The 72,089-nt window shown below is 38.2% G+C and overlaps 1 protein-coding gene, 1 long non-coding RNA gene and 1 pseudogene across 5 annotated transcripts in view; 2 read left to right on the top strand and 1 right to left on the bottom strand.

The window, feature by feature from the left end:
- The first annotated feature begins 672 nt into the window (after positions 1–672).
- EIF4E (eukaryotic translation initiation factor 4E) lies at positions 673–48,377 on the top strand. 3 transcript variants are annotated; one of them, XM_084895242.1, is made up of 8 exons: positions 673–785; positions 1,827–1,873; positions 27,787–27,893; positions 33,418–33,513; positions 35,647–35,710; positions 36,543–36,656; positions 40,095–40,234; positions 42,425–48,377. In XM_084895242.1, the coding sequence occupies exons 2-8, from the start codon at positions 1,856–1,858 to the stop codon at positions 42,537–42,539; spliced, it is 654 nt and encodes a 217-aa protein (XP_084751368.1). In that variant the 5' UTR covers positions 673–785; positions 1,827–1,855; the 3' UTR covers positions 42,540–48,377. The 3 variants fall into 3 exon arrangements, with proteins under 3 accessions (XP_084751368.1, XP_084751367.1, XP_084751369.1); XM_084895241.1 differs by lacking the exons at positions 673–785; positions 1,827–1,873 and adding exons at positions 2,171–2,546; positions 26,721–26,745; XM_084895243.1 differs by lacking the exons at positions 673–785; positions 1,827–1,873 and adding exons at positions 21,885–21,933; positions 26,721–26,745.
- Positions 48,378–53,375: 4,998 nt separating this feature from the next.
- On the bottom strand, positions 53,376–66,428 carry LOC311628264. The gene is made up of 2 exons (XR_014795990.1): positions 55,014–66,428; positions 53,376–54,782 (listed from the first exon to the last, which is right to left on the bottom strand). It is a non-coding gene; the product is annotated as an uncharacterized lncRNA (long non-coding RNA).
- A 5,058-nt stretch (positions 66,429–71,486) lies between these two features.
- The window catches only part of LOC311612536 (protein YIPF5-like), a 4,038-nt pseudogene continuing 3,435 nt past the window's right edge, over positions 71,487–72,089 (top strand). Inside the window, exon 1 of the transcript in view lies at positions 71,487–71,536. The product of the transcript in view is annotated as a protein YIPF5-like (transcript). The remainder of the gene's footprint in view (positions 71,537–72,089) is intronic.

Here is a 72,089-nt window from a genome sequence, read left to right on the forward strand (position 1 = left end):
ACTTCACACCTACTAGAGCTATGCAGACTAGGTAAATGCTTTCAGCAAACATCTGACGAACCACGTAAATCAAAACTTGAACAGGCAGTGGTTTTGAGTTCTTATACAGCCTCAATTATGAGTTAGTCAACTCAAGCAACCATTATGTACTCAATAATAGGTATGACACAGCGCTGCACATCAGTAACACTACAAGCAGGCAGGCACAGGCAGCCTGCTTATACTGATTTTTGGTGTTAACATTCCTAAGCAGCATGGAAAATATTAATAACAATGCTTTCTCATGAGAACATTACAGTGGTGCTCTACGAGATTTCTCTTTTTCCGACTGTGCAGAAGGACATATAGGAAGCCAGCTTGGGGATAAATTCCTAAATGCCAGTGATTGTTGTGAATATAACCCATATTTTCCTGGAGATTAAAGCTTCTCCTGAGGGCGGCTGCTGTTATAAAGAAAAAAATAAAGAAAAAAAAATTGTCTTTTTAAAAATGTATTTCATTTTTTTCTGTCACCATTTATCCACCCTCCACCCTCTTCCGCTTCCACCCCTCCCCCTCCCCAAGGAAAAAAAATTGCCTTGAAACATTAACATTGCACTGGCTTAAATGATCAAGAAACAAAGTAAACAAAAGAAAACTTTAAAGCATTATTTAAACACACACACACACAGCAGGAAGTAGCTGATCCTTAGGAAGGCACGAGGTGGCTCCTTAGGAAGCATTTACAGAGTCTGATGCACTGTCAAAGCCGGTTTACAGTCCTCACCCCCGCACACCCTTGTGAGGTAAGTGTATTATCACCGCGGCTCCTACCCGAAGCCGCGGAGGCCGGGCTGACTCAGTCACTCGCCCGAGGACAGTGAGTCAACGCGGAGTCACAGTTGACCCGGCCTGGCGACGGCCCCGACCGGCCCGGGCTGAGTCAGCGGGGCCGGCGCGGCTTCCCTGCGGGCACCTGGACCCGGGCTGTTCCCGCTCCCTTTGGAAACCACGATAGTGGGGCCGAGAGGGCGGCGCTTGCAAATCATTTTTTTTTTTTGCTTCCACGCCAGACTTAGCCCTGAGCTCTTCCTCTCAGGATCTGGGGCAGGAAAAGCTGCCGGGTGCACCCTCTCCCCCTCCACTCTCCCCCGACCTGTGGCGAGCGGGCACCGTGGGCGGCGCCGCCGGCCCCTTTCGCAGCGATGGCGAGGGACCACCCGCGCTAGCCGAGCCCGGGGCACCCGGGAGGGTCGGTTGCTAACACAACGACGACGCCCCATCGCCGCCGCCGCCGCCGCCTCTTATTGAAACGAGGAGAAAAAAAAAATGGTGGGAAGTCAAAAGAAAACTAAATAAGCACACAGGCCAACTGGTATTGGGACCTCAACTAAGACAAATGAAGCTTCCTTGTGCGTGCTGAGCCTGCAGTTCCCAAAACCCCCCCGGGGAAGATGGGCGGACAGGGCAACAAAGGGCTCGGCAGGCATGCCTGGCAGTGAGCGCTGCGACGGCAGCGACCCGGGCGCCAGGCCAGAGGACTGAAGCCACCCACCGGCACGCGGCTGCGCGCCGCGCGGAGGACCGCGCGCCTTACCCACCGACCACGTGACCAGCCCTTTTTATAAAAAAAAAAAAAATCTCTTTGCCCTTAAAAAAAAAAGAGACAGCGCGAAAGAGAGCGAGAGACTACACTTCCCAGAAGCCTCTCGTCCCCCCGCCCCCCCCACGCTGCCGCAGTCTTGCGCAGGCGCCGCCGAGGCCAAACGGACACGTCCGTCACGTGGATAGTAACCAGCCAACCCGGTTTGAATCTCATTTTTTTCTTCCTCTCGCCCCCCCTTCAGGAGCGGTTGTGCGATCACATCGATCTAAGATGGCGACTGTGGAACCGGTGAGTGTTGCCTTCTGTCCCCACCCCCACCGGGCCCCGCGCCCCGTCCCGCTTCCGACTGCGGGACTCCGCGGGACGGCGTTCCCGGCGCGCACACACCGTGCCTCGCCGCCCCCTCCCCCCTTCCGTGGGCCTGACCTGCCCTCGGGCGGCTGGGGGCGCCCCGGAGGCCGGCCGCGGCGGCGGCGGCGTGGAGCGCACACGTTCTGGCGGGGACCGCGGGCTGGGGGCCGGGGAGGGGGAGGGGCGGCGCGGCGCCTCGCGGTGGCCCCCGCGGGCGGAGAGGGGGGTCCGGGCCCCGCGATGATTAGTGTGTGGGAATCGTCTTCGGGATGGAAGGGCGCTCGGGGCTGGTTCGGAGCGGCCGCCGGGAGCCGCGGAGACAGGGAGGGTGGGCGGCGTGCCGGCCTGAAATGAGATGGAGGAGGGAGCCCGGGCTGCTTTTCCCTCCTCTCTCTCTCTCTCTCTCCCTCCAGCGCTCGGGGCGCCGGTCGCGCGCGGGGCGCCGCTGGACCGGTGGGCCGGGAGCCGGTGGGCGCGCGCGGCGGGAGGGCGCGTTCGGCGGGAGCGGGGCCGTGGCACGCGCCGCCGGGGAGCTCCGGCCTTCGCCGAGCGCATGTTCCTCCGGCGCGCCCGGGAGTTGGCGGGTTTGGCGGCCGGGGAGGCGAGAAAGGTTTGGGGCGGGGAGGGGAGCCCCGTGTCTCGCGGGGAGAGCTCTCCCGAGCGGGGTGCAGGGTGGTGGCGGGGAGAAGGGGGATCACTTTGTTCTCGCCCCTTCGCGCCGGAGCCCGGGCTGTCATGGAGGAGGGAAGGGGGAGGAGCGAGGCCCGCCGCTCGCCGCCCGCCGCCGCGGGTCTGGTCGCCGGCCGGACCTCCCGCCTCTCGCACACACACAGACACGCCTGTGTCCTCCATTCATTCATTCATCTTCTCCGCGCCGTGCGCACGCCGCGGAGAATGCGAATGAGTCTGGATCCCGTTCTGAAGTGTTGACTGCCCAGAACACTTTTTTTTTTCCTTCTTTTTAAAGACATACTTTACTGGAAATAGGAACTTAACTTTGAAAATTAATTTTCCTTTTTTTTTTCTTTTTGATCCATTTTCCTCTCCAGTTAGGCACCATTTTAAACTTATTTGAAGCAAGCAGATCCCAGGACAGAAAGTTTGGTGTTTTAACCCTCCTCCCCCTCCCAAAGGAGAGGGTATCTTGGCCATAGTTTGGGTTTGCCAGCGCTGGCTCCCTGGAACTTGTAGGCCTGCCTGTGTGGCTGTTTAGGAATGTCACGTCTAAGTGACATTGTTTTAAGAGGTATAATGGAGTTTATTAACATCCAGAAATCCTTTTGACACTCTGGAACCAGTTCTAGACCAGGGTTGCCAGATATTTTTGTATATCTAATGCTAGTTTGTGATTTTGGTACTTGTCTGCCAATTTGTTTAAGCTATTTAAAAAACTAGCCATGGGAAAACGATAAATATATATATATTTTGAGGCTCCCCCCCCCCATTACAATATTGATGGAAACTATTACCTTGTTGCCAGAATTTAAGGGAGATTGTCTGCTTGATTACTTATTCTTTTATTGGTATCAGTTTTCATTTATGTTCCTAAAAATTAGATTGACTACAAAACTGTCTCTTAAGTTTCTGATACAATTAGCTGACTATGGGGTATTAATGTTACGTAAGTAAAGACTTAAGAAAAATCTGTAAAATTTTAGCTTAAATTCTTTTTAATGGGTTTTGATATTCACTTCCATATCTGCTTGTCCTACACACTTTACCAGTGTCATTAAAAAACAATTACAGCTGGTAATGTGGCAAGTTAAAACTTCTAAACAGTAACGTATTCTGAGAAATCCCAGTAACATTTAGATACTTTAGATTTTGCAAAATGATGCAGTTTTGTTTCAACAGCACAGAGCTACAGTGTTGAAAGACTATTTTGAGTCAGTAAATATTTATGGATCCTGATTGTAGAACATTGTACCAACGAAGTTATACAAGATGTGAACCTATACCTTGTTTAATGTAAATGCTTAGTGAGCTTAATTCTCAATCAGTAATACAGTATAGTGCTGTCCCAGGATGATTTGGATTCTGCATTTAAATTTGGGGAGCAGTGAACTTAAAAACAAAGTGTATGAAAGTGGAAAGCCAGATTAAAACACACACGCACACACACACACACACACACACACATAATAGTGCAGAAATGTTCATTTTTGGTGAAAATGAAGATTTTTCAGTACTTTTTTTTAAATTATATTTTATTGATTTTGTATAGAGAGGAAGGGAGAGAGAGAGAGAGTTAGAAACATCAATGAGAGAGAGTCATCGATCAGCTGCCTCTTGCACACCCCCTACTGGAGATATGCCCTTGACCGGAATCGAACCCTGGACCCTTCAGTCCCCAAGCCGACGCTCTATCCATTGAGCCAAACCGGTTTTGGCGATTTTTCAGTACTTTTAATGCATCCTTGTCCATAAGTTATAATTTTTGGACAACTTTAAATAGTGGTTTTTATTTTCTTTAAAGCAGCTGATTAGTATTGGTTGCAATTGAGGTATCCCTACTGAAGCCTACAAAGTGTTTATTCATTGCTATTTCAGCTAGCTTCTAACTTTTCTTACTGCTTTTTTGCTGGGCACTTAAAGAACCTTTTTTTTTTTTCACCCTGCTTGTCCCACCTTTCATAGGGGACTTTTTATTTATTTATTTTTTAAATTTTTTCATTTTTTTAATGAAATTATTATCTGTGTACATATTTTAACATTACCGCCCCCCCCCCCCAATACATACCCTCCCTTCATAGGGGACTTTTTATATATGTACATAAAATATCACCCAGTTCTATTTGATATTGTGTGGTTTTTCTCAAGTGTGTGTGTTTATAAGTTCAGTTATATTAAATTTGTTGAGAAATTTGATAGGGTAAATTAAAGGAAGCATTTTCCCTCTTTACAGTGAATATGGCAATATTTTGAACATTGGGGTAAACAATACTCTTCTGTTGTACTTTTGGCATTTGAAATGTGGCTGGATCAAATTAGACTCATTATTAATTGGTGAAGATTGCAAGGCTGCTTTCCCCAGGTGATTTTGTCTCCAGCAGAACATGTTTCTTTTAGCTTTATCTTCATTCTGTATTCTTTATTATTGAGTTTTTTTTAAAAAAATTGTTTTTTCTTTTTAAATTTTTCTTTATTGTTGAAAATATTATAGATGTCCCCTTTGTTGTTTTTTCTTTTTCCCATTGACCCCCTCCACCCCGTACTTGTAGCTCTTTTTAAAGTAAGAGAATAAATTTTATTTTTTAGTTAAACTGAAGGTATATAATTTTACTTGTTTTTACACTGTGTCTCTTCAGTATGTAAAGTTGTACATTAATTTAAAAAGTGGAATTGACTTGGACGGTCGGCTGATCTGTTTCTTTTTTTATCCTTTATAAACATGCTTTGTATTGGAGAGTTTATTAAAAGTAAATAAGGTTTAAGTACATACTGACAAATATGTCATGTAATTCAGTGTTTTTTATTAACCAAAGACTGGTTGACAAGCAGATCTTGCAAATTAATATGCATGTTCTTGCTTCAATGAAAGAACTCAGTATATAAAAATTCATTCATAAAGCAACTAAATGAATCTGATATTTATATTCTAAATTCACTTCATTTTATACTTTAAATTACTACTATGTATAATTGTTTGACATGGAGAAATTCAATTTAGAGATACATAGTTCACACACTAAAGATGTACAATAAATTATGTAAATTTACCCAATTTGGACAGAAATTTTTTAAAAAATATATTTTATTGATTTTTTAATAGAGAGGAAGAGAGGGATAGAGAGTTAGAAACATTGATGAGAGAGAATCATCGATCAGCTGCCTCCTGCACACCCCCTACTGGGGATGTGCCCACAATCAAGGTACATGCCCTTGACTGGAATTGAACCTGGGACCTTTCAGTTCGCAGGCCAACACTCTATCCACTGAGCCAAACTGGTTTCAGCTGGACAGAAAATTTTAAGCAAAACATTTTAATAAAATATTCTGTTTAATTTATATATGGTTAAGAATATAGAAATGCCAACAATCAAGGAACCTGTGAAATAGTTGTAGCAATGGTAATTTCTACTTTTTCTTCCTTGCTACTACTGGAAATTTTCTGGTTCTTCTGGTACCTGTGACTTGTTCTGTCTTTGTCATAGAGACTCTTTTGACAGAGGAAATAAATATGGGTTATAGTCTAATTTAAATATCTATATGACCTTGAAGACTGAACATTCTAAATCTAGCTAAAAAATGTAAATAAGATAACTTATAGAGGTTTTATTATTTTTTCTTTTATTTTTTTGTTTAAAATGTTACATATAGTAGTACATATATCCCCTCTTACTTATAGTGATTTTAATGTTTTAATGCAATGTTCTGAGATGGCAGTTTGTCATTTATGAAGAACTAAATGACATTTATAGTGCTCATGAATACATTGCATGCCGGTGTATCCATGTATACATAGTGTATGCACCTTTTCCTCTCTTTTTTTTTTTTTTTTTAAATACATTTTATTGATTTTTTACAGAGAGGAAGGGAGAGAGATAGAGAGCTAGAAACGTCGATGAGAGAGAAACATCGACCAGCTGCCTCTTGCACACCCCCTACCAGGGATGTGCCCACAACCAATGAACATGCCCTTGCCCGGAATCGAACCTGGGACCTTTCAGTCCGCAGACCGACGCTCTACCACTGAGCCAAACGGGCTTCGGCCCTTTTCCTCTCTTTGCTAGGAAATTCACATAGCTGCCTTTTGATTATCAGTCCTTGGCCATTAGCAAGAAATGCAAAGCTTATGATCCACAATCCTCAGATACCTTTCCCACTCCTATCTCTACCGTAAAAATCACTAGTGTTTCTTCAAAAGTTCCTAATTGTGTCAGAAAAAAAGAATCACATTTACCTCTTACATGCTGAATAAATCACTTCCAGGACCCAAGAATGTAACCAGAAAAGTAAGATTTTTTTGCCCAGTTGGAACTTTAAAAATTTTTTTTTTTTATTGATTTCAGAGAGGAAGGGAAGAGGGAAAGAGAAACATTAATAATGAGAATCATTGATCAGCTGTCTTCTGCACGCCACCCACTGGGCATCGAACCCACAACCCTCCAGTTGGAACTTTTGACATATTATTTCACAGTAACAGTGGGAAGCTGTACTTTAGTCACACTGTGTTCAGTAAGTTTCTGTGGAATTATGACAAATCTAACCAGCATTGGATTTCCAGCAAATGGCTTAATAAAAATGGCCTTTTACAAAAAACACAGTCCGTTATATCTATTTTTAATATAGACAGATCTTTATTTCTTAGTAATAGCTAAAATAAAGCACTTGCAGTATATACTGTCAGGCACCATACTAAATACTTTATACATATTAATCCTTAACAAGCAGCCCTGTGAGGTAGGTAATATTCTTATTTCACAGATGAGGAAATCAAGGCACAAAGAGATTAAGTAACTTTGTGTGACTAACTTGTCCAAGATCACACAGCTAGTAAGTGGTGGGGTGGAGTTCAAACTAAAGCAGCCAAGTTCCAGATATGTGTTCTTAACCATGGCTCTCCAATAGGCATGCAATGCAGCTTGGGAAGATTAATTTGATAAACACTGCACTAGATATTTTGCTACAGCTATAACAGAAAATGTGTGGATATTTGTTTTTAGGCTACCACAATCTTTGGTAACTGAAATACAGAATCATATGAAAATAAATAGCAACTTGGTATCTGCATCTGAGGACTAATCGAGTAGATACTGGTCATATTTTAGTAATTGCTCCAGAACTTTATGAGTAGATTTCTCAAAGTAATTGTCAATTCCTGTCTCCATTTTCTCATTTAATTTCTGGACCTTGTCAATTCAAATGATTTGCCAGTTAAAATATTTTGCTAGTGAAAACAGTAGTACATTAAAAAATTTTTGAGATTATGGAATTTATTCTCTACCTTTGTTATTTTAGTAATTTTGGTGAGAGGTTTGGCAAAGAGTTAAATAGTAGTTGTTTTTTTTAATATATTTTATTGATTTTTTACAGAGAGGAAGAGAGAGGGATAGAGAGCTGGAAACATCGATGAGAGAGAAACATCAATCAGTTGCCTCTTCTACACCCCCTACTGGGGATGTGCCCGCAACCAAGGTACATGCCCTTGGTTGGAATCGAACCTGAATCCGGGACTTTTCAGTCCGTAGGCCGATGCTCTATCCACTGAGCCAAACCGGTTTCGGCAGTTAAAATCTTTTAAGTATTAACTAAGGCAAGATAATTTGATATTTTAATTGGAAACTCAACACAGTTTTTTCCTAATACTCTTAACATCTTAGGATAAATACTTTTTATAAAGTTCCAGCCTCAAGCTTTATTACTATTCTTTAAAAAAAAAAAAAGAAACAAATTCAACCCAAACTAAAAAGTGCAATTCTTTATCTTCAGTAAAACAACTTGTACCTTAAGAATAAAGTCAGTGTATAAGTTATCATCATACACAAATAAATTAAGTATAAAATCAAAACTAAAAGGATGTACCAGATGATTTATGGGCAGTGGTGTAGGGGGGTGAGGAGGATATATATATAATTTTTTTTTTTTTTTCAATTGAACTTATATAGTTTTAAAAAAATAATGCTTAGGATTGTGAAATATCTTGGATTTTGGTTTATAGTATGTAAGTTTTAATTATTTACTTTTAAATTACTAATATATGCACATGGCCTAAAATTTAAATAGACCTTTTTAGCAATTGGTGACACCTATGGTCCTGTTTTCAGAATAATGTTTTAAAATATTTCAAATAAAATAGTTAGAATTTTAAAAGAATTCAATTATATTTATGTGTACAGGAAGAATTGAACCCGCAGTTAACATGAAACATTAAGGATGCTACATGGCACAGGCTAGCCACATATGGCTATTGAGTACTTGAAATGTGACTAGTCCAACTCAGGAAATGAATTGTAGACTCTAATTAATTTAAATATAAACATCAATTGGTTGCCTCCCTTACTGATATATGCCTGACCAGGGATTGAACCTGCAACCTAGGTATGTACCCTGACTAGGAATTGAACCTGCAGTCTTTTGATGCATAGGGTGATGTGTTCCAACCAACTGAAAATCACCTGGCCAGGGCTGCATATTCTTTTTTTTTTAAAGAACATATTGATCCTTTACAGAGAAGAAGGTAGAGGAACAGAGAGTTAGAACATCAAACAGCTGCCTCCTGCACACCCCCCACTGGGGATGTACCCACAACCAAGGTACATGCCTTTGACTGGAATCAAATCTGGGACCGGTTTTGGCAAGGGCTGCATATTCTTTAAAGAAAAAATGGTAGCCAACTATTATGTACACTGTTCTGGGATATTATGATTTTCACCTAATATGTCTTTTAAAGCATTACATATCAACACATAAAGCTTTCTTTTCTGATGATACGTATTACATGGTTTGGTCTTTTTTTTTTTTTTTTTTTTCTTCCATTTTAGCATTTTGGGATTATTATTTAAATGTTCCCCTGCTGAAACCAGTTTGGCTCAGTGGATAGAGCATCGGCCTGCAGGCTGAAGGGTCCCAGGTTCGATTCCTGTCAAGGGCACGAACCTTGGTTGTGGGCACATCCCCAGTGGGGGAGAAGGGGGTGCAGGAGGCAGCTGATCAATGTTTCTAACTCTCTCTCTCTGTAAAAAATCAATAAAATAGATTTTTTAAAAAGTCCTTTAAGACAGAAGGTAGTTTAAAAAAAAAAAAATGTTGTTCCCAGGCACACATGTGGCATAGCATATGTCCTCATTATTACATAGTAACACATACTTGATGCCCAGCGAGAATCTTCACATGTACATGATTTGGTCTTGATCATAGTTATTTCTAGTAGTATATTGATCAATGTTTAGATTATTTCTAATCATTTTCCATTTCAGTGCTCTGATCAGTAACCTTTTTCTCTATATATCCTTCCATACTTGAGGTAATATATCTGTAAGATAAATGTTTTTGCAACAGTGTTAAAAATCTAATAACTCAAATGTTCAAGTAAAAACACTTCTTGTCTTAGCCAATTTTGCTCAGTGGAAAGAGCGTCAGCCTGCGGACTGAAGGGTCCAGGGTTCAATTGCGGTCAAGGCTTGATCCCTGGCCCTGGTCAGGACATGTGTGAAGGCAACCAGTAATGTGTCTCTCTCACATCCATGTTTCTCTGTTTCTCTTCCATTTTCTCAAAAAATCAATGGAAAAATATCCTCAGGTGAGGATTAACAAAACACAAAACAAAAAAAAACTCCCTTCTGTGACTATAGTTGGCTACCAGACTACTTTTTTTTAAAGCTCCTCCCCTTTCAAATTGTGAAATGTTTATATGTAGAAAAATATAAAATACATGTGCATAAGTGTTAGAGTAATATACTGAAGAACCATGTATTCATGATCACATTCATATTTCCCCCCATCCTGACTTCCGTTAATCCTTCCCTTGAATTTTTAAATGGTATAATTACAGTTTAATCCAGTGTTACATGTTCCTTTTAGCAATGTGTTTTAGTTTGAAAACCTAAAAACTTAGGTATGTAAGAAAAGGTTAATAACTGCTAATGTTAGATGAAGTTCCCAAGAGAAGATAAGCTGAACACCTTTTCTGGGTTATTGCTTGGCATTCATTTCCTGGAATTTCTACTAGAGCCCCTCTTGGGGAAACCAGTGTGCAAGATCATGAACGTGTTCTGAGAAACAAGACTCCACAGTTAGTTATCTGATGGGGCTGTGGTATGGGCTAGCTAATTAAACTTCATTCAGGAGCGTGGTCTGTGGGAGTGAGCTGCTCTATATATTTTAAGAGTTAGGTAGTTAGGTTAAAGATATGAAACTCTTAGCTGTTCCAGGGAGCAGGGCATGGAGGAAAGAAAGCTTCATGAACACTGGTTAAGTATAGATAAAAGTTCAGGTCAGGAAATAGGCTTTTTTTTTAAGGGTAGAATAATAGGCATCTTTGTCACAGCAGCCTTATCAAATGAAGGTAGCTTGAATCACATTGCTCTAAACTGTACCACTATTCTCTATATCTGGTGCATGCCTGTCTGTCTTGGATCTCCTTTTATTTTTTTCCTGATTCTCTCTCATCTGACTTCTTTGTTGGACCACTTCATTTTCTGTGCTCCTTTTGTTTTTTTGTTCAGTTGGGTGGATCATATCTCCAGTAGTTTTTGAAAATAGTTACCAATGAGAGTTAAAGATTTTTGAGACCTTACATCTGTCTAATTATATATCTGTAGTTTGGTTGGGTATAGCATTCTTTTTAAAAATATATATTTTTATTGACTTAAGAGAGGAAGGGAGGAGAGAGAGATAGAAACATCTGTGATGAGAAAGAAACATTGATTGGCTGCCTCCTGCATGTCTCCCACTGGAGATTGATACGGCAACCTGGGCATGTGCCCTTGACCAGAGTCAAACCCGTGACCTTAGGCCGATGCTCTACCCACTGAACAAAACCAGCTAGGGCTGGGTGTGGAATTCTTCTCTTCAGAATTCGAAGTCATTGCTTCATGGCCAATTTTGGTTGTGGCTGTTGATTTCTGATGGCTGTTTTTGTTTTTAAATTGAACCAGTTCTCTTTCTCCCCAGAAATTTGTAGACTCTTTCCTTGTTCTTATTTCACAATGACAAATGACATGTTTTATTATCAGTATTTTTAATGTTTTTATTGATTTTAGAGAGAGAGAGGGAGAGAGAAACATTAATCAGCTGTCTCCTATATCTGGGACCAGAGCCAACTCACAACCTGGGCATGGGACCTGACTGGGAATCTTAACTGGCCACCTTGCAGTGCAAGGGATCACGCCCAACCAATGGAGTCACACTCACCACGGCTAGTATGAGCATTTTTATTGGTTGTGCTGAGTACTTATTAGACTTTTTCAATATGATATATTTGCAACTCAAATTCATCACTTAGACATTTATTATCACTTTTGATATTATTTTCTTTTTTTTTCCTCTTGGAAACAGTTATATAGTATATCTACTGGACTGGTTCCCTGACTATTGTTATTTTTATTTTTTATTTTTATTGGTTAAGGTATTACCGTACCAATGTGTGGTTATCTCCCCCATTTGCACCCCACCCCAACCCCCAGTTAACCTGGCTTAAAAAAAAAATTAAATCTTGCTCTCAAATTCCTTCTCTTTTGCTTTATTTTTTGGGAAATTTCATTTATTTTCCAACATTTTCTGCCTGATATTTTAAATTTTCAAATGTTTCTCTCTATCTATATCTCTTTCTCTCTCTCTGGTCTTTTGAATTTTTACTTGTATGGTTTCTTAGAATTGTTACGGTTTCTTATAATTTTTGTATGTATACAAAATCTTAACTTATTCTTTTGAAGGATACAGGTATATTATTTTTTATATTTTTTTAGATACATACTTTAAAAGGCATTTTCTTTTTTTGTTGTTTCCTCTACGTTGCTTATTTTCTTTTTATTTTTGAACCCATATGGCAACAATCCTAGTGCCTTGGAGTAGGGGGAGGGGAATTCAGGAATCTATTTTGCAAAAAAGTCTCATAGAATTTTCTTTAATTATGCTCTTCTTTCACTACCCTTTTCTAAAGATGCTGTCAGCTGCTTGACTTGAAGGATCTAACTGTGCACATTGATCAGTTACCACTTATCCTCCATCTACATTCCAGCTCTTTCTTTTACCCTGCTCTCCCCACAGTTGTCGTCTTAAAAGAAGATTTCTTTACTATAGTTTCAGTGGAATTTTGAGAGGGAACAAAGTTAGAGTCACTCATTTATTCAAACATTTGAGTGCCTGGCATATGACAGGCCCTCTTAAGTGCTTAACCCAGCTCTCTGTGGACCTTTACAGTTACTGCATTATTGAATAGAAAAAACATAAAAAAGTTACCATGACATTTTAGAAGTAATTTTTTGTTGCATTTTGATTTTAGAATACAGTGTTACACGTTTTATAGAACTAGGCAAAAAGTACCAAGAATAGTAAACCTAGCAATTTGCCTCATTCATGTAGCAAAGTGCCAGTGCCTTCACGTGGACAGGAATTATATATCTAACAAGTAATTTGCTGTATCCTATTCCTGTCTAATAAAAGGGTAATATACAAATTGACCCTAATGATGGAATGACCGGTTGCTATGACACCACTGACCACCAGGGGCATGCCCTCAATGCAAGAGCTGCCCCCTAATGATCAGTGTGCTTCCACAGGAGGAGTGCTGTTCAGCTAGCAGCTGGCTCATGGCTGGCCAGTGCAGCGCTGGTGGCGGCGGGAGCTTCTTCTGCCTCCGCGGCAGCACTAAGGACGTTCGACTAACAGCTGGAAAGATGGACATCCCCCAAGGGGATGACTGAGAGGGCACAGACTGCACTGAGAGGACCCCCCCTCTCTCCATACAAATTTTCATGCACTAGGCCTCAAGTTCATAAAAGCTATACACCTCTATTGAGGAATACAAAGGAAAACTTTAATAAAGAATCACAATTTACTTTTGAAAAAGATTTATTATTGGGAAGATGTTAACTATTCTTGAATACCTAAGTTCAGTAAAACTGAACCAAAAAGCCAAAATCTTTGCAGGTAGGTTGGGAACTATGCTTTATGCTGGATTCCACAAACTGACCTTTAGGCTATTTTTGTGTAGCCTAATAGCTAAGAATAAATGATAGAAAGATCACCAGCCTAAAATATTTACACTCTGGTCCTTTATAGGAAAGTTTGCAAACCCTTGCTTTATAAAATGATTGTGAGGTTTATTTGAAAGAATAAGTAAATGAGAATTGGCGGAAAATTGCTGAAAAGGAAAAGGGGCAGTGGGGAACTTGCTGTACAACAAAAAAAGCATTACTGAACAAAGTTAACTTTTAAACGTTATATTGATGGATTTGGGAACTGACATCATTGGAACAGAGGGAGCAGTCCAGAATATACTCAGGTATGTATTTGGGATTCAGTATAACTTTGTTGTACCAAATTTGAAACATTTAGATAGACATGAGGAAATTAAATAACAGTAATTTCAATAATGAGGTGTCCTACGGTAATAATTTGCTCTACCTGTTTGTAGATTCTTTTTTTCTTACTTTCCCTTTTAAACAGACTTTATTTTTCTTTCCCTCTTTTTTTTTTTAATATATTTTATTGATTTTGTACAGAGAGGAAGGGAGAGAGATAGAGAGTTAGAAACATCGATGAGAGAGAGTCATCGATCAGTTGCCTCTTGCACACCCCCTACTGGGGATATGCCCGCAACCAAGGTACATGCCCTTGACCGGAATCGAACCCGGGTCCCTTCAGTCCCCAAGCCGACGCTCTATCCATTGAGCTAAACCGGTCCCGGCTCTTTCCCTCTTAAACAGCAGGTTTAGGTTCACTACAAAATTGAAAGTGCAGAGGGTGTTTTACAGTATACCTCCTGACTTCCCCTCCGTCCCCCCATGCACAGTCTCTCCATTATAAATATCCCATACTGGTAACTCTATTCATTTTTTTGAGGAGCTTCCATACTATTTTCCATAGTGGCTCTTGTAGTTTACATTTCCACCAGTAGTGAATGTAGGTCCTCTTCTTTCACGTAAGTTTGTTTGGCTTTTGAGTTCTTTCCAGTTGAGCTTTTCTTGTTTGTACTTATGTCCATCCTTCTTCGAACACTGATGAAATCTTCCTTGAAAACAGTTGATAGCAACTTAGCATGCTTTCTAATGGAGCTGCTAGTTTATTTAACCTCATCAATGTTCTTTTAATACTTATGACTAGTTAAAGAGTTGTACAACACTATCCCTCGTTGCAATTCTTTGAAGATGCCACTGTTTGTCTTTGACATCTGCCTTGACGCTGCATATCATTTCCCATTCATGCTTCTTATTAAGCTGTTTTCTTTTTTCTAGTCTCTTCTGCTTTAACATTTTTTTGTTTCTTTTTCTAGCTCTTTGTTTTTGACCCAGATCAGTGGGTTTACTTTTAGGAGTTTTTGTTCTTGTTCGTTTTTTGTTAATCCTCACCCCAGGATATTTTTTCCTATTGATTTTTTAGGGAAGAGGGGAGGAAGAGACAGACACACATCAATGTGAGAGAGACACATCATTTGGTTTCCTCCCGCACATACCTTGACCAGGAATTGAACGCACAACCCTTTGGTGCATGGACTAATGCTCCAACCACTGAACAACACTGGCTAGGGCAGGAGTTTTTGGTTAATGATTTTATTTTTTTTTATTTTAAAAAATATTTATTTTATTTATTTATTTATTTATTTATTTATTTTACAGAGAGGAGGGGAGAGGGATAGAGACTTAGAAACATCAATGAGAGAGAAACATCGATCAGCAAGTGATTCCTCAGGGATTGACCCCTGATCTTTTCAAGAACAACATTTCCATAATTAAATTGGGACTTTGTGTTTTGTTTTGTCTCCTCTCCCCCCAAGAAAAATAATCTTAAATATAATAATGTTGTATGCAATAAATACCAATTATTCAAGAAAAAAATCTTACTATAGTAATATTACATGCAATAAACATTTATTTTAAGAATAAAAGGATTTTAAGTATATTACCAAAACTGTACTAACATAGTATGATATCACAAAAATTATAGAAAATATTAAAAATCTGCAAATAATAGATTGTTTTCATTATATTCTAGTATATATCCCCCCCTCTGGCTCTATTTTTGTTAATCAGTTTATGTTGTTCGTTATACTCCACAAATGAGTGAGACCATATGATGTTTATCTTTCTCTGGGTTATTTCACTTAGTATTATGGTTTTAAAGTCTATTTTGTCAGATACAAGTATTGCTACTCTAGCTTTTTTTTTTTTTGAAATTTTTTTCCCATCCCTTCACTTTCATCCTGTGTGTGTCTTTTGTTTTGAGGTGGGTTTCTTGTAGACAGTATATAATTGGCTTGTGTTTTTGTATTCACAATGGGACAGGTTAATATTTTTTATCCATTTATCTACTCTACACCTTTTGATTGGAGCATTTAATCCATTTACATTTGGGGTTATTATTGAGAAGTACTTAGAGCCATTTTAATTCTGTATTGCTGGTTTTCTCTGTTTCTTCTTCTTAGCAACCACATTAGCATTTCTTATAATGCTGGCTTGGTGGTGGTGAACTCTTTTAGCTTTTTTTTTTTTTTTTTTGTCTGGGAAGCTCTTTATTTAACTATTTTGAATGATAGCTTTGCTGGATATAGTAATCAAGGTCTCAGATCGTTGCTTTCCATTACCTTGAGTATTTCATGCCATTCCCTTCTGGCCTTTAGAGTTTCTGACGAGAAATCAGGTGTGGTGTCAGTCTTATGGGAACTCCTTTGCAGGTAACAGTTTTCTCTTGCTGCCTTTAAGATTCTTTATTTTAATTTTTGGCATTTTAATTATAAGTCTGGGCATGGATCTATTTGGGTTTTTCTTGTTTGGAGTTCTCTGTGCCTCCTGAACTTGTGTGACTTTCCTTTACCAGGTTAGGGAAGTTTCCTACCATTATTTCTTCAAATATGATCTCTATTCCTTTCTCGCTTTCTCCATCTTCTGGCACACCTGCTATTGTAATATAGCACCTTTAAGCTGTCCTCCTGTTTTTTAATTATTTTTCTTTTTAGTTCTCTAAATGAGTGATAATTTCAACTCTGTCTTCTAATTCACTAATTCAGTCTTCAGCTTCTAATCTGTTGTGTATTCCTTCCAATGTGTTCTTTATTTGTACTATGTCATTCTTTATCCCAGACTGTTCTTTTTTTATGTTTATTATATCTTTTTTTATACTGTTCAGTATTTTTACCATCATTACTCTGAACTCTGTATCAGATAAATTTCTCTGCTTCATTTATCTCTTCTGGAGAATTCTCTAGTTCTTTCACTTGGGGGTTGTTTCTTTGTGTTCTCATTTTGGCCACCTGTTTGAGTTTGTGACTATGAATTAGGTAGATCCCCAATACCTCTCAATCTCTACTGCAGGACAGTGTCAAATTCTGTTTATGACTAATTAGATGAGGCAAAGACTTAAAGCCTTCAGAGACTGTCTAATCGATTCCCACTTGAATTTCCCTCAGGTGTGGCAAAAGTTTTTCCAACAGTATGTGGGGCCATTGCTTCTGCCTGGAGGCTAATAGTTATTTTCGTTCTCCTAATGGTCCTCAGACACTCCATACTGTGGGGCAAAGTATTTTTCAATACAGAGTTCAGCTGTCTTCCCTTGAGGCAAAACTGCCTGGATAGCAAGTGTTAGTCTCTATGCAGTCTCCACTTTCTGTTCTTGGTCATCAGGGTTCTCCTCAGCTAGTCTTCAGTTGATTATTCAGGATGTTCTGTATTTTAAATGTAATTCCAGTTTGGTCATGGGAGTGTGTCTGTGTAGCATCCACATACTCTGCTACCAATTTTCCAATAATTTTAAACACAGCCCAATTTGTAAAAATCATCAAAGCTCCTCTCGATACCTCAGGATTTTTTGTTCAGATGATATTTTACATTAGTTGGAAAGAATATTAGAGAGTACTGTCTTTAGAATCAAAATTGATACATAGGGTCTCACAATCCTATGCAAGTAAAAAAATTTCCTCATATGAGCAGCAATTTAAATTTAAAAGGCTTGGCCCTGGTCAGTGTGGCTCAGTTTGTTGAGCCTTTTCCCATGTACCAAAGAGTCGCTAGTTCATTTCCTGGTCAGGACACATACCTAGGTTGTAGATTCCATCTCCTGTTGAGTCATGTGCTGGAGGCAACTGAGCCATCTTTCTCTCACATTGATGTTTCTCTCTCTACCTCTCCCTTCTTCTCTCTCTAAAATCAGTTTTAAAAAAAAAAACAAAAGGTTTGTATTTAGCTAAGTCTCCATGTGCTCTTTTTCTACTTCAACTTTTTAATTTATGGCACAAAGGTTACCATTTTAATCCTTTGTTTCAGAGTAGGAAGAAGACCTGCAAAGTCCACAGGCACACGTTTCTGATGAATGGTGTTAGATTAGCTGGTATTTCTTTACAGTAGACATATTTGAAAACTAAGAACCAAAACAATTGATTAATTGGGGTAATATTCAGTGTTTACAGCAATTTTTTATTCCTAAGAAGGCTGGTGAGACTGTCTACTTGTTCTTATGTAGTATTTAATTATACTAATTTAATATTGGAGATGCTGGTTGTGGGGAGAAATCCATCCTTTGGTAAAAAAAAAAAAAAGAGAGAGACCTGGTGACTGAGTGCTTGGAAATGGAAAGAGTAAATTATTATGAAGTTTGTTTATATATCTTGTATTAAATTTTTCTCTGTAGCAGAGGCTTTTATTTTACACTTACATGTATTTCTCAGACGTTTGTTCACAGACATTTAGTACGCTGTCTTGGCATAATAAAATAAATTCACTATAATTAATGTTTGGCACTTTTTTTAAAAAAAATATATTTTATTGATTTTGTACAGAAAAGAAGGGAGAGAGATAGAGAGTTAGAAACATCGATGAGAGAGAGTCATCGATCAGCTGCCTCTTGCACACCCCCTACTGGGGACATGCCCGCAACCAAGGTTGACCTTGACCGGAATCGAACCCGGGACCTTTAGGTCCCCAAGCCGATGCTCTATCCATTGAGCCAAACCGGTTTCGGCTGGCACTTACTTTTTTTCTACCAATGGAATTTGTGTATGTGTTTGGACGGGAGGGTGAGGTATATTATTTTTTTTTTTTTAGATTATTGGCAGTGACATGTACTTGCACTATAGTGAAGGTGTTGAGCTTCAGGTTGTGGTATACAGTTACCAATATACAGTTACCAATATGTGCTGTATATTGGTAACTGTATAATTTGCTGTACATCTTTCAGTACTTTTGAGAGTGAAGGAGGGTTCAAGTAATAGTAGTAGTAGTAGTAGTGCTAGTAGTAGTAATAGTAATGATAATATTGATAATGCTGAAGCAACAAACAGGTAAACAGGGGAGCATATGGTGATTCTTGGCCTTGAACACTGACAGTCCTGGATTTAAATGTGCTCACAGCTAGGACATGTTAACTTCCTAGGGCTTAGATTTAAAGAGGGGAGAGAATAGAATTGTAAAGACTGAATATCTTATATAATAAAAGCCTAATATGCCGAGTGTCATGTTGTCTGTTCAATCAAAGCATAATAATGCTAATATACTAAGGCCATTCAACTCCTTGGTATTACGTGTACTAACTATTAGGGGGCAGACAGTTGACTGGTTGACCAGTTGCTATGATGTGCATCGATCACCAGGGGGCACACACTCTGAACGTTAGGTTAGCTTGCTGCTGGTGTCTGGCCTGTTGGGACTGAGCAAGATGGGGTGGGCACACCCTGAAGCCCTCACACAGTCCCTCCCTGGCTGGCCAACCTCCCAGGTCCCTCTCCAGCCCCGATTGTGCTGGTGGGGTCCCTTGGCCTGGCCTGCACCCTCTTGCAGCCCCGGACCCCCTTGGGGGAGGTCAGAGAGGCAGTTTCGGCCCAATCCCACAGGCCAGGTCGAGGGATCCCACTGATACATGAATTCGTGCACTGGGCCTCGAGTGTTAAGATAATATGTACTACTAGAGACCTGGTGCACGAAATTTGTGCATGGAAGGGGTGTCCCCTAAGCCCAGTCTGCACCCTCTCACAATCCTGGCTCCTAATCGCTTGCTTGCCTGCCTGCCTGCCTGCCTGGTCACCCCATGCATCCTGTTCTTCAATAATTTGGTTGTCCCTCACTAACCCCCTTCCTGGCCTGGTTGCCCCTCACAGCCTGCTTGTTCAGTCGTTTGGTTTTTCCCTCACTAACTCCCCTGTTGGCAGCCATTTTGTGAGGGTGTGAGGGTCAATTTGCATTTTACCTCTTCATTATATAGGATGTTAAAATGTATGTACGTACTAGTAAAAATATGTAGCATCTTCATTGATAGTTTGCTGCTTAGTAAATGTTGCCTATCAAGTGAAAACTCATAGTATGGTTGAAGTGTGAGAATTGGTGTTACCACTTTAAAAATCATAAAGGCATCCTTTTCAATTCTTTTGCTAACCCTTCTGCTCGTTATTTTATGTCTTTATGTATAGTGCCTTCAGTTTACTGAAATGTTGGGTTTGCAACTGCAACTGTCATTTTTCAACATGGACATTTCTATTAATACCCCAGTGGTCTTTCCAATCAACCAAAAGAATAGTGATGTAAGGAAGGGGGAATATAAGACAGTGCTACTGGAAATGGGTTCCCATTAGTATTGTTATTCATTATTTGGTGCTGTGATGTTGAACTTGCCCAAAATTATACAGCTGTGAGTGACAGCTAGGATTCCAACCTATTGATAGGTACTAAAGAGTATGTGATCTAAACCAGTGTTTCTTATACTCTGGTAGTAAACTAGTTTATTTTTAAGCTATTTCCAATCTAATGTTTCTGTAAAGTAGGATAGAGATGAAAAGATGCATTTATGGTATAAAGCTGAATTTGGTATTATTGGATTCTACAGACATAAAGGTACTGTCAGGTGACTAGAAAACTTTCTAGATATTTACTTCCTACTTCTATAATTAACCTGGCTATTATAATAAAGAGGTAATATGCAAATTGACCCTCACGCCCTCCCACAAGATGGCGCCCTCATGTGGTCAAAGATGGCTGCCACAAGATGGCTGGCAGGGGAGGGTAGTTGTGGGCGATCAGGCCAGCAGGGGAGGGCAGTTGGGGGTGACTGGGCCAGCAGGGGAGGGCAGTTGGAGGTGATCGGGCCGGCAGGGAAGGGCAGTTGGAGGTGATCAGGCTGGCAGGGAAGTGGTTAGGGGGTGATCAGGCTGGCAGGCAGGTGAGCAGTTGGGATCCAGCAGTCCTGGATTGTGAGATAGATGTCCCAGATTAGAGAGGGTGCAGGCTGGGCTGAGGATCAATCCCCTACCCCAAGTGCATGAATTTTGTGCACCAGGTCTCTAGTCTATATACACACATATACATATATATATGCGCGTGCACACACACACACACATACACACACACATATATATATATATATATATATATATATATATATAAAGCCTAAGTGAACATTACAACTGAACGACCAGTTGGCCAGTCACTATGATGCACACTGACCACCAGGGGACAGATGCTCAATGCAGGAGCTGCCCCCTGGTGGCCAGTGTGCTCCCATAGCCAACCTGTGGCTCCTACCCCTACTCGAGCTCCCCCATTAGCCTCAATTGGTGGGGGTTGGCTGGCAAGGGGAAGGGACCACAGGAGGTTGGTCTGCAGGCCCCCCTGATTGCCCTGATTAGGGGGCCGGCTGAACAACTTACCAGGGTCCTCCCTCCTGGCTGCCTGGCCCCCAGATAGGCTTCAGTTGCTGTCCAGGCTGAGGAACATCACCCATGCATGGCCTCTAGTAGAAAATAACCAGCAGAAGTCTGTGGACCACACTTTTGAGCTACTGCTTCAAACCTTTATTAGTGTCAGGAGAACAACTTATTTTTCCATACTTCAAATTAAGGCTTAAGTGATGTTCTAGCCTTTGGAAAAAGTCCTGAAAGTTCTTAGTGAATATATTTGTTTAGTGAAGTAATAGAGGACACAAATTGGGTGTCCTGAGGGGAAGTTTCATTATTTCTGGAAGAGATAAGCTTTTGGGTTGAGGGTGGGAGAGAAATTGAATGTTCATAACCATAGAAAAACAACATACCATGGTTTTGGAATTTAAGCCGTGTGGAATTTAAGCATGGTGAGAAGAAGAATCTAAACTTTAGTCTGATGTGTTTTTTTTTTTTTTTTTTTTTTAAACCTATAGGAATTATTCTAGATTTGGGAGCTGTCTAGCTTTTATGCTATTAGGATTGTTCCACAAAGTTAATATGCCTGATACATGTGTTGATTTTTTGCAGAATGTAAAAAGCTACCCGAGATTCTTTGCAATTGACTTTGAAACTTGTCCTACACTTGCTCAATATTTTTCTTCCTCTTTAGTTATCTTCTGTTGCTATGACAGCTACTGAACCCCAAGACCACTAAATTGTAAGACTGTAAATTTTTATTTTAATCCCATAAACTCTGCCAATCCATTTAGACTGGAGGTCTTTTTCTTTCTCATCTGTATTTAAGCACTTTGACTTGTCAGTATTGGCTTCTGTAGCTCACAGGATGGAAGGTACTTTTAGCCTGACCTTTGAGGCCTTTTATAGTCTCACTCTAGCCTGCCATTCTAGCTTTGTATGATTTCAAGAACCCTTCTTTCAGTCTTACTGGTGCTTTACCATCTGGATAAACACCCTGCACCATCTCATGACTTGAACCATCTGAAACGTGTTATACAATGGTGTTTCAAGTGCAGGTTCTCTTTTGAGTAAAAAATGTATTTGGCCCAGCTGGTGTGGTTCAGTGGTTGAGTGTTGACCTATGAATCAGGAGGTTATGGTTCAATTTCTGTTCAGGGTACCATGCTCAGGTTGTGGGCTAGAGGGATTTGTGCAAGAGGCAGTAAGTCAATGATTGGCCCTCATCATTGATGTTTCTTTTTCTCTCCAATCCCCTCTGAAACCAATAAAAATATTAAAAAACAAAATAACGGGTTGTTGAAATAACTAGATCTAGTCATTATAAAATATGACCTAAAAGAAATTTTCTACTGAGAAGTTATGCCCTTTTATATGGTTTTTAAGATTAATCTCATTAACAATTTCTGCCATGATTTCTAAATCTTACTAGACTTGGTGTGTGCCAGATGAAGGAGTATTTTCAGAGAGTACTTTAGTATTTTGCATCCTATCTTGGAAACAATTGGCTATTAGAACGTTTTTGCTTTAGTAAGAGGGCTTGAGAAATTTGTGTAAGTCTTAAGTGTTTGAACATGAGACTATTAATGTGTAGATAGTAATGTAAAAAGCTTATTAACGAGGAACATCAATACTAACAGTTTTAGGCTTCAAATGATGAAAAGATAATTATCAATAGTTAAACATTTTAGAGTGTTTTAGAGTATTCAATTTAAAATGTAGCATTCTCCTATATAATAAAAGCATAATGTGCAAATTGTCCCCTCCACTGCGAGTTTGACTATTACTATGACGTGTGGAATATGGCAGGTGGGGTGACATGGCACTTGTTAGAGGGTGGCAGTGGAGGTGCTGCCTGTTCTATTGGGCCTCGAAAAGAACGGGACCATAGTGGGATGGTGGAGCAGGTGTGAATTGGTGGGTGGTGCCAGGCCAAGGCGGTGTGAGTAGGGCCTGATCGCCCTGCTGATGTGACCATCGTCCATTACAGAGAGGGCAAATACAATATTAAAATGTTTATTATTTTCCTTACAATGTTCATGAATCTGTGCACTGGGCCACTAGTGCACAGATTATTAAATATAGTTTAAATATTAAAAGTGAAAATTGAAAGACTTTAATTTGGTATACTTAATTGATGGCTACATCCACATATTAAAAATGAGAACCTATTTTTATTTTAGCATATTCTTACTAAAAAATAAACACTTTTAAAATTCTAGGAATTTTCCTGTCAAGTTTATTACTTACTTTTAGTTTCTATGTGTCCATTGACTTTTGATATTATCTTAGTCTTCTTCCATCATTTTCCTAATGGTGAAAAGTTGAATAACAGAGTGACATTTTGGGCCCCATGAAACTTGGATTTATTCATGCTGTAATTAAATCATTGTTTTTATGTGCCTCTGATGTAAAAAAAAAAAAAAAAAAAGAAAGATATAAGTGAATGCTGTGACTTCTAATGAGGATTTTGAATTTATGATTAAATTTTTCTTTATCATTTGTCTTTAAACTTTAATAAGAGACATTTCTTAACTTTAGCTTTTACTCTCACACCCAATGTTGCAAATCTGTAAATGTCCAACACTTTGGCAGGATCATCATTATTTTAACCCCCACAAAGCATTGTTAATAGTCTTTTATAAATTTTCTACAAAACACTGTTAATAGTCTTTTACATTTTTACTCTTTCCAGTGTTCTCATTATTTTGTACTTAAATGCTCCCATCTGGAATTTTTTCTCTTTAGCATGATCCTAACCCCAAACCTTTGGTGGTTCTCTTTCTTTGGGGTGTGTGTCAGGATCTGTTTGTGTGAATCTGCATTTATTTGTTTTTGAAATACATATATTTGTGAATTCATGCACGTTAAAGGGGGATTAATTAGAGGAAATATTTTAATATTGCTACTAGCCCTTTCTCTATAATAGAAGTGTCAGAGATGAAAGAAATTAGTAAAATGTGTATGAAAATCTTAGTCCTTTCAGTGTCTGGGACCATGAGACCCAGACCTGGCTGCTTCTGTCCTCTCCCCTCCCCCCCAGTTGGGCTAGATCCAGACCTGGCTGGTCCCACCCTTGTCAAGCCCCACCAAGTGGAGGGGGGTGGTACAGACTCAGGTCTGCTGGGGTGAGGGCTGCTGTCTGAGGTCCCCCAGCCTGAATCCTGGCTGGGGGTATGCCTTGAGGTACCCCGTCAAGCCCCAATGGATGAGGGATGTGGCCCAAGGTGCCCTGTCAAGCCCTACTGGGCTGGGGGAAGGGGCGGGAGGTGAGCCTAATGTCTTTCAACCTGGCAGGGGGAACAGCCTGAGGTCCCTCTTCAAGCCCCATTGGGAGTGGGACACAGCCTCAGGTCCTTGCTGATTGCTTGTTAAGGCTTGTTAGGGAACTCATCCTCTGCTGTGGGTACAGCCATCTTGTGTTACGGAAACCACCTCTGCTGTAGGCACCACCATCTTTGTGGCAGAGTGGCAGTCAGTTTGCATATTCCATCTATTATATAGGGTATAATTTTAAAAATATATTTTTTTCAGAGAGGAAGGGGGAGGGGGAGAGAGATAGAAATATCAATGATGACAGAGACTCATTGATTGACTTTCTCCTGCACGCACCCTACTGGGGATCAAGCCTGCAACCGGGCATGTACCTTTGACTGGAATAGAAGCTGGGACCCTTCAGTCTGCAGACCGACACTATCCATTGAGCAAACCAGCTAAGGCTGAAGATTTTTTGTTTTTTTAAAAATTATTATTTCTTAAATTTCTTTATTGATTAAGGTGTTAACATTATGTGTCTTTATTCCCCCATTTACCCTCCCTCCACCACCAATCTCTCCCACTCATGCCCTCACCCCCCTGTTGTCTGTGTCCATTGGTTAGGTTTGTATGCATGCATACAAGTCCTTTGGTTGATTTAAAGGATATTTTTACTAGGCAACAAATTCTAGGTTGACACTTTTTTCTTTCAGTACTGAGATACCATTCAGTTACTTTAGGATTTCATAGTTTCTATTTGAGAAGTTAGCTATTATTCTTAATTGTTCTCTCTGTACGTGTTCTTTTTTTTCCTCCCTCCTGACTACTTTTAATATTACCTCTTCATCTTTAGTTTTCAGTGGTTTGAGTTTGGTGTGCCCAGTGAAGTTTTATTTGTATTTATACAACTTCGAGTTCCCTTAACTTTTTGAATCTGTATCGACTTTCTGATGAGATTTGGTGAATTCTGTATTGTTTCTGTCCCATTCTCTTGCCCCTTGTCCTTGAACATATTAACCATCCTCTAGCTGTTTCTTTCATCTTTTTAAAAATAATGTTCTTATTGATTTGAGTGAGAAGAAGGGAGAGAGGTAGAGAGGGAGAGAAACATTGATGTGAGAGAGAAACATTGATTGGCTGCCTCCAGCACATATCTCAACTAGACAAGCAAAACATTTTTTTTTTAAGTTTGTGTGGTTCAGTGGTTGAGCATCAACCCATGTGCCAGAATTCGAAGGTTTGATTCCCTCCCAGACAGACATGTTCAGGTCACGGCTTCATCCCCTGTAAGAAGCTAGCATAAAGCAGCAGATTGATGTTTCTGCTCTCTCATCCATGTTTCTCTCTCTCCTTTCTCTCTAAACTCACTAAAAATAATTTTAACAAAACAATAAAGTAACTAATGATCAAGACATTAAATTGTCAATAGAAAGACACTCAGGCATAATTCAGATAATGGATTTAGAAATATTTAAAACTATGATTACCGTTTCCCCGAAAATAAGACGGTGTCTTATATTAATTTTTTCTCCCAAAGTTGTGCTAGGTCGTATTTTCAGGGGATGTCTTATCTTTCCATGCGCTAGGTCTTATTTTCGGAGGATGTCTTATTTTCTGCGAAACACGGTACTATGATGAAATAGGAGATGTGGGAAAGGGGTTAAAAAAAGTGTTTTAAAAGGGACTTGAAATTTATTAAAAACAACATTTAAGTAAAGCTTGTCTGGATGGCTCAATTGGAGCATTGTCCTGTAGACCCAAAAGGTTTCAGGTTCAATTCCTTATCTGGGCACATACTTAGGGTTAGGTTGGGAGTTCAATCCCCAGTTGGGGTACGTAGGTGAGACAACCTCACATTGATGTTTCTCTCCCTCTCTAAAATCAAATAAACATATTGTCGGGAGGGGATTTTAAAAAAATCTACTCTTTATCCAAAAAAACAGATATGGAACTGCTAACTATAATGTCTGAAATTAAGAGCTTATTGAATGAGTAACAGACTGAACTCAGCAGAATGTAGAATTGGTGAAGTCAAAGATAAGCCAAAAGATTCAAACAAACAGAGAGGGAGGGGCTAAGAATAGATGATAAAAAACAGATGGGCCCTGGCTCAGTTGGTTGAGCAATGTTCCCCAGTATTGAAGGGTCACGGGTTTGATTTCTGGTCAGGACGCAAACACAGGTTGTGGGTTTGGTCCCTGGTGGTGCGTGTATGGGAGGCAACCAATCGATGTTTCTCTCTCTCCCTCCCTTTCTCTCTTTCTTTCTCTCTAGAATCAATGAAGGAACATATCCTCAGGTGAGGATTAAAAAAAAGAATTTACTCGGATAAGTTAATCAAGTTCTTGGGTGTAGCACTGTGATCATTGGCATTTCAATTGTGAGCAAAATGAACACAGTCCCTGCTATGAAGTGTCTTTAGACTAGTTCCTGGGCAGGTCACTTTGTTAAGAAAAATGAATTTTGTAAAATATGTACTTATTGCCTCTCTGCACAGATCTTTTAGATGACGCATTTCTGATTTACATAATCTTTTGTCACTGAACCTATATTGTTTTGCTACTTCAGTTTAAGTCTGATACCAAATGCTTGCTGCACTGTGTCCCCTGTACTCCCCTTTTTATGTATTAGCTTCCAGTGACTTTCCTTGGCTCTCTGTTTTGTTGACACAAATTTGTAATAGGATGAAGTGTTACATGGAGCAATGTGGAGAACACCTGTTATGTCCAGGCTCTTTTCTTTTCTGACATTAGATGACAGTATTAATTATGTCTAACATAGAAAATGATGTAAGTACAAGCCAATGTCCAGCTTTTTTTTTGCATAGAGCCAATTGGAAGTGACAGAAGTTGCAGAACTTTTAAGTTTCCATGTCATAACAATATAACGTGAAGTATTGCTTGATAATTTTTTGAAAACTTTTCTTTTCTATTGTAATATGGCTATATTCTCCACAGTTTAGTTGTATTTTCCTTCCTCCCCACTTTCATTTATAGTAGTTTAATGTAATGTAATATAATGTTAAGAAAGTTAGTTGATTTGTTGTATGGTCTCTAACAATCTTTCTGATATTAAACTGTGTAAATGGAAGATAACCAAATATAGTATTATTGTTACCTTTTTTTAATTTGAGAAACCATTTTCTGTTAATGAAGATATGCTAGAATGGAGGGTTTTGAGTTTTTTCCTTAGAGGTTGGTCTGTGGTATGTTTTATGAAGTGTTTCTGTAATATTTTCTTTAAAAGATAATATTGGCACTATTGGTTCAAGTTTATTTAAAGTATTGCTGTCTTAGATGTGTTAAGAAATTTTAAATACTGTTTTATTATTTTTCACTAGGAAACCACCCCTACTCCTAATCCTCCGCCTACAGAAGAAGAGAAAACAGAATCTAACCAGGAGGTTGCTAATCCAGAACACTATATTAAACATCCTTTACAGAACAGGTAAGTTTTCTGACACAGTTTTCTGACTTAGGCAGCAAGGTAAGTAAATGGTGCATAGGATAGGTTTGGAGGGAAAGGTTAGATGAGACACTAGTTTTAGATATGAGTTTGAGGATTCCATTTTCACTTGGATGACCCATGTCTAATAAGCATTTTTAGTATGAGTTTTGAATTCAGAAAGCAGAGCTGATTGAGAGATTGGTTTGTAATTGATGGTGGTAATTGAGACCACAATAGTAAAGAAGTTATTTTTTAAGAAGTGAACTTTTCTCGGGACAGAGACTTTGCTATCAGCACATTTGGGACTTTTTTTTTCTTTCTTTGTGTGTGTGTGAAGAGGGCATAGACATAGAAGCTATAAATTATACAAATATAAAAATGTCTCAAAATGACCATTGGATTGAATGATAAAAAAAAGCCCTTACTGGCCGAAACCAGTTTGGCTCAGTATATAGAGCATTGGTCTGCTGCCTGAAAGGTCCCAGGTTCAATTCCGGTCAAGGGCATGTGCCTTGGTTGCGGGCACATCCCCAGTAGGGGATGTGCAGGAGGCAGCTGGTCAATGTTTCTCTCTCATCAATGTTTCTAGCTCTCTATCCCTTTCCCTTCCTCTCTGTAAAAATCAATAAAATATATATTTTTTAAAAAAGCTCTTGCTGTGCTGGCTGGTGTGGCTTCATCCTGTGCATCAGAAGATTGACAGTTGGATTTCTGTTTTGTAGGCTGGATCCTCAGTGGGGACATGCCTGAGGCAGCTGATTGATGTTTCTTTCCCCCTCTCCTTTCTTCTCTAAAAATCAGTACAAAAATCTTTAAATAAAAAAAGAGAACAAGTAGTTGTTACTAACATAGGGGAAACTTTCATAGAGTATAGATGATGGAAAAGGTAGTAGTAGTTTGATAAGTGAATAGAATATATAAAATGTAGAGAGCAAGAATAGGTAATTTGAAATTGACTGAAGGATAAAAGTGAGAGCTTGGATATTTGGAATCTGGGGGTGGTTGGGTTTGTATTTAAGACAAGTTAGGAGAAATTAAGATGAATTAAAATTTTCATAATTACAGTAGAGTAGTTGAGTGGTAGTTCACTGAATAGTAATTGTTTTTCTGGCTTATACTAGTATACTGAAAATTAACATGACTTCACAGAGTTGTTGGTGGGAAGAAAATGGCAGCATATAAATGTTGTAAGAATTTGGAGGAAAGTAAATTGGAATTGACTTCTGAAGATATTTAAATATCTGTTTCTTTGATGTCCCCATCACCTTTTACTCTACCTTAAAGGTCTCATAAGCCTGTCTTTCTAAAAATATATTTATGTGAGGGAGAGGGGAGAGATAAAAACATCCATGATGAGAAAGTATCATTGATTGGCTGCCTCCTACACATCTCACACTGGGGATCAAACCTGAAACCTCCGGCATGTGCTCTGGCCTGGAATTGAACCCTGACTTCCTGGTTCATAGGTAAATGCTCAACCACTGAGCCATGCCAGCCAGGCTCATCCTTTTTATAAATATTTCAGAATTTATTTTGCTTTCTTAAAAATTAATCTCTAATAACTGTGATGATTAAATCAGTATATGAGTATATAAATGAATTTAATGCTTTTCTCAGATAACCTTTCCCTATTTTATTTTTTTCTACTCCCTGGAGTGGTCAGTGTTAAGTTTAGTTTGTATTCAAAACTTGCCAGTGTGCACACGTGTATACTTTTATATAGGTAACCATACATTTTTTTTGTTTGTATGTGCAGATTTTGCATTATTATTTTAAACTACTGCCTTGTAAGTGAATATAAAAGTGTATTTTTATCAGGTTTACATTGATGAGTATATCAAAATCTTTCCTATTTACAAATAGTGCTGTAGTGTACACATTCTTATATATTTTTGTGTACTTGTATGGATATATCTTTAGGGTAAAATTTTAGATTTCCAAGGTTTTAAAGACTACCTTTTAACAACCTTTATAGATACTGCCAAATTATTCTTTTACTAGCTTAGACTTTTAACAGTTTGAGAGTTTGTTTTCTAAATTCTTGCCAGCCATGAATTTTTAATTATTGGCAATCTGTTTTGTCTTATTTTGATTTGAGAAAATGATGTCTTACTGTTTTAAATTTGCATTTCTCTCATTGAAGTTTCAGAATTCATATTGTATAGATCATTTGTGGTTTTAAACAGACTGGACAGTCTGTTTAGTTCTATTTCTTTTTACTGTATTAAAAATATATCTGAGAAAATGTAAAATTTTATATATATATATATATATATATATATATATATATATATATATTTGTTTATAAGTTAATATAGAAACAAGTTTAAATACACTGAGTGGCCATATTATTATGATCTCTGAACGCATAATAATCTGGCCACTCAGTGTATATAGCTATACTAAAAAGAGAGAAAGATGCAAATTGTACCTCCACGATGCCCTCCAGCCAATCAGGAATGAGTATGCAAATTAACACAACAAAGATGGCTGGTTGATTTGCATATGTAGACGCCAAGTAGCTGGGGGTGGGGTGGCGCCAAGCAGCCTGGTTCCCTGGGACAGGCACCAAGCCTGCAGCCTCCCGGGACCATCACCGGCTCTGGGAGGCCAGGGCAGCCCCACCAAACAGCTTGGGAGCACAGGCCGTGGCCCAGCACAGGCCCAGAGTAAAACATTGACAGCAAGTCCTTTCAATTGGGGCATTATAGGCCCACAGAATAATCCTTTCCTTTTCTATGAAACACATAACTTTGACACACTATTCACAAATAAATAAGTTCCATATATTTTGACATTTTACAGCCCTGGAAAATTACATATAATGATCAGCAAAGTGAGAAGATGAAAATAAATTTTAGGCTTTTAAAGATGTAACTAATTTCTGTCTAGAAGACACACTAATTAAAAAAGTGATGGTTTTGTTGTCCTATACGATATTAGCCAGATTGTATCCAATTTAACAGTTTTACTTTAGGCTTCAGGCTCCTTCCTGGTCGGGGCTCAGGTTAGGGCTTATGCACGAGGCAACCAATCAAAGTGTCCCTCTCATATTGATGTTTCTCTCTCTTTCCCTGTCTCTTCCACGCTCTCTAAAAATCAATGGAAAAATATCCTCAGGTGAGGATTTAAAAAAAAAAAAGGAAATAAAGAAATGTCATATCCTATGAAAGAGACACCTTGAAAATGCCTAAAGAAAGTTGTCATTTTTTTAAGGTGAAGGGACTGGAGTCCGTGTTGATGAAAACACCTTGGTGGCTGCAGTGGCCAGCAGTGGCAGTGGCAGTAGCAGCAGGGTGATGGGGGCGACAGTTTCCCCTGATCAGCCTCCCCCCTCCCCCCAATGCATGAATTTCATGCACTGGCCCTCTAATATGTATATTGAAGCCCAATGTATGAATTTGTGCATGGGTCGAGGCCGGCTGGTCTGCCTGCTAGTTGAACTTCTGGTCCTGGTCAAAGGGACAATTTGCATATAACCCTTTTATTATATAAGATATACACTGAGTGGCCAGATTATTATGCAGTCAGAGATCATCATAATCTGGCCACTCAGTGTATATTTCAGAGAGAGGGAGGGAGAAGGAGGGACAGTAACATAAATGAGAATTATTGATTGCCCGTCTTCTGCACGCCCCCTACTGGGGATCAAGCCCATAACCTGAGTATGTGCCCTGACCAGGAATTGAACCATGACCTGGTTCATGAGTCCACCTGGGCAATTTGTGTGTGTGTGTGTGTGTGTGTGTGTCTGTGTGTGTGTGTGTGTAAGGGTATCATTTTCTTTATCCATCGATGGACATTAGGTTGTTTGCATATGTTCTCTATTGTAAATAATGCTGCAGTAAATATGGGGTTGCAAATATCTTTTTGAGTTAGTATTTTCTTTTTAGATAAATATCCAGAAATATAATTTCTGGATCATATGGTAGTTCTATTTTTAATTTCTTTTTTTCTTTTTAAAATATATTTTTTTGATTTCAGAGAGGAAGGGAGAGGGAGAGAGAGAAACATCAATGATGAGAGAAAATCATTGATAGGCAGCCTCCTGGCACGCCCCCACACTGAGGATCTATCCCGCAACCGGGGCATGTGACCTAACTGGAATCGAACCCAGAACTCCTTGGTTCATAGGTCGACACTCAACCACTGAGCCACGCTGGCCCGGCTGTTTTTAAATTGTAAGGAAAGACTAAATTAATTTTAGAAATCCAGAGTGTAGTACTTGAATTTGTATGTGTGTTTAATATATTCTGCCTTTGCTTTTGGTGTTTTTGTTAGTGTGTTGGCAAATGCAAACTTATCAAGTAGATCATAACATGTATTTCTTTTATGTTTGAGATTATCAAGCATTAGTCAAAGAGTTGATGAAATATGTCCATTTGGAAACCCTGTCTTCAGACAACATTTTTATCAATGAGAAAATAAAGTTTCTCTGAGTTACCTTTGGTATAACAATTTGGTGTATATAATTCTAAAGATGAAGATGATAACATTTAAGTCTAACTTTGTTGTAACATGAGTTTATTTTCAAAGTATTAGAGTAAATCCTTTTAAGGGAAGTATAAACATATATAGAAGTTGATACACATTATTGCAGAACATACTGCGGTAGCATTTTATTCAATAAGTCCCTTATGTTGTTATTTTCCCATTTGTGTGTTTGAGTTTATACTCTTGTTTCTTTGAAAGCTCCACTTTCTGTTCCCTGCTTTCCTTTCAAGTTAAATGCTTCTGCTCTGTTTTTCTTAAATAACTATGCTTGATTAGCGTAGCACTTAGCATACTGTAATACTTTACTAAATTTCTGTGAATTCACCTCAGATGAGCTTCAGTGAGTCGGTATAGAATGTGGTATGTATTTGGCACAAAATACATAGCCTTTAAAACGAAAAAAAGAGAGATCTCTCTCTAAAACGAAAAAAAGAGAGAGAGAGCTACTAATTTGCCACTGTAATAATTACCCTTTATATTTATTTATTTATTAATAATTTTGTAAAATACACATAACATAAAATTTACCATCTTTTAAATGTACTGTTCAATAGTGTTAAGTGCATCCACATTTTTGTGCAACTAGTCTCAGGAACATTTTTTATCTTGCAGAACTAAAACTTTACACCATTAAACAACAATTCCCCCTTTTCTTTTCTTAGCCCCTGGCAATCTCCATTCTTTCTGTCTCAGAGTTTGACTAATCTAGGTATCTCGTAAAAATGGAATCATACAGTATTTGTGATTTTTTAAATTATCTTATTGTCCTCATGATTCATCAATGTTGTAACAAGTCTCAGAATTTCTGACATATCATAATGTCCTCATGATTCATCAATGTTGTAACAAGTGTCAGAATTTCTTTTCTTTTTAAGACTGATTAATACTGCATTGTATGCTTTTACCACATTTTGTTCATTCATATATCAATGGACACTTGTGATGCTTCCCTTTTTTGGCTATTGTGAATAATGGTGCAATGAACAAGGATGTAAAACTGCCATTTTTGACACTGACTTTTTATTTTTAGATGGGCACTCTGGTTTTTTAAAAATGATAAAAGCAAAACTTGGCAAGCAAACCTTCGACTGATCTCTGAGTTTGATACTGTTGAAGACTTTTGGGCGTAAGTAACCCATTCATTTTAGGATGTTTGTTGTTTTATTAGTATATAATTTTAAGTCACATTTACAAAATGAAGGTTAAAGTGAAAAGTTAATAAATATTCATCTATACCACTACCTTTTTGTTTGTCTATCTCCTCATAACTGTTTGAATTGGTGATTATTCCTTATCAGTTTTAGAATGCTTCAGTCTTGTCATCTTTTACACTTCCATATTTTTTATTATTTGTTTTGAGAGATCCTTTGCTTTACTACTCCTAGAACTTCTGACAACTTGTTGGAACTTGTCCCCTTTCTGGATGCCTGGATACATATGCCCCATACTTAGGTATTCCAGCGCTTTGTTATTAGATCTTCATTTCTGTAAATTATTTGATTGTAACATCTGGGATTTCTTGTTATAAGAATTATGAGGCCCTGGCCAGGTAGCTCAGTTGGTTAGAATGTCATCTTCATATGCTAAGGTTGCAAATTCAATTCCAGTCGGGGCACATACAAGAAGCAACCAATGAGTGCATAAATAAATGGAACAAGTCCTAGCTGGTTTGGCCCAGTGGATAGAGAATCAGCCTGTAGACCAAAGGGCCCTGGGTTCAATTCCGGTCAAGGGCATACCCCCTCCTCCTCCAAAAAAATAAAAAAATAAAATAAAAAAATAAAGTGGAACAACAAATCTCCACCCCTTCTAAAAAATCAATCAATAAAAAGAATTCTTAGATTTCAAAGGCTGAAGTGCTAAATACTCAGGATTTGTCAAAGAATGACAATATCTGTGAAGATTATTTATAAATGTGCTAACTTCCAAAAATAGTTGAAGATTTTTTTTGAGATTTTGTTTTAGATTTAGCAAAAGTTAAGATTGGGGTCATAAACCTGTGCATACTTCAAAATAAAATACGGTGGAATCTAGTTTCTAGAATGTCTCTCATCTTGAACAGATTGCTTCTCGACCTGACAACCTGTTTATGCTGATACCAGTATAATCAGTCACTCATCTCTCAGGTGACAAAGGAAAGAATGCACGAATCTGAGTCTGCTTACCACTGTTAAGATCTCAGAATATTGTGCTGTGAATATTTTTTTCCTTTTGTTGATACTCAAAATTGTTAAATTTTCATTTACATTTTATGTCCTTTTAAAAAGTATTTATAGAGTATAATATACATGTACTATATATAAGAAAGGTTAAAACAGAATTGTTTGAGGGTTTGGAACGATTAATTCTTTAGGCTCAACAACTCAAGAAACCTTATTACTTGGTCTTACATTGTTTCACCCAAATTGGGTTTGCATGTTACCCTGTGGAATGTGATCCAAAGGATGCTAGTCTTCCTCAAAACTGTTTAAAATACTCATAGACTGGGTTAAAATACACAAGAGAATGGGTCAGTTATATCGACCATGGTCTATCATGATTTCTACATTTTTACTCTGTTTCCTATTTTATAACTGTTTTCCTCTTTAGCCTTTTACCTTCAGACTAGTGGATATTTAAGTCACCCCAAATGTTATTTTCTTTCATTGATATTTGGGGAATAGTTTAGAAATATAGATTCCAGGTTTCTCATCCATCATTAAGAAGTTAAAATCCCAAGGAATAGGGCTTGGAACTGGTGTCTTGTGTGTGCTTTAAAGCTCTCCAAATGATTATGTGCTCACTGACTAGTAACAGTCTGTGGTGCTTCGTGGCCATTGGTCCGTCCTACTCTTGGATTCCTTTAAGAATGATGATGGTGGTTTATTTCAGTCATACAATGCTGATTGTCAAGAAGTTCATCTTGCTTTCTCTTGATTTGTATATTTAAAATTGCTCATTAGCCTCAAATTTTTTCATTTACTTAAAGGCACCTCATACCTCTATTCTCAGTTTGCTATATATACACACATATGTATGCATCAAAACATATTGTCAGAATAAAATTAAAAATATTTTCTTAAATAATCATATATTGAGTCTTGAACTGACCATTATTAAGATCTGTTTGGTCCATTTCAGAAATTGAATCTATAGAAAAACAAGTGAACACAAACTTTTGATTTTTTTTTTTTTTTAATCATATTTCCTAAATGTTACATAAGTATCTATGCTTTACATTACTATTGTTTGTTTATAACTATCTTTTTCTTTTACCTAGTCTGTACAACCATATCCAGTTATCTAGTAATTTAATGCCTGGCTGTGACTACTCACTCTTTAAGGTATGATGCTTCATTGATGATTTTATTTATATGCATATTACAAGACTGGACCATTCAGATATTCATTAAGAAATCTTGCCACAAACTTAGGAATAGGAAATGATCTGATGCTTGGAGAAAAATTAAATAGCTTTACTAGGCTTAGCATAAATATATTGTGCCCTGTTTTAATATAAATAATTGAAATTAAGTAAAACTCTTTGTGGGCACATACTGTGATTGATTTCAAAGAGAGCTTTGATCATCCAATTCAATCTTTTTATATACTTGAGTAGATTGAAGTCCAAAGTTTGTCAGAATTTTTTTTTCAATTATAATTTACATTCAGTATTATTTAGTATTAATTTTAGGTCTACCCACCTGGCATTGTACGTAGTTATTACAAAATTATTGGCTAGATTTCCTATGGTGTACTTTAAATCCCTGTGTGTCAGGAATTCTTAACATGGGGTATGTGGGTCCTGATATATTTACAAATGGATTTTGTCAGATGGTAGGATATGGCATTCATTAATTCTCTGATATTGCATAAGTTGTACATAAATTTTGCATATATCTTCTAGATAGAGAAGTGTATGTACCTTTGAGAAGGTACAATACTCAGAATGTTTAAGAACCTCCAAATTAAATGAAACCCAAGATTTAATAGCTAATAAGTCCCTAAGTCAGGATTCTCAATTCTGCAATCCCATGCCTCTGGCATTAAATCCTGTATGCTTTTATTTCACTACATCATTCATGGGGAATCAGGTTAAATGTTGGCAGGATATTGCTTGCTGTTTCTAGAAATGATCTCTTAAAGTAACAATATTGTTGCCTTCTAACCTTGTAGGATGGTATTAAACCTATGTGGGAAGATGAGAAAAACAAACGAGGAGGACGATGGCTAATTACGTTGAACAAACAGCAGAGACGAAGTGACCTCGATCGCTTTTGGCTAGAGACAGTAAGGTTTTAAAAGTATAAAACAGTTTGGAATACTACATCTAATTTACATTAGTTACTTAAAGAGAATATAAGAATGCCTACTCTAGAAAATCTAAGCCAGCAATTAATTTTGTTCTATCATGTGAGTTTGTATGTTTTACATACTAGTACATTGAAACTTTCTACCACATTACAAATCAGATACCAGGTGATTGGCAATTGATCTGACCTTCCTCAAAAAACTCATTCTGATGATTACATCAACTCCAAAATCATAGGACCTCACATTTTGTATAATGTAAGTCTTTACAACTCTCTCAGAGTATTATTTTGTATACTAAACTTTGTAGATCAATGAGACAAACAATAAGATTGTAGTTTCATCGTTCAGTTTTGTTTGTTGTAATATAACCTGTAATTGTTGGCTTCATTCATATTTTTATGGCCTATATAATAAAAGGTTAATATGCAAATCAACTGAAGGGTCCAACACAAGAGCTGCCTGCCCCCTGGTGGTTAGTGCACTCCCACAGGGGGAGCACCGCTCAGCCAGAAGCTGGGCTCACAGCTGGCGAGTGCAGTGGTGATGGTGGGAGCTTCTCCTAGTGCTAAAGACTGATGGCTTAGGCCTGAGGCCCCAGCTAGCCACCACCCTCTGCAGGGCAATCAATGGGAGGTGGGGGTTAGGCTCTGTGACCTATTGCCCTGCAGAGGGTGGTGGTAGCTGGGACTGCAAGGGCTGAGCCCCTTTCATGAATTTTGTACATCGGACCTATAGTATATATGTGAAATACTAGAGGCCCGGTGCAAAAAGTTATGCACTCAGGAGGGGTCCCTCAGCCCAGCCTGTGCTCTCTTGCAGCCCGGGAACCCTCCTTAGTGCTGCTGTGGAGGCGGGAGAGGCTCCTGCCACCACTGCTGCACTTGCCGGCTGTGAGCCCGGCTCAGGGCTTCTGGCTAAGCGGTGCTCCCCCTGTGGGAGTGCTATGACCACCAGGGACAGCTGCATTGAGCGTCTGCCCCTGGTAGTCAGTGTGTCATAGACATTGGTCATTTAGCTGTTAGGTTGATTTGCATATTAGCCTTTTATTATATAGGACTAGAGGCTCGGTGCACGAAATTTGTGCATGTGGGTGTTTGTCCCCCGGCCCAGCCTGCACTTTCTCAAATCTGGGATCCCTCGAGGGATGTCCGACTGCCTGTTTAGGCCCAATCCTACTGGGAAGTCGGACATTCCTCTCACAATCCAGGACTGTTGGCTCCCAACTGTTTGCCTGCCTGCCTTCCTGATTGCTCCTAACTGCTTCTGCATGCCAGCCTGATCACGATCACCCCTAACCACTCCCCTGCCAGCCTGATCGATGCCTAACTGCTCCGCTGCCGGGCTGGTCTCCCCCAACTGCTCTCCCCTGCAGGCCTGGGTCCTCCCCAACTGCCCTTCTCTGCAGGCCCAGTCGTCCCCAACTTCCCTCCTCTGCCGCCTGGTCACCCCTAACTTCCTTCCCTTGCAGGCTTGATCGTCCCCAACTGCCCTTTCTTGCAGGCCTGGTCCCTCCCAATTGTCCTCCCCGACTGGCCTGATTGCCCACAACTGCTCTCCCTTGCAGGTCTCGTCCCTCCAACTGCCCTCCCCTGTGTCCACATGGGGGCTGGATCTTTGACCACATGGGGGCAGCTATCTTGATCTTGTGTGTTGGAGTGATGGTCAATCTGCATATTATTTTTTTATTAGATATAATAAAGGCCTGGTGCACAGGTGGGGGTCATCTGGTTTTCCCTGAAGGATGTCCCAGATCAGGGTAGGGGTTCCCTTGGGGCGTGGGGCAGCCTGGGTTAGGGGTCTGTGGTGGTTTGCAGCCCTGCCTCTCCCCCCCCCCCCCCCCCCCCCACACACACACACCCAAGCAGAGGCCCTGGGATCTGGGATTTATCTTCTTTAATTGAAACTTAGTAGCCTTGAGTGGAGCCAAGCCTCTTGTTTGCTCATTGGGCAAAGCCATTTTTGTTGGGATTTATTTATCTTCTATAGTTGAAACTTTGTAGCCTTGAGTGGAGTTCAGAGCTTTCCAGGGTGTGCGGAAAGCTTGGCTTCCTCCATTGCCAGGGAAACCCAAGCCTTCTGCTAGCTCCATGGCCACAGCCATCTTGGTTGGGTTAATTTGCATACACACTCCTAATTGGCTGGTGGGTGTGGCTTGTGGGTACAGCAGAGTGATGGTTAATTTGCATATTACTTTTTTATAGATAGGATGAGATAATAGACATTATTTATAGTGAGAGGTTCTAAACCCCACATTTTAAGGAGAAGGAATCATAGTCTTTCTTTTATCTCTAGCACTTGGTACATTGTCTGGTTTATAGTTAGCACTTAAGTGAAGCAGTCTTCTATAATAATAAAAGCATGATATGCTAATTAGGTTGGATAGCCAGTGCCCTTCCAGATGATGATGTGGTGGCAGGAGCGTGAGGCAGAGGTGGTTTTGGGCAACCAAGTAGGCAGTCAGGCGAGTCATTAGGAGCCAGTGGTCCTGGATTGCGAGGGTGCAGGTGGGGGGAGGGGTAGAGACATAAACATTGATGTGATAGAGACGCATTGATTGGTTGCCTCTGCATGCTCCTCAACCAGGGCCAGGATGGATGAAGCTTGCAACTGAGGTATGGGGTCCCCCATACCCCCTTTCAGTTCAGGGGCCCGTCTCTGACCAGTTAGCCAGACCAGTGAGGGAATTTTTTGTTTGTTTTATTTGTCTTTTGTTTTTTTTAAAAGAAGGGAGAGATTATCAGTAAATACCATTTTAGATTTCTATATTGAAAAGTTGTTTTAGTTTGCAAGATAACAAAAGTTCTAGAAATAGATGGTATTAATGGTTGCACCGCATGTGTGAATATACTTAATGTCATGGAACTGTACACAATAATGACTGAAATGGTTAATTTTTTATGTTATTTACTACAATTAAACATTAGAAAGTGTTCATGAAAAACAATAAGCAGCACAGTAAATTAATATTAATAAGATAACTTTTATAGGGGTCCTGATGGTATATAGGACCCCTATAAAAGTTATCTTATTAATATTAATTTAGGCACCAATGATGAGAGAGAATCATTGATTGGCTGCCTCCTGACACCCCCTATTGGAGATCAAGTCTGTGACCCAGGCATGTACCCTTGACTGTAATTGAACCCAGGACCCTCCAGTCCTCAGTCACTATCCACTGAGCCAAACCAGCTAGGACTGCTGAGAAATTTAAAATGACTATTAATGTTCTTGATATTAACCAAGGAAATAAAGGAGCAAATAAAAACATTAAAACATAAATATAATGTAGACATTCAAAAAGTCAACTCAATTTAAACCTATTTTTTTGTATGTATACAAATAATGAGACATTTGCAGTAGAATAACCCATTTTGAATCAATTGGATGTAATTGGGATTGGGTTTTGTTTTTAAGCTGCTGTGCCTTATTGGAGAATCTTTTGATGACTACAGTGATGATGTATGTGGAGCCGTTGTTAATGTTAGAGCTAAGGGTGATAAGATAGCAATATGGACTACTGAATGTGAAAACAGAGATGCTGTTACACATATAGGGTAAGTTTTGCTGTTTGTGTATTTCTTTTAAAATACTTAGATAATCAAAAAGAGGGTAGTTTTATTTGTAGCTTTAGAAATACTTGTATTTGTAGATCATTATTTTCCTTGTATTGTTTTCATGAAAACTTTTGTCTACTTTGTTTGGCATGTAATATATTAATTTATCAATGAGGATATAAATTTTTCTACTTTAAAATTGTACTAAGTGTATAATCCTTATAATAATGCAATGAGAATTGGTGAATATTATACGTATATTTTGTGCTTGTGTGTACATTATACGTAGAGTTTGTATTGAAATTTAAGTGACACTATCTTGGTTTTGCCCATATTTAAAACCCACATGTCTAAGCTTTAATCTTTTTTTTATTTTATTTTATTGATTTTTTACAGAGAGGAGGAGAGAGAGATAGAGAGCTAGAAACGTTGATGAGAGAGAAACATCGACCAGCTGCCTCTTGCACATCCCCCACTGGGGATGTGCCCGCAACCAAGGTACATGCCCTTGACCGGAATCGAACCCGGGACCCCTCAGTCCGCAGACCAACGCTCTAACACTGAGCCAAACCGGTTTGGCGCTTTAATCTTTTTTTGATGAAAAGTGCCTAATATTATTCTTTGTAAAAATTGCCTGTCTTCATTTTTTTCTTTCAAACATCAGTCAGTTAACTAGGATTTTCTTCTTACTACATTTAAATTAGATTTGATTTTAAACTTTGTGTTAAAATTAGGTATTAGCCATGGGTCATAAAATATTTAGTTTGCCTTTTGTGATTTTTTAAACATTAATTCTCTGAATCCTTCTGAATTAAATAAAAGGTATGGGCATGCTCCAGGTTTTGTTCTATAGGTTTCTATAAGAGAGGAGATGATTGTTGATTTGTCATATTTATCATTTTCCTGTCAGCATCAAAACTTAATTGTGGGAGTTTTATATATCTTTGAAAACAAGTTAAAGAAATTAAATGTGTATTTCTTTCCCCAGAAAATTTTTTATTTGTGTCAGAGATTTGAAATCTTTATAATTTGACTTTTCTACGGATAGAATTTTTCTTCTTGTTTTTTATTTTTTATTTTTTAACCTGTCCCAGTTGTGTGTTTCAGTGCTCCTGTTTTCTGGCATTTTTAATGATTTAGAATAATTGAAAGGTTGTATTGTGTCATAATGTAAATCTGATGATAATGGTTATGATTTAGTTATCATAAAATTGTTATCAGATATCTTCAGCAAGGGAAGGTATTGAAATCTTCTGGAGGGTGGAGTACAAAGTAAAACTGAATTAGTGTCATATTGGAGTATTTAATTTAATTTTGATGCTTATTTTTGAAATTTTGATTTTTTTTTTTTTCTTAGATTAAAGATCTATTTTCCTTGTCACCTTTATTTCTTTTACTCACTTACCCTTTTAGTTGTAGCCACAGCTTTATTTTTGCTCCTCATCCTTCAAGATGTACTTCATTCTCTTGGCATTATACTTTTGACCTTATAACTTTTAAAGGGGAAATTTCTATAATTTCACAGATGATATTAGCACCTAATATAGTAACACAGCCCCTATACTTAACTCTCTTTGGCACTTAACACATTTTGTTCTTAAAAATAGTGGCACGTCTTACTGAGAGTTAGATTGTAGAGTTAGTATATAAGGCAGAAATCATGGGTGTTCTAGATTGTCCAGAAGATAACATAAATTGCCTTCAGTTTTTGTCTGTGCAATATGTAGTAGGTATAGTAAATGTAATTGTGCAGTAATATATAGTATTTACTAGGGTTTGTATGTAAAATTGTAGCACTTTAGACCAGAAAATGTAAAAACATGTTCATGTAATTTTATTTTTTATTTTAATTATACTGTGTTAGCTTCATCATGTGTATTTGTGATTATTTGTTTGTAAATAACTAAATACTAAAAATACCATGCCCGGGGACTGTCCCTGTTGTGCTTATTATTGATTTATTAATAATTATCACAGTACCTGATACATAGTAGACTCAAATATTGGTTAAGTAGATTAATCAAGATTATTGTGAAAATGAAGAATGAATTTTGCTAAAAGGATAAGGGTATGCAATTTCCTTTTTCATTCTCTAGGCTAGGTATTTTTTTTTTTTTAAGAATAAATAATAATATTTAATTTGATGTGTGCATGAATAAAAATTAATGGCCACTTTTCTTTTTCTTATAGGAGGGTATACAAGGAAAGGTTAGGACTTCCTCCAAAGATAGTGATTGGTTATCAGTCCCATGCAGACACAGCTACTAAGAGCGGCTCCACCACTAAAAATAGGTTTGTTGTTTAAGAAGACACCTTCTGAGTATTCTTATAGGAGACTGCGTCAAGCAATCGCAATTTGGGAGCTGAACCAAAGCCTCTTCAAAAGCAGAGTGGACTGCATTTAAATTTGATTTCCATCTAAATGTTGCAAAGATATAAGAGAAGTCTCATTCACCTTTGTCTTGTACTTCTGTGTTCATCTTTTTTTTTTTTCTTTTTTTTTTTTTTGGCTTGAATGTCCACTTACCCAATCAAAGAATTACAGTACACATCATCCCCAGAATCCATTAATGTGTTTCTGGCCCACTCTGTAATAGCTTAGAAGAATTATTATTACAAACATATTTTACCCATCCACAATGTTAAAAAAGAACTCGCATTTCTACACCTTACAGGAAAAGAATTCTGTTTATGTTCCATTGTATGCAGGAACATATTTTGCTGGTTTGAAAGAGTATGATGCATACAGTTTTCTAGCAATTTTCTTTGTTTCTTTTTACAGCATTGTCTTTGCTGTACTCTTGCTGGTGGCTGCTAGATTTTAATTTATTTGTTTCCCTACTTGATGACATTAGTGATTCTGATTTCACTTTTTCATTTGTTTTGCTTTTGTTTTTTCCCCTCATGTAATATTGGTGAAGGATCCAGGAATATGACACAAAGGTGGAATAAACATTAATTTTGGGCATTCTTTGGTAATTTTTTGTTTTTTTGTAACTACAAAGCTTTGCTACAAATTTATGCATTTCATTCAAATCAGTGATCTATGTTTGTGTGATTTCCTAAACATAATTGTGGATTATAAAAAATGTAACATCATAATTACATTCCTAATTAGAATTAGTATGTCTGTTTTTGTATCTTTATGCTGTATTTTAACAATTTGTATTACTTAGGTTATTTTGCTTTGGTTAAAAAATGGCTCAAGTAGAAAAGCGGTCCCATTCATATTAAGACAGTGTACAAAACTGTAAATAAAATGTGTACAGTGAATTGTCTTTTAGACAACTAGATTTGTCCTTTTATTTCTCCATCTCTGTAGAAGGAATTTGTAATTCTTATTGCAAGCCAGTCTCTACTGTGTCTTCTGTAGTGTCCTTTACATGAACAGCATAAGTTTGGAGCACTAGTTCAATTATGTTTATTACTATTTTTAATAAATTGAATAGGTAGCATCATATATATTAAATTAAATGTGGCCATCTGTGTTTTATGAAAAAGGCACAGTTCTTCCATCTTAGGTAAATTATGTACTATTAACATGTTATAACTCCTGAGAATTGTGATCTTGTTGCAGCACCATTTGTTTGGTAGGATAGTAGTTGTAAAACTTGATTGCTGAATTGAGATGTTCTTTTGTAAGTATTATAGGGAAGTACAGGTGGTGGGACATATGTATGAAGAATTTTGTTAGTGCTACTGTTTAGATAGAATGGAATAAGATATATATTGGTAAGTTGGTGTAGTATGGTTTTATGTAAACTTGAAAATTTGATCTACTCTTTGTAGGCATCATTTGAAAGCAAATTTGAAAACATGTTGCCTATAATATATAATTAATAGATTTCATATCCCATGAAATGAAATACGGCTATAATAGACAACTTAAAGCCAAACTAGGTAGAATGAAAATCATTAGTTGAGAAGAAAATTTATTTTTAACTGAAAATGGAAAAGTTTGACAAAAATCCTATATAAAATAAACGTGAAATTAATAGTATTGACTTCATTGAAGACTTTTAAAACAGTTTTAAGGGAACCACAGGCTACTAATCTGAGTCCTCTCAATATTACAACTCTTATTCACTGTTCTAGAAATACTGTCATGTGTTTATAATCTCAATTTATTGTACCTAATATCTGCTGCTTAATCATGAGTGATTAAGGTGATTTATTGTCTGTTGATAATGTGTAGTTGGTTCTGATCACTTCAAGAGCTTGCGTAAAAGTGGTAGTGGTGGTGTCAATTGGTGGAATTGGAGTTAGCATATCTATTAAATATGAATGCTCAGATCATTTTAAGAAGCATCTGTTTTCAGGATTGGAGGAAGAATAATACATTAAATGTATACAATTCCAAATTTTTAAAAGCTCTGACTTAAAGTATTTGATTTGCTATTGTAGAGTCAGTCTATTTTAATTTTTTTTTTCCCCATTGGGGAAGAATGGTAAACTGAGTCACTTGCAAATGCCACTTAAAGTATTACAGCAATGTGCAACTTTTCATAACTTCATTAGTATCTTTTCTAAACATAAGGTTAGACTATGATTTTTTAACGTTTTCCTCCCTCTCCAACATAATATTATAAATGAATATATTTTCATAATAGAATTAAAATAATCTTTAACAGATGAATATTAATTCATTATAGGGATGTGAAATATAAATTTAATTGCTAATCCAAATTCTACCAAAGGATTTGAGGGATAGTATGTAAGAATTAAATAACTACAATGCTTATATAGTACTATCTGCCAGGCAGTGTTCTAAGCACTTTACATGCACTTTAACCTAAATAATAATTAGCTGCTGTTATCCCCATTTTTCAGATGAATATGGGATTTAAGTTATTCTACAGCTTGTAAATTGCAAAATGTGGGCTTGAGTCTGGAAATTTGGTTCCAGACAGCCTGTAAATTACATTATACTCGCAATAGTGTAGATCCTATCTGTACCCAATTGTAGTCAATTTATAGGCCAGATGTATGAACATTTTATCTTGCCTTGGTAATTAAATTTACTATGGATTGAGAATCTCCCTGGCTCACGCAGTTAGCAGTCAACTAATCACTTGGGGGAATTTTGAGAAATAGGGACAGGTACAGGGGTTTGTAGATTTAGTGAAAATTTTCATAAACAGTTTTTGTATCTATAACCTATTCTAAGATAAGTGACAAAATAAAGCAAAATTTTCAGGTTGATAGCAGTTGAGATTCCTAAATGCTAACGTTTACATTTTAAAAGAATTTTAATTTACTTAAATCATTTATGTTTATGTTTCAAAATTAAAACAAGTTAATGACAAGTCTCTGCTACTTTAATTGTCTGGGTTGTCTTCATTTTTGTGTAGACAAAACTGAATTTTTTCAGATTCAGACTATCCAAATGCAAGATTTTAGGTCAGATTGACATTAAAACAAAACTAGGTCAGTGCTATCCAGTGTTTCTGAACTAATATAGAAAATGAAAGTGTTTAGAAACTTATATAATAATTCAATATTGCTCAGCTATTGAAATATTGATAATTTTTCTTAGAGACTTTAAAAAATGGTATTTTACAAAAGTATGATTTTGACAATGTAATTTGTTTGAGAAATGCTACTCTTAGATTGGTTTCCTCAGTAGTGAAACCCAGCTCATTTGGCCATTCCTTAAGGCAACTATGTTCTCTCTCCATTCCTCATTTTTCTCACAATTAATGGACTTGGTGTCAAAACTTCAGTCCTAATCTGTAGCATCTTTCAGTAATATTCTGTGGTATACTGCTTACTATGAATTGCAAAGTAGATGTTGGGCTGCCTTCCTAGTACCACAGTAGTTTTAGACTTTTAATTCTGTAACTATTCCTTTCATTGCTCGAAGTAAAAATGAAATTGTGGGTATGCAGTCACGTGACTTTTTTCCAACACAGAGGAACCAATTTTCACATCTTAATTTTGCCTTTTGCTTTAGAACTTAACTCCTCATAGTTTTGCATTCACATACACTTTATGTTCCTACTTTTCCTCCAAAAAAAAATTGTATTGAGTACCTCTATTTACTGTGTTCTAGGTGCTGAGCAGAAAACACAATGGACTGGCCTCTGCTCTAAGCTTTTAAAGCAGGCGTATATTCAAAATAAATAAATCTATTCATAAGGTTCTACAAATAGTTTTGTAATGAAAGTAGAAGTTTTAGAGTTTATATTACTGCAGATTAGTAGTCTAGGGGTAAATATAAAACCAGTTTGTTGGCTCTGAAGACCCAGTTCTGGCATTGAGTCTAAACGGATCGTCACATTATGGGAAGATTCAGCTAAATACATGCAAATTATAGCTTCTGTGAGACTTAATTTCTCCTTTATATTACTGAACTCCATACGGTTTTCCAAGTAAAGTTGTGTGGCTCTTTTTTGGTTACGTGGTTGCACTTTTTAAAAATATCACCATTTCATTTAACATACTCTAAGCATGATGAAACATTTTAAATGGTTTTATAATCTGCATTGTTATGGATTTATAGATAGCAATCCTTTCTCTGGCCATCTTCCCAAAATGCTGTTGTTTTTTTTTTTTCTTTAATGTTTGACTAAACATAATCTATGCTTATTTTCACTACAGAAAAGTAAGTGAAAATTTCCTGTCTCCTTCAATCCTACTAATTTTCAAGGTACCACTCAGATTTCTTGTAAGTTTTTTGTGCATTCACCCAGATACATGTGTGTACATATGTGTAACTTTTTTTGGGGGCACAGTTTTGCTAGCACTGTTTTCTCATTTAATAATCTTGGGTATTTTTACACGTCACATTGTAGCACATGTAGAACATTATTTTTAATTGTCTAGTGATTTATTATATGAATGTATGTTTTGTTGGATGACTGTCTTCCTCCCTCCCTGCCTCCCATGTTCCCTTCCTTGTCATTTTGCTTTTACAGTCCCCCAGCATAAGTTGTGGTCTTATCTTCATGCACTGTACTTTTTTTGGTACGTATAAAGTAAACAGTTTTTCTTTAGCAGTTCTAAGCGGCACTTATTTTCTACCCCTTCCACACCCAGATCATTTTAATTCACATACATGAATCATCATCCATTTTATAATTGTGTTCTTCAGTACTAATTTGCAAATTTTTAATTTTGAGCCTTGTGATGTTTTTTAATTGCGTTTTAATTGCTTTTTTTCCTTTTAATGAGCCAACATTGTTATAAATATGAGTAAAATAGTTGATTTGCTAAATTGTGCTTTCCCTAAAGACAAGAATTTAAGTTAGTAATTACTTCTATTTTAGGTTTTTAAACAGTGAAAAAGCTTGAATCAAGTACAGTGATATTGGAGCTAGTTTGTTTTTAAGCCTGGTAAAGAATTTAACTTCACAGTTTTTGAAAGGAGTACACTTCCCAAGCATATTTTATATTTTAAACAGTTTACCTTATTTTTAAAGCTATTATTATTTTGCTTTAGTTTTGTCTTCAGCCTTTGGGCTCAATTTTGGGTGCATTGTCTGCCATTTTGTTTTGGTATAGGGTACTCTGTAGGTGTGGCATAAGGTTAGTCCCAGTTTGACCCTCCTTTGCCTTGTCTTGTATCAGTGTTAACCTATTACATACATATTTGGGTCCTGTACTTTAAATATTGAAGTGTCCTGTACTTCTCCAAGTATAAAAGATTTATAATGGGCCAGAATGATATTTAAGGGAATTGTAAGCTCTTATTTCACATACTTTTTCTCCTTTCAGGAAACTGCTCATTATTTACCTCATGCATTTTTCTGCTGCTATTTGTAAGTGTCTGTCTTTAAATGTTCAGTCTCTTATCTGTCCTGTCACTTTGTTGTGTGACAGTGATTTCAAATCTCTGTCCTTAGCTTTGACCTTCCTCTTGTGCTTCAGATCCATGTTTTCCCCTGCCTATTGAACCTCTGTCATTGATTTTTTACAGAGAGGAAGAGAGAGGGATAGAGAGCTAGAAACGTTGATGAGAGAGAAACATCGACCAGCTGCCTCTTGCACACCCCCTACTGGGGATGTGCCCGCAACCAAGGTACATGCCCTTGACCGGAATCGAACCCGGGACCTTTCCGTCCACAGGCGGACGCTCTAACCACTGAGCAAAACCAGTCTTGGCAGAAAACTGAAGTTTTAATTGTCAATGATCTTACTTAAACATACTTATTTGACTTAACTAGGTGAAGTATGTATTGTTTCTCTCATGTTGCTTCTCACATCGATGTTTCTCTCCCTTTCTCTAAAATAAATAAAAACATCTGATGAAGATTTAAACGTATATATAAATCTATAGCCTCACCCATTTGTTTACATATGTGTATGGCTGTTCTTATACTGTATTAGTAGAGTTGGCCAATTGTAACAAAGACTTAAGATATTTATTACCTGGTCTTTTATAGAAAAAGTTTGCTGACCCTTAATGTTTTGTGGTGATGGTATTGACAAAAATCAAGGATATTATCCCTTTTCCATTTCCTTTTCACTTCCAGCAAACCCCATTTCCACCTGGTGGCTACGGTTGACTAAGTGATTTGCATTGTTACTTCCTCTCACCATCCACATAGGCAGTGTCTCTGAATCCACTGCAGTTTCTTCTGATTGTCCCTGTTACTGTCTGGGTTCTTATGCCAAAAGACATTCCAACTGACCTCCCTAGTTTTTGCCCAGCTCCTCAAATGGTCAGTGTTTATTTGTGAGTTATCTTTTACTGCTCTTTAGAAAGCAGCCAAGATAACCAGGGTTCTCTCAAACTGGGATATACTGGATCTTACATATTTGTTATCAAAGTAAGTGACAGTGTTTTGAATTATGAAAATGATTGCAAAGTGATTTCTGAATTGTCCAATGAAGCTTGTTCTCATTCTGTAGGACTGTCTTATTTCCAGTGGTACCCAATTAACATGTGGTATGTATTTGTTCCTTTATTACGAAAGGGAAATTATGAAGGTGGGAAATAGGAGGAAAGATTAAGCCAAAAGTAAAGTAGTATGCAGAATGCATTCCATAAAGCTCATTTTAGTGATCAAATTGCCAATCATGCTTGGGCAACTGCCATTTGTGGGACATAATTTTTGATATAAGTTATCTAAAGGCCAAAAGAAGACATAATCAGTATATAGTCTATAGTAATATTTAAGGAAAAGAACAATAGCCACCTGCTTCATAAAAGCGCACACATGCTTTGGAGATGAGCTGAGTTCAAATGCTACTTCTGCCATCTATTGGGTGTGTAAACTTAGTCAAATTAAAGTTGTAATTGTACACTGGTGAAATAATGCAAATTACAGTTCTGTAAATGTAATTAGTTTTGGTGCCCCACCACTCAGATCCAAGTTTATAATCCAGCCCAGTATATACAGTCTCAAGGTAATGTAATGGTTCTTAATCTTACAATTTTTGTGTGGAATAAAGTTGTGTTATCTCCCCAGGTGACTATGTATATCAGATTGTACTTTTGGGAAATACCGTTGCTCTGAAGCTACTCGATGGATTCCTTGGGCTGAGTGTCCTTGTGTTCCCAAAATAAGGGCCTCTGATCTGGGGGGGTGGGGGTGGTGCATAAGTCCTTTAAGTCTGTGGGTCTTAAAATCTGTCAGACACACACCCCTCCCCCCTAATGTATCATTGTGCATGCTTATCCTGAAGTGTAATTCATGGATAATTTAACTTAACCACTTAAAAAATAAATTTTCTAAACTAGAGAATAATAGAGATGATAATAGGGTGAGGGGAAATTAATGAAGTAATTTTTAGTAAAATTACTGGAGCCCAAGTATAACTGCATAATGAAGTATAATAATTGAATGTACACCTAGTATCACAGTGTGAGTGTAACAACTATTAAATTGAAACCATTATGTTACTCTAAAATAAAAGCTATTAAGTTACTCTGAACAGGTAGGTTTCACTTCAGACCAGTAAATAGTTACCTTTGTGTGAACTCTGGATAAGTGATTTTTTAATTTTTTGCTTTGACACAATTTTAAAGTTATTAGAAAAGTAGTAAGAATAATACCTAGACTTTCTATATATTCTTCACCCAATATTGTACCATATTTATTCTGTCAAAATTATTTTTCTGAACCTTTTGAGAATAAGTATCCTTTGCCTTAAATATTTCAGTGTGTGTTTCCTAAAATACTTATGTTTCCTAAAAAAGCAAGGATATTCTCATACATAACTAATACAATGATCAAAATCAGGAAGTTAGCATGAGTACAGTAGTATAATTTATATATCTTATTCAGATTTTATCAACTGTCCCAATAATTCCCTTGATAGCAGATGGAAACCAGTTTGTGTCAGATTCAGTTATCATATCCTGTTGATATCCTTAATCTGGAACAGGTCCTCAGTCCCTTTGTTTAATTAAGAACAGGTCCACATTCTTTTATGTGATTTACTTTTGGGCACAGAAGTCCCAGGCATATCTTGATGTCTTGATCTTTCTCTACTTCAGCCCCCAAATTTGTGATTTCTCCGTGGATCACTGATTTCTTTAGTGGAGAAGGGAATTTAGTAACCACTATCTGGACAGTTGGTATACTCCTTGCTACTGAGGTGTCAATGCTTTTATGTTTTCACAGTAGACCGTTAGGAAATAGATGCACATGTTTACACGTGCGTGCACACACACACACACCTACCCCTTTGTAATTTTTAAAGGTTTATAGATTATTTTTTTCCTTGTAATTCTTTATACATATACATCTTAAATCCATGAGTTAACACTGATATCTCTAATAAAATATCAGAAGGGTCTTATGTTCTCTTTCCATGTGTAATTCTTTTGTGTGTACAGTATGAAAGCAGGATATCCCCAACATATTTACTTGCTTGTTCAATCCTAGAATAAATAAAAAATTTCATAATTGCTAGCCTGTGCCTTTGTAAATTAGAAGCCTAAGAATTCAAGATATTTTAAAAGGGTTCATTTTATCAGATTTAGGGCATTTAGTTCAGATACTCTATTCAAAACTTAAGTTCTCCATTCCACTCATCCCTTCAGTGTAGCTGTTATCACTTGAAATGCCATTTCATTCGTTTCTTTTTATATTCCAACTAGAAGCCTGGTGCATAAATTCATGCACCGGTGGGGTTCCTCAGCCTGGCCATTGATCAGGGTTGGCTGGGCCAGGAGAAGGGACCCGGGGAGGTTGGCTGGCTGCCGGAACTTGGCTGTGGAAGCGCACTGACCACCTGGGGGCACCTCCTGTGTTGAATATCTGCCTCCTGGTGATCAGTGTGTTATAGTGACAAAGTCGTTCAGTCACTTAGGCTTTTATATATATAGTTCGGTCCCTTGCCCCATAATTTCCTGTTTCCTCCCCCCCCCCCCCCCTTTTTTTTTTCTCTTTTCCTTACCCATCTTGTCTCCCTCCCCTTCTCAGGCTCTTCCTTTCCCTTCTCTCCCTCCTTTCCCCTTTCTTTCCTGCTCCCACTTCCCTTTCTTCTTCCTTGCATTTGTAAAACATTAACATGGTTTCAAAAGTCAGTATGGTTTATAAAGTTATATCAAAAATAACATTCTCCTTTCCCCCTAATTCCTTCTGTCCTTTCTACCCCATTCCTAACCACTCCCTGTAAGCAAACTCATGCATCTTATGGCTTATCCTTTATTTCTTTTTGCTCAAAGGAGTAGATATGTGTATATTTTACTTCCTCTTATACAAAGGGTAACATACTACAGATATCTGTGGCACTTTATTTCACTGACAGTGTACCCTGGAAATTGTTCCATATCAATTCAGAGAGAGATTAAGATCTTACAGCTAGAGAATACTCCATTGTGAGCCCTATGGTTTGTTTAACCCCTCTCCTATATATGACCACATGCATTGCAACATATGGAGTTACAAAACTGCTGACTTGAATAATCTCAGTTAAATTTTCATGTATCTTTAGGTTAAACAACTAGAAATGGGATCGTTTAGTTAAAAGGTAAGTATATAGTTTTGTATCAATTGCATTATCACATACAATGTATGAGTGCCTATTTCCCTATGACCTCAACAGATTATGTTAATACTTTGTCACTGGGAGAGGAGAAATGCTCTTTTATAGTATAGTGTTAGTGGTTTTTTTTTTTATTTTGAGTGGTGAATATTTTGAGAACTAGGTGTGGCTGGGTGCGCGCACACGCACATGTTTAAAATTTAAATCTTTTTACCCATTTATTGTAAAGTTTCATTCTGGTATTTTTGACAGTTCCTCAGTCACCAAGTAATCAAATGTGCAGCAGGGATTGAAAATTGCTGCTCTGTTATATCAAACTTTCACTTTGGCCACATTTATATCCCCTTCCCAAAGGGTGTGTGTGTGTGTGTGTGTGTGCACACCGAAGTTGAGAATGTGAAACCTGGAGTTTTTTGTTTCCTTATGCCCATACATTTTCCTTCTTCCTACTTTTTATTATTAATTTTTGCTAACTGAGCAAATAAATCCCCCCTCCCTTTTTTTTTTTTTTTTTTAACTTAATTGGTTTTCAATGGCTCCCAGAATAGCCTGAAGAAAATAACCATTTTATTCTTGTTTTACTATAATTTTTATATTCTCTGAAGGAGAGTCTTCATTTGTTGGTCAGTTTTGCTGTGTTTTTATTTTATTTCTGATAGTATCTTTGATGTGCCCATTTAAAAAGGTTATTTAATGACTTGAAATGTATGTATTTTCCTGGCATTTCTCACATTTTCTGTTGCTGGGCCTGCTGGGTACCATTGAGCTTCCGTTTCTTCCGTACAGTCTCAGGGGCAGAACTTAACCTTGTTTTGGTGTCTATGGATTATTCTTTGTTTCAATGAGAAAGATCACAGGGTTTACCTCCCTATATTGTTTTTGTCCAGTTTGTAGGAGAAAGGAAAAGATGCTGATTTGGTCAGCTATCTCACTTCAGAAGCTCTTATTCCTCTTCAATGCTATTTCATTATGATTATGGAAAGAAAGGAAGGTAAATTTATCCTGTCAGTGTCAGTTGGAAACAAATTTTGGTAATTTTAAATTCTTTCTGAGGTCATCTGTCTTTAATACAGAAGATTTATTGTAAGTTTATATCTTAGGTAAGTTGTCTTTTAGTGTGTGTGTTTTTTTTTTTTTTTAATGCTTGCTTGATACTTTTCTTAGTGTTTTTCTCTATTTGCTTTTGTCTTTCTGGAATGTGTTATTTTATTTTTGATTCATGTAGTGAATATCTTAAGTTTTCAAACATTCTTTTTTTAAAAATTTTTATTGATTTTTTTACAGAGAGGAAGGGAGAGGGACAGAGAGCCAGAAACATCGATGAGAGAGAACACATCAATCAGCTGCCTCCTGCACACCCTCCTCCCTCCCGCCCTAGTCTCCCCACCCCCCCACACACCTTCCCTCTGTGATTTTTCACTGTTTCATATTTCCATGTCTCTGGATCCACTTCGTTCATCAGTTTATTTTGTTAGAATCCACATATGAGTGAGATCATGTACTTGTCTGTCTCTGACTTATTTCACTTTGCATGATACTTTCCAGGTCCCCCCATGCTGTCTCAAAGGGTAAGAGATTCTTTTTTTACTGCTGCATAGTATTCCATGGTATACTATTAAATGTACCACAGCTTTTTTCTACTGATGGGCACTTGGATTGTTTTCACATCTTCAGTTTGCACTGTTTTATAATCACAGTTACAGCATTTAAATTTATCTCTTTTGTCGATTTATTGCCTGAACCTGAAGTCGTTATTTTAAAATATAATGATATCAGCTGTATTACTTTTATCTGACTCTATAAGTGACATTTGTTATTAAAACTTTAAACAATGTATAAAAATATGAGGACTACTGTTAATACTTTGATGGTCAGCTTTTCATATATTTCAAATATCCACATAAACATAGGCTAGTCATTATGTTGGGCTGCAGTGGACCCAAATACTTGACTAAAAGCAATGTCAATAGTAGAGGTTTATTCGTTACGTATATAACACGTAACAAGGCTGGGTGCTGCCAGTTACAGGGTTTATAGCAGCTTAGCAGAGTTGGGGCTTTGGTTGGGCTTCTTGTGGTTTCCTTAACCTTCCTATTAAGAGTTATAAGGTGGCTCTCGTAGCTCCAGCGGAAATGTCTTCAGATAACTATGTTAAAGGCTGGAGCCAGGAAAAAGCTGGTACTCCTTGCGACTCTCCTCATGGAGAAAAGAGATCTTTCCTAGGAGGCCCTAGCAAATGTTTACGTTGGTCAGGTTACATGGTCACTTCTCAACTGCAAGGGAAGCTGGGAAAGAGTGTTTCTGGCAGTTGCGGCATCTGTGGAGAGGTGGGCTTTGATAGCAAGAAAGATTGACAAGAAATGTCTGTTAGACAACCTACAGTCTTTGTCACATGTATAATGATACATGAGTGGGACATAACTTGTGTGTTTTGATGTGGACATTTTGAAAAGAATTTTTTCCTAACCATACCCACACCCCACATAACCATTACAGTATTATAATTGGTTATTCACCATTCACTCCACTTACTTATGCATGCATGCACAGAGGCTTAATATAGTTTTAGGAAATGGGCTCACATTATTTACATTTATCTGAATTTTGCCTTTTTTTTTTTTTTTTTTAATATATTTTATTGATTTTGTACAGAGAGGAAGGGAGAGGGAAAGAGAGTTAGAAACATTGATGATAGAGTCATCGATCAGCTGCCTCTTGCACACCCCCTACTGGGGATATGCCCGCAACCAAGGTACATGCCCTTGACCGGAGTCGAACCCGGGACCTTTCAGTCCCCAAGCCGACGCTCTGTCCATTGAGCCAAACCGGTCCCGGCAGCCTTTCTTGCTTTCTACATAGTGCACATCCTCCTAAGTCAACTTGAAAGCCTGTACTGTTTGTGATGTGTATGCACCACATTTTATTTAAGTTTGTCCTTATTGATGAGCATTTATTCTTGTTTCTGTTTTTCCCCCTCTTCTAGTATCACCATTATAGACATCCTTCTTAAGAACATATCCTTATATTTTGGAACTTTATTTAGTAGACTATGGGGCAGGTGATTCATTGCTGTGTTAAAGAGGTTGTTGTCATACACATGCATAATTTTACATAATTTAAACCTGCTATTATAAATTTACATATCTTTCACAAGGGTATAAGAGCTCTGTTTTATTAGTACCATTACTAGTAGTCGGTGTTTGCTCAGTGTGTGTTCAATCAATATTTATTGAGTGTCTCTGCCATGTGTCTTATTTCATGTACTGGAATGTAAAGTTTCTGCCCTCTTGGAGTTTAGAATTTTCCAAGGGAGGCAGGCAATGAACAAATACGATGCAATAAAATTAATACAATGTAATAAAGTAACATATACATAAAACAATCCATTACACTAGGTAACTGATGGCGGTGTAAAGGAAAACTTTATCATAGTTTAAGCAGATTGGAGGGGATTCCATAATAGGCTGGGTGATCAGGGCAAATTCCTGAGCAGCTGACTTTTGGGCAAAGACCTGATTTGAGTGAAAGAACAGCCATGGTACGATCCAAGGAGAGAATGGTTCAGACAGTGAGGACTCTGTGTTCGAAAATAACTAGCTGGACAGTGTGACTTGTGTGGAGTGATAGGGATGAGGGGAAAGAAATAAGGTCAGGCCCTGGCTGGTGTGGCTCATTTGGTTGGAATGTTGTCCTGTACACCGAAAGGTTGCGGGTTCAATTTCAGGTAGGGGTGCATTTGGGAGGTAATGGACCCCCCCCCCCCCCACCTCTCTCTCTCTCTCCACTCTCTCAAAAAGTCAATAAAATAAAGATATTAAGAAAAAAAAAGGTCAAAAGGGATAGTCTATAGTAAGGTCTTTGGTAAAGTTTGATAAGGTGTTAACTGAGGCTCTTAATTCTTGATAATCAGATGGATGTAAGTGATATGTCATAGTTACTTAATATTTCTCTGTATAGAATTGTTTTAAAATTTTCATATTTGTATTTACTCTGCTGCTTATTAATATTTACTCTTCTGCATGTTTATAGTCCTAATCCATTTTTCTGTCAAGTTGCCTTTTACTCTTGTTTTCTAAGAGCTAATAACTATTTGTTTTACATTATAAATACTTTTATGAGTATATAATTTAATGATTTGAATTATGGTATTTTTTTCTGATCCACAAATTTTTTAAAAGTCAAATCTATATCTATATATATATATCTATATATATATATATATATTGTTAGTGCTTACAGATTTATGGCATATCTGCATGAATTGTTTTTTATATAATGTCTCTTCTGCTTATGGCTTTTAAAGTTGTATTGCACATTGGCTGATATTAGAGAAAGAAAAGGTTTGCCACTAATCAGCTTGTGACTTTGGGCAAGTTTTTAAACCTCTGCATGTCCATTTCTCACCTGTAAAATAGGGATTATGAACAGCATCTACCTCATAGGGTTGTTAAGACGAAGAAGAGTTAATACTTCCAAAATACTTAGAATAGTGCCTGCCACAGTATACACTATACAAGTGTACATTTCCCATCCAAGATATCCTTTACTTGCTCAGTGAAAACATATATTCCCAGATAGGGAAATATTCAGAGGCTATTGAGATGTGAAAAGGAATACCATCTTAGCAACAAAGGCCACAAATGTGATTAAAAAAGAAGCTAAACGGATTATGTATTGTTAGAGATTTTCAAAACATTCAATACTGATCTTTTGAGGGAGTGGGGTGGGGCCATGATTCCTATTCTCTTCCTCTTTGTTCCTTTCATTCTAGAGGTTTATATGTTTTTATTGGTGTGCTATTTTTTCCATTCCGATGGGGCAGCCTCTTTAATCTCAAAACTAAATTTTATTTTTTTATTTTTTTTAAAATATATTTTATTAATTTTTTACAGAGAGGAAGAGAGAGGGATAGAGAGTTAGAAACATCGATGAGAGAGAATCATCGATCAGCTGCCTCTTGCACACCCCCCACTGGGGATGTGCCCGCAACCAAGGTACATGCCCTTGACCGGAATCGAACCCGGGACCCTTCAGTCCTCAGGCCGACGCTCTATCCACTGAGCCAAACCGGTCTCGGCTAAATTTTATTTGTTTAATTATCATTCCTTCATCAATATTTCATGGCACTCCTGTGATTTTTTTTTAAATTTTCTTTATTGATTAAGGTATTACATATGTGTCCTTATCCCGCCATTGCCCCCATCCCTACCCCTACCCCCACTCAGGCCCTTACTCTGTTGTCTGTGTCCATTGGTTAGGTTTATATACATGCATACAAGTCCTTTGATTGATCTTTCTCCCTTACCCCCACCCTCCCCTACCTTCCCTTTGGGGTTTGATGTTCTGATCGATGCTTCTCTGTCTTTGGATCTGTTTTTGTTCATCAGTTTATATTGTTCATTATATTCCATAAATGACTGAGCTCATGTGATATTTATATTTCTCTGACTGGCTTATTTCGCTTGGCATAATGCTCTCCAGTTCCATCCATGCTGTTGCAAATGGTAAGAATTCCTTTTTTTTTTTTTTTTTTTTTTTTACAGCAGCATAGAATTCCCTTGTGTAGATATACCACAGTTTTCTAATCCACTCATCTGCTGGTGGGCACTTAGGCTGTTTTCAAAAAGTGGGATAACTGGGTCAAATGGGAGTTCTATTTTTAGTTTTTTGAGGAAACTCTATACTGTTCTCCACAGTGGCTGCACCGGTCTGCATTCCCACCAGCAGTGCAAAAGAGTTCCTTTTCTCTGCATCCTCGCCAGCAACTTGTCATTTGTTGATTTGTTGTTGATAGCCATTCTGACAGGTGTGAGATGGTCCTGTGATTTTTTTTATGAGATGCTGTGGATCTGCCCAGGTAAGTTGTCATCTGTTCCCTTGAGTTCATTCTCCCGCATGCTTGCCCAGTGTTTTGAAATATGCCTCTGAATTGACTTAATTAATGGAAGTCAACATAGTGACTCTTCTTTGCTTGGATTTATCTACGTAAATTTTAAAAAATTTAAATCCTTGGGTTGTGATTTGTAATCTGATATCCTGAAGCACTTTTGCCTTATATGTTTAGGGTGGCTTCTTTGCCCCTGATTAGATCCAGAAGGTCATCTCTGTTCTGGCTGTTGTTTGTCCTTCCTCACTCTGGCTGCTAGTTGAGGGGCCTTGTTGCTTTTCTTTCTTTGTCTCCACTGGGATTCACCCTTGTGCGAGGCTCAAGTCCTGCTGCTCCACCTGCAGTGTAACTCCCTATTTCTGCGGAACTGGCTTTTTCTGTTTTGGAGCCTGCTGAGAACCTGCTCCTTGGCTTCTCAGGCTCTGGGGCAGGAAGGAATGAGGGTCAGTTCCCATTCACCCCCCTCCCCTCCCTCAGCTGGGGATGTGAAAAGGAATAGTCATAGCCTCTGGCACAATCCTATCTTTGACTCTAATCCTCAGCCCAGGGCACTTGCTCTTTCCTAGGACCCCAGGGTTTCAGATGGCCTTGAAGGGCAAGTCCTGAGTTCACACTCTCTGAAGGGATCTAAGCATTATTGAGGTTTAGTGCTGTTTTTTTGCAGAGCGGGGTCAGGAATCTGGAGAAGGGGCTGCGACATAAATGGATACACTAGACAAGAAATATGAATTTAGAAGGCATTGGGGGAGCCAGACAGATACCTTTTCTCTAGTGGAGTGTTTCCGTGAATGTCCAGACGCATGGCTTTTTGTTCACACATTTTTCCCTTTAGCAAAGCAAACACACATCATTGTATTGTAGCTCTTGCACTCTGCCTGCATACTTGGGGGAGGTGCATAGTGCTTAGAGTGGAGTTAAGAGAGCTGAGCCATAGGAATGCATCCATCTGCCATCTTCCCCAAAACCTCCTAATCTTGAGCTCTTTATTGTGGGTCAGTTGGTAGACATCTTTATGTAAACTTTTCCAAGAAGGATTATTGGATGGTTAATTGTCTCAACCTTTTGCATAGCTAACATGCTCTCTTTGTTTCTTTGTACATGTAAAGGACACTTGAATAGATATGAATTGTTTAACATTGGATTTTAGGGTTTTCTCTTTGAAAACTTTTATAGATATTATTTAATTATTCTTGAGACTTAAAATAGTAGTCAAGCCCACCCCTAATGTTTATAGGACCTAAGGCAAGAGTTCAAATGAAGACCCACATACAATATGTCTAAATATTTGAAATGTTCGAATAAAGCTAACAAACTTAAAATATACTCCATGGTCTTGGTAAATTTTCTTTACAATGAAGTAGAAAAAAAATGGGTATCGTTTATGGTTTTAATATGACAAAATGCAAAATATTAAAGATAACTGGATTTAATTATTGAACACTAGAGGCCTGGTGCACGAAATTCGTGCACTTGTGGGTAGAGGGGCAGAGGTCCCTCAGTTTGGGAGCCCTTAGGGGATGTCCAACTGATGGCTTAGTCCCGCTCCCCACACCAGTTGGACATCCTTAGCACTGCTGTGGGGGGCAGTGAGCCTGGCTCTGGCTGAGCGGTGCTCCTTCCATGGGTGCGCACTGACCACCAGGGGACAGCTCCTGCATTGGGTGGGATCAGGTCAAAACCGGCTCTCCAACATCCCCTGAGTGGTCCCCGATTGTTAGAGGGAGCAGGCCAGGCGTCAGGCCCCCACCAATGCATAATCAGGGCTGGGGAGGGACACAAGGGCTCTAGGGCGTGTCTGGCCTGTCTCGCGCAGTCCCAATTGTCTGGACCCCAGCAGCAAGCTAACCTACCTAACAGAGTGTACTCCCTGGTGTTCACTGCATGTCATAGTAACTGGTTGACGGTTGACTGTCTGCCCCCTGGTGGTCAGTGCATGTCATAGCGAGCAGTTGAACAGCCTTAGCATATCATTAGTATACTAGAGGCCCGATGCACAAATTCATGCAAAAGTAGGCCTTCCTTCCCCCAGCTGCCTACACAGGCTTCCCTCTGGTACCTGGGACCCAGGCTGGATTCCCTCCGGCTGCCTGCAGGCACCGGGACCTGGGCTGGCTTCCCTCCTGCCCCCTGCAGGCACCGGGGACCCAAGCTGGTTCTGGCCCTGGCTTTGTCCGGAAAGAGGTCTGGTCTAATTAGCACATTACCCTTTTATTATTATAGATTAAGCTTGGATTGGTTAAACGGACGACTGGACACTTAGCATATTAGGCTTTTATTATATAGGATATCTGGGTGTTGAACAGCAGAGTTTGGGTGAGTGATAAAGACATCTATGTCTGTTATTAATGCTTCTCTTTTGTTCAGGTCTCTCCATCAGGAACACTGCTTGTTTTTATTATATTCTTTATATATTTAGCTACTCTTCCTTTGTGTTTATCTTTTCTTGCCTTTTCAAATTCTTTCCCATTTGTTTTGCCTTCATTCTAGCAAAATCAATATATTCCTATAATAAGAATTTTCTCATAATTTTCTGCTGGCAGTAATATGAATTATAAAAAATGTATTCCAGACATATATTTAAATATATTTAATAAAAATGAAAATTAAAAATTTAAATTATTTTTGTTTTCAAAATAGTTATCTTAAATAATCAAACTTATTAAAACAAAGGCAAAATACAAATATAATTAATGCTAATTTTAAATAAAGTTTTTTTAATTTTTTGAAACTTTAATTAATGTTATTAAATGATTTATATAAGTAAAACTCTCTACAGTTCTAGTGTTCAATGTTCGCCTTGTTGCCAATGTAAAGAACTAGTTATCCTAGCCAGTGTGGTTGGGGCGTCATCCCATACACCAAAAAGTAGCAGGTTTGATTCCCAGTTAGGGCACATACTTAGGTTGTGGGTTCAGTGCCATTTCTTACTGAAATGGCACATATAGGAGGCAATCGATAGATGTTTCTCTCACTCTCACTCTCTTCCTTCCTCTCTCTCTAAAATTAGTAAAACAAATCCATGGATAAGGATTAAATAAAAAAGAATTAGTAATATATTTCATATGTCATTTCTACTTTTTATACACAGATGTATGAATAATGAGTTGCTTAATATCGCAGTGTCGAACTTTTTGTGCCTGGTGTGAATACCTTACTATTTGTAAACCATTATGTCTTTTTATCTTTTGGAGGGGAAAATTTTTTTTGACTTCAGAGAGAGAGGGGGAGGAAGAAAGAGATAGAAACATCTATGATGAGAGAGAATCATTGGTTGGCTGCCTCCTGCACACTTCTCACTGGGGACCAAGGTCACAGAGCAACCATGCGCCCTGACCGGAATCAAATGGTGACTTCCTGGTTCTTAAGTTGATGCTCAACCAGACGAGTCAATATGTCTTTTTAAAATCTAGTCTCATTTAGTTTCTTTTTACCTAGAAGAGCTCTGCCACTTTCCCCCTTGACATGGCCAATTAGAAGAAACTAGATCAGTTGTCTGGTCTGATGGTCTACACTCTGGATTTGTCTGATTGTTTAATTTGTTCTTTTATCTTCAATAGTCCCATTAACTAAGGTTTGGCTAGAATCATGTTAAACTTTTTTGGCAAGAGTGCTTCATGGTTAATACTGTGTATTTCATATTGCCATTCCGTCAGTGAACACATAATGGCAAGTTTGACCACTTGCCAGATCTCTCAGTTGTAAAATATGTTTTTCTCTTGCAGTAAGCAATCTGTGGGATGATACTTTGGTTTTATGCCAATATCATCTTCAACAACTTCTTGCCTAGTGGTTTTAATATCCTTGTCTGAATTATTTAACTAATATTTGCAGAAAGATTTTTCTAACTAAATTTCTTAAATAATTTCAAATTAAATAATTACATTTATTAGCCAACATTTTTATTTTGTAAAGAGGCATTCTCCCTCATCAACAGGAAATAAATTATAGTTCTTCCCCAAAGGTAAGGTTAAATATTTAATTCTTGCCTTTACAGAGTAAGAAATGGTTACCTAGAGGGATGAAGAGGGTGTGGAGAGAAGAAGCATGGAAGCAAGCTTCTCTGAGTATAACCCCTTATATAGTTCTGAGTTTCTTTTACCAATGTGTTTTTGAAAATTAAAAAAAAATAAATTAGGAGGCATGTAAAATGTAAACATCCAAATTTAACTCCAAAAATTAAAAAGCCCATTTTTAATTTCATTTGGTAGTATCCATACAGAGAAAATAATTATTACAAATGAATGTTGAATATAATCCATCTGTATACCCTTAACAGGATCTATTGTAAAGAACAAAAATTACTACAAAGAAATCTTAAAGCTTCACTAGTTAATTTTATTGCTGATAGCAATACTAGTATCAGAATTCATCAGGATCCAAGATTTTCACTGCCAGAAAAAATAGATACAAATATAATACCAAAAGTTCAGAAAGATCCCTGTACTAGTAAATATGAATTATAAAAATATGAACTCATTAAAAATATTTAAGAATATTTCCTAGTTTTGTCTATGGAAAGAGGCTAGTGTTGACCTAGCCCCATGGTCGACAAACTGCGGCTTGCGAGCCGCTTGTGGCTCTTTGGCCCCTTGAATGTGGCTCTTTCACAAAATACCATGGTCTGGGCAAGTCTATTTTAAAGACGTGGTGTTAGAAGTTTAAGTTTAAAAAACTTGGCTCTCAAAAGAAATTTCAATCGTACTGTTGATATTTGGTTCTGTTGACTAATGAGTTTGCCGACCGCTGGCCTAGCTGGTTTGGCTCAGTGGATAGAGTGTCTGCCTGTGGACTAAAGGTTCCAGGTTAGATTTGTCAAGGGCACATGCCTGGGTTGCAAGCTCGATCCCCGGGGAGTGTGCAGGAGGAAGCTAATCAGTGATTCTCTCTTATCATTGATGTTTCTATCTCTCCCTCTGCCTCTCTGAAATCAATAAAAATATATTGAAAAAAGAAGAAAGAGGCTAGTGTTAATTATACTCCAACTGGTAAAAAAAAAAATTTAAAAAAATTGTGATCTCATGAAATTTACACTTACTCTGTGGCAATGCTGCAAAGCTGGTTAAATCAGTGCTTGCACCTGTGCGGGTGGACGGCATTGGAGGAAAATACAACCTCACTAACTACAATTTGAGCAGTCCACAATTGCTACCTTACTCTCCTATTGTGAGATCCTTGGTCCATTCACTGTGCTACTTTCTTGATTATTTCGCTTCTCTTTTTATGTTTCTACGTTACTTGCTCTATCCTGACTCACGGTTTTACTTCTAATTCTATACAGTTACATATATTCTGGCTTCTTATATTATAGGGCTTCCCTTTCCTCCATATAGGCAGAACATCTCAGCCCCTCTCACCCTGATCAGGGACATTACTCCATTCTCTCCATCATCAGTTGTCCCTTGCTACTTAACTATTCCTATTAGTATAGAAATGTTATTTCCACATCTTCTAGGAAACTTCCACCCCCACTTTCTCTGCCCCCTACTATCCTGATCCTTGGCTTTGCTGCAAAAATCAGAAGAGTTCTCTATAGGGCCCATGAAAACATTCATATACATTTATAGAACACTAGAGGCCCAGTGCACGAAATTGGTGCATGGGGGAGGGAGGGTGTTCCTCAGCCCAGCTTACACCCTCTCCAGTCTGGCACAGCCCTCTCACAATCCAGGACTGCTTGCTCCCAACTGCTCGCTTGCCTGCCTGCCAGCCTGATCATCCCAACCACTCCCCTGCCAGCCTGATTGATGCCTAATTGCTCCCCTGCCAGCCTGATTGCCCCTAACTGCCCTCCCCTGCAGGCCTGGGTTCTATTTTCCCCTCCCCCCCACTGCTCTTCCCTGCAGGCCTGGGTGCCTCCAACTTCCCTCCTCTGCTGGCCTGGTCACCCCCAACTGCCCTCCCTTGCAGGCCTGGTTCCTTCCAACTGCCCTCCCCTGTTGGCATGATTGCCCATAACTGCCTTCCCTTGCAGGCCTGGTCCCTCCCAACTTCCCTTCTCTGCTGGCCATCTTGTGGTGGCCATCTTGTGTCCACATGGTGGCAGCCATCTTGTATGTTGGAGTGACAGTTGATTTGCATATTACTCTTTTTAGATAGGATTATCTTTTTTCCAGGTTTCCTCATGTCCCTTCTAATCAGTGCCACCATCAAAAAGTAATTACTATTCTGTCTTCTATCATTATCCCTGATCTTAAATTTTATATAAATTAATATAATGTCTATAGTATTTATCTATTTTGCTGCAAGTATCAGGTGTTTTTTTAAATTACCGTGTAGTATTCATTGTGAGACTAGTCTGTAATTAATTTTGTTCTTCTCTTGATGGACATCTGTGCTTCCAGTTACCATTACGTATAATACTGATATGAACATTTTTATAACATTTTGGTGGATGCATGCACTCATGGGTATGTATGTTGGAGTAGAATTTAATTTTGTAAATCATATTTGTAGGGACCAAGTTTTGTTTTGTTCCATTAAGCTATATGTTCCAATACCAATTATTGAAAAAGATTTATTCCCTTATAGACTTGCATTGATATCTGTCATTGACTTTTTCTAACTATTCTGTTCCACTGGTCTATTTGTATATCCTTGTGCCAATCCACACTGTTTTAACTACTGTAAATTTGCATTAGGTTTTGAACTCGAGCTTAATTGGACTCTTCTGATTCTGGGTGTGTGTTTTTGTAATACTCCTAAGTCAAAGTATTTATGGGCCCAATGTAAATAAGACCAATTTTAGGTTACCAGCAACCAGTTGATAGAAAAAATTCTCTATATGATGCTTGAAGCAAATATTTTAACAAGCCACAGATGATAAAAATCTCACCAATACAATTTTAAATTTCCATAGTTTACCAATTCTCATCCCTTCACTTTCCCCCAGTCCAGTCATCTGTAGAAAGGTATCAGTTTTCAAAATGAGGGTGAAGTGGCTGCTTTATAATAGATCCACATGTTATTTTTAAGAATAGTGGTAAGAAGCCCCTTCAGGTTTTTGGCAGCATGCAGTCCTTGTGGTAGCAGGACTGTGGCTCCCATTTCGTTGCTGTCAGCTCAAGTCCTGGAGTCTGTTCATGTTCCCCACCACAGGGTCTGCTCCATTTTTAAAGGCAGGAATGGCATGTCAAATGCTTCTCACATTTGTCATCTCTCACTTCTACCAGCTGGAGAAAACTGAATGCTTTTATATGGCTTGCCTGATTATGTTAGGCCTACCTAGATCAGCTCTGTCTTAAGATCACTGATTAGCACCCTTAATTATGTCTGAAAAATCCTTTTGCCATGTAATTAATATAATCATGGGAGAGACATTAGGGCGCAGAGGCCATGGAGGCCATGAGAATTCTGTTTGCAACAGAAGTTTCAAGGAACAAGGGCAAGATTATGTCTGTACACAAGTAAACAGAGGAGGTACCATGAGTCTATGAAGAAATTTGAACAAGTGATTCTTTCTCTACAATTTAAAAATAGTCCGAGTGAAAAAAAAAAAAAGTATTCTCACAAAGAAAAAGAGTTATAAGACCAAAAAGGGAGTGCTGGAAGTTACAAATATTAAATTGCACATTTTTGAACAATGTGTCACTAACCACTTCTCTCATTAATTAATAATATGAAGACTATTCTTAAAATCTCTCATCATTACAAGACTTTCATGTGTGATAATTTGAAGATGTATTTCTTAAATGCTTTTCCAAAACTGTCTTAACTATCTGTAGTTTCTACAAAATAAAAAGAATAATTGGAAGTATGTTTGTTTTTCTTTTTCTTAACCCATCAATACAAAGAGCCTTCTCAAGGGACCGATGGAAAGCAGGCACACTATAACGAGTCATCTTGCAATATTTCGAATTAATAGGAAGTGTGTAACTCTGTTCTGATATAGACACAATACTACATAACACTTACTTAAAAACATTTTTAAAAGTTTTTTTTTTTTGATGTTTATTAAATTCAGGTTAAGAAATTTCTAAATGAAACCACCATCTTAGGGTATTACCGTAAGAGTATTAAATAAGCAGGAACATGCTTTGTGGTGAGTTTACATGGTATAGTGTATTATTTTGCATTATAAGAATAAGTTGTCAGACACCTGCTCCAAATAATCTCTGAGAGTTCACATTAGTCATTATAACTTGATCCTTAGATACAGAGGGCTTCAGTGTGTGGCACAGAAACTAACGTCTTTGCCTCATTTTTTCATACAAACAACATATACTCCAAATAACAGCCCAAGGAAATAGCTTCCCTACACCAACCTCCCCATTCCCCCAACTACAAGCCTCCTTTCTTCCTTATTTGTGTACATGCCTCCTTATTTATGTATTGTAGTTTCTATTAAGTACTTTTTAAAAATATATTTTATTGATTTTTTACAGAGAGGAAGGAAGAGAGATAGAGAGCTAGATGAGAGAGAAACATCGACGAGCTGCCTCTTGCACACCCCCAACCAATGTACAGAATCGAACCTGGAACCGTTCAGTCCGCAGACCGACGCTCTACCACTGAGCCAAACTGGTTTTGGCTCTATTAAGTACTTTTAAAAGAGCTATATAACCAGGCAGTTTTTTTTTTAACGCTCTGATAACGTTAATTGGGAAGGCATGGAAATTGATAAGAACATATTTTATATCCACTTGGGTTTTCTCTGTTTCATTTTCATAACAGGCTTTCCATAATAATTTCCACAGTTTTTATGAAGTAAAAGAAGGGCAACATGTCATAATAGAAAGGGTATTGGGACTCGGGGTCTGGGGTCTGGGCTGGACTGCTACTATTTACTTGTATCTTAACGTTTCTCTCATCCTAATTTTTTAAGCAATAAAATAGATTCTATTATATAATTGTTCCCAAGCGTGCATTTAATTCATGAATGTTAAATGCTAAAAGAAGTTTGAGAAACTTTGAACCACATTAAAGAGGTTTCCTTGATGTAGGACTTCTCAGAACTTTCAATGTGCCGATGTGGATTGTGAATTTCCAAGGGGAAAAAACATTATTCAGGATCTTCTAAACTTGCCAGACTTTATAGCTCTTTTACTGAAAGGCACTTAATAGAAACACTGTTGAGAATTGCTGAGCCAAGAAATTTCAGAATTTCCTTCTAATACCATAATTCTCTATTGATATCCAGGTCATTTTTCTAATCCTTTAGGAATCACACTCATATCTTGGTATTAGACTTTAGGTCTACTGATTTTGAATTTTATCTAGGGAGCAAGAGATGCAGGTAAGTAGTTTCACAAAATGTGGACTTGAAATCTAAAATATATCAGAAGGGAAGTATAGAGATTTATGCCATTACTGATATAATTACCATTTGTAGATAAAATACAATTTTTTTGACCACAAGAATGAAAAGTTTTAGACTTTGCATGGGTATTTTACCCTGACTTTACTGAAATTATTGAAATAAAAGCAAATTGCTACTTTGTGTTTTTTTTTTTAAAGAATAACTTAAAATTATTAAAGCAAGAAAAACATTTATGAAACCATCAGTCTTTAATGACATAGGTTTTTAATAACAAATAGACTTGATTAACGCTTCCTGTCTAATTTTTGAGTGTATGCTTGCAAATAATTTACAATTTAAAAGGATTATTTTAAAACCTGTGAAGCTGCTCCCATTTCATTGTGAAGGTATTTTTGATATTCATTTGAACTACATTTTAATCATAATGATGTTTTGAACTCATTTTATTGACATTGGATTTAACCTTTGAGTTTTAATTTTTAAAAAATATATTTTATTGATTTTGTACAGAGAGGAAGGGAGAGAGATAGAGAGTTAGAAACATCGATAGATAGACATCGTCCAGGTGCCTCTTGCACACCCCCTACTGGGGATATGCCCGCAACCAAGGTACATGCCCTTGACTGGAATCGAACCCGGGACCTTTCAGTCCCCAAGCCGACACTCTATCCATTGAGCCAAACCGGCCTTGGCTAACCTTTGAGTTTTTTGAGTGAAACTAAACAACTAGAAGAAGAGAACAAGAAATCAGAAAAACAAGCATTAAAAAAAATTGCTAGTGAAGAAAGAGAAAGAAGCGTTCGTAGACTTGGAGCAGAGGAGGGAACATTAGGTATACGGGTAAGCCAACAGGGACTACTATGATGATAACATCAATAAAACAGATAAGATCAATTTTTAACAATGGGTAAAAAAGAAAAAAGTAAATCTGGGATAGGAGAGGGGAAAACAGGATGAAAGAGGGAGAAGTGGGGAAGAAAAGGGTGGGGAAAAAATAAAGTAGCAATAAAAAAAGTAGAATGAAGAAAAAATACAAAAACAATTTTTTAAATGAAAGATAAAAAAGTGAAGTGTCGTTTGCATGGGGGCTAGTTTAAGACCACACCCTTCTGTCTGCCACTTCTGAGTTTCCTGTTAGGTAGTGGGCACCTCTTGAAGTAGGGATCCACCATTCCTCTGTCTGTGTCTGTCTCCACAGCCTTGCCTGCAAGCAGGCTGGACCAATCTGACCATTTGGGCTGTCTGCCTGCTGTCAATCTTAGTCTTTCAAGGGACTGTTTCTGACAGGCCTTAGGTGCTGTATCACTTTCGGGGACTGAACCCCTTTTCAATTCAGTCCCTGAGGGCTCTTTAGAGTCTGTTTCCTTTCTGCAGTTCAGGGCGTGGTCTGGGTGTGGCTACACCAGCTGTCTTGAGGCTGCTGGGAGGGGCTGGCTCAGAAAAATGGCTGCTTAGTTCCAGAGTGTCAGAAATGTCTCAGTGCCAGACTCCTAGGCACCTCTCCTTGACCCGCTCTCCTCCACAGCTTCTCTCCAGACTCCACAAATCCTCACCTGCACTGCAGCCATGGGTGAATGTTTGTATTAGAAATATCTTATGAACTGGGTTTAGCAAATAAAAACAGAAGCAAAACAACCGTGCATCTGTGAGTTTCTCTTCCTTTGGGCAACTCTTCCGGCCGCCCTTCTGGGCTCAGCCTCTTGTGGCCGTGGACTTAGGTCTAGATTCCCCCGCTGCGAGCAGCCCTGTGGCCCTCCCTTCCGCCTGCCCACAAGGGACTCGGACTTTGTGCAGTGCAGGTTCCTTCTGACCTTCTAGTCCTGGTAGCCATACACCTCTCTCCAGCCCAGATTCCCGATCCTACCATCCGTCCTCTGCCTTTCCTGGCTGCACATTCTCCAGGGACTTCTTTATAAGGGTCTGCTCAGGCAGCAAGAATACAGTGTAGGAGGCGTGGCAGGCCAGTCTGTAGTTTTCCCCTGAAACGCAGCCTGGGTGAGAGACCTGAAAACAGCCACTGCTAGACTGATTATGAATCTGGGCCCCGTCACATGTAAAGAGTCCTTTTTGACAGGTATATTCCTTCTCATTGTCAACAAATAAAAGAAATTTCAATTCCAGCTTCATAAGAAGTTAACTGCGTTGCTTCTTTTCCCTTCCATTTCACAAGGACAATGGAAAACTTTATTTCAAAACTCCTTTGGTCCAGGGACCAGCCACTGTTTACAATGGAGTGTGAGGGGCTGGCTTCCTTACCAGGGACAGTGAGGGCCTGGTAGGTACAGGATCCACCCAAGACAGTGCTTTGCCACCCAAAGCCACTTCTGTGCTACAGTGTATTTGAGAAGAGGTGGGCTCTGCTTGTTTTGTTTTTTTAATACTCATTATTTCTTTTATACCTCTCTCTCTCTCTCTCTCGCTTTCATTGACACACCATTTATTCTTCTGCTTTCTCTGTCCTAACTGGGAACCTCAGAACCAAATATACACAATACTCCTTCAAATATAGCAAAGACATTCAGGGAGTGGCTGGTTCCTCCATGGGAGGAAATCTGAGGAGGAGAGGGGGGGCAGGATGGGATAGTTGTCCTAAATGTCCTTTTTGAATTTGGTGCATTAACAATTTTCATTATCGCCTGAGTCTTTGTATACCCAGCAAGGAAGCACTTTGAGTCAATTATTTTTTGAAACATTATGTTCAGTGCCTCTGTGAGTTGGTGACATTTTCCTTGGCTGCCTCTCATGACCTATTTATAGTACCCATTTAAGAAATATGCCTGGTCTGACACTTCAGAGTCTACCGGAAATACAAAACACGAGTAGAAAAAGAGTATGAAAATCAGCAAAAATAAATAAACAAACCTAATGTATACATTTAGCATGTACGAGTAGTCTTAAAATCTAGGCCTCTCTGGGCTTAACTAGTGGAGTCAAAGTAATGGCCACCAAACTGTTTCCCCTTTTGTTCAGTGCCCCCCCCCCCAAAATAAATTTATTTATTTTATTAAAAAATAAATAAATTTAGGAATAGGAAATACAGAGTAACACCCCCAGAGAGTAACACAGACAGTAACTCTTGAACTAATAATATAGACAAAGGAAATTTTCTTTTTCTGATACTGAAGGCTTCAGTAACTCCTTAAATGCTTCTCTCCTCATTCACTCAAAGTACCTCTTCTCGATTTTAGTTAGGGGGAGGGACTGGTAAATATTTAAGGGACATTTGTATCTTCTGTTGTCCCCAGATAACCAGAGAATCACATAGACTAACACTTCTATTTTTCTTTCTAATCACACACATAAAAAACAAACAAACAAACAAACAAACAACAAAAACCCCCAAAACAAACAACATGGAGGATATAAAACATCAACGTTTTGAGAGACAAGAAGCACCTAAAGAAGGGGGTTGAAATGGGACAGAGTGGAAGAGGTCTCAACATTTTGGGGCATGAAAGAGTGATCATGTATGAGAGTAAAAGAAAGAGGGCATGGTGGAAGGGATAGTCTTGGAAAAGGAGGAGAAAATGTAGAGATGGAAAGAAGGAAAAAAAGAAACAGGGAAAGCAAATTAGACAAGCACTTGGTTTGGTTTTGAGTCATTGAGAACTTGCCCTGGGCTGTTCCTTGTTTGGGGTGTCTCCTAGCTTCTGTGTAGGTTTTCGTGGTTCTGAAATGCTGCCTCTGTGGTTAATCATTATGCATACTTCTCTAATTACTCTAATCCTTAATATTTAAGAGGTTTAATTCTCAATAGCTCCCTACAGTGGGAATTATCTTCAAGATGATGCCTCATTAATATATTTACCTTGATTTGGTCCCTTGAGCTCAGTTTCTTGCTTCTTCAATACAAGGTTAAGTTTAAATTCCTTAACCTAGACTCTAAAGGCTTATGTTATTGATCCCTGCTCATCACCATGTTAACCCAGCAAGTCTGCTATTTCAGCAGAACTAGGTTGCTCTGTTTTCTGCCCCTTAGTAACATTCCCTCCTTTTGAAATCTGCTTCCTTTCTACCTTCCTTTTCCTTTGGGGTTCTGCATAAAATTCATCTCTTTGAAGTTTTCTGGTCAATCCAGCCTATGGCAATTTTTGTTTCCACTGAGATCTTATAGCATTCATGGTTTGTATCATTGGAACATAAAAGTATCCTAGTGCAGCTATTAGGCAATGCCCGATTACCCGATAATCAATAGGCTCATGTATCTGGGACTCTACAGGTAACTTCATCTTCAGATACAGCTTGATCAAGGATCAAATGATATTGCCAGGGCTTTCTCTTTCAGATATGCTGTCCTTTGTTATTGGCCTCATTTTTTCCCATTGCAGATGGGCTTTCTGTTTGCTTGTTAGGGAACATGTCTTCTGACAGCTCCAAGCTCACTGCTTCAGCTGAGCCAAAGTCCTAGGACCAATTGGTATAGCTTGGGCATTATGGACTAATTACTATGCATTCTTTGGCTACACCGGAGCATATGCCCATTCTTGTATTTTGTGGGCTGGAGGTGGCTCCCCCTGAACCACATGGACCAAGGATGAGGAAGTGGTATATCAGAGGAAAACCAGGATGTTCTTACCAAAGGAGGAATGGCTATGGAGCAGGCCTAAGCCTCAGGTGTTCACCACATCCTCCTTGTTACACATGTAGCTATTGATATTTCTATTCAGTGTCAGCTTCTCTTCATTGTTTGGAATATGGGAAGAGTTTCGTTCTGCGTTGTTGGCATAACATTCTGGTTAACGCCTGGTATTTTGCCAATGAAACCAGGCACG

This window comes from Pipistrellus hanaki (assembly GCF_964339955.1).
Source record: "Pipistrellus hanaki genome assembly, chromosome: 1".
NCBI classification, from domain to species: Eukaryota; Metazoa; Chordata; class Mammalia; order Chiroptera; family Vespertilionidae; genus Pipistrellus; species Pipistrellus hanaki.

Excerpts from the sequence above, each read along its gene's own strand:
- EIF4E (XM_084895241.1), top strand. The coding sequence starts at position 2,206 with ATGGAAGGGCGCTCGGGGCTGGTTCGGAGCGGCCGCCGGGAGCCGCGG. Across the intron at positions 35,711-36,542 it reads GTGACTACTCACTCTTTAAG|GATGGTATTAAACCTATGTG; the intron begins GTATGATGCTTC and ends CTAACCTTGTAG. Across the intron at positions 36,657-40,094 it reads ATCGCTTTTGGCTAGAGACA|CTGCTGTGCCTTATTGGAGA; the intron begins GTAAGGTTTTAA and ends TTTGTTTTTAAG.